Source organism: Coffea arabica, chromosome 9c (genome assembly GCF_036785885.1).
Source record: "Coffea arabica cultivar ET-39 chromosome 9c, Coffea Arabica ET-39 HiFi, whole genome shotgun sequence".
Lineage (NCBI taxonomy): Eukaryota > Viridiplantae > Streptophyta > Magnoliopsida > Gentianales > Rubiaceae > Coffea > Coffea arabica.
In genome coordinates this window covers 18,366,336-18,438,424 of record NC_092326.1, presented here as the reverse complement: position 1 = coordinate 18,438,424, position 72,089 = coordinate 18,366,336, and positions in this window count along the sequence as shown.

Sequence of the window (72,089 nt, the reverse complement as noted above, 5' to 3'; positions counted from 1 at the left end):
ACTGTTTGGGTAAATTTGGCTAGATTAGGGTGGTAACTTGTGACAGCCCCACCTTCCCCTAAGGCGAACCAAAGGGGTTAGCGGACTGCCTGCCCAACTCTCGCCAGGACTAACGGATCAGTTTACATCGATCTACTACGTTCCGGAACACACCAACGCGCGCAAACAAGTCAAAATCACAAAATAAAAAAAAATGAAAATCGAAGCCGATGATGAACAGTACCGGCCACGTCAGAATCCGGAGTTCAACCAAACATCAATCCAACATATATACATCGAAATTCAACATTTACAAGCCAAAGCGGCATACCAAAATATCCAACAAGTTCATACATGTGCAATTAGCCAATTACAAACCAACCATTGGTTGAAACAAAACACTTAGGGTTTTCACCCTCAAGGAGCTATTCAAAATATACATTTACATGAGCTCAACTTGACAACCAACTAGCACAATCTTTCCCAAAATAGTCATTTTCCTGTAAGGAAAACAAATGGAACGGAGTGAGCTAAAGCTCAATGAGTTATTACCACATAAGCAACGAAGAGCATATAGTATAACCTTTCATTTCAAGTACACAATTAAGGGATAAAACAAAACGGTAAAAGGATACGGACGGCTCTCAAGAGCCCCTTTCCACGCTTACATTCTTGATCCAACCTCATTGACCCTCCGTCAATGTTTAAGAGTACCAACCGTGGACCTCACTTCACTTCCATTCCTTCCACCCAACATACCCCAACCGGGCCCGCACTCCAAACAGTAGCTTTTGGTAATACTCGAGTATACTGGAATCAAGAGTGTCATTACAACAAGATTCCCCAGTACAGTCCCCGTGGCATGTCAATTTTCACGACCAAGCCCTCGCCGGTTCGATTCAATTGATTACCAACGGGGTTGAGCTCAGTAATACAGTAAGGCCGTTGGATATTCGTCCAAATGACACCAAATCAGGTTTCCATGAAATGGAATTCAATAACTCATATATCAAGTTCAGTATTACAGTGAAATGGTAAACAGTCATTAACAGTATCAAAAGGGGTGAGGGCGGTCAAGTACACCCTCACCTTAACCAATTCCAATGGCCAATTAAGCCTTCACGGCATCACAATCACATATATCAAAGCCACATTGTAAACATTCATGTGAGTAGTACACTCACCAATCAAGTAGGTGATGCTTCATGCACCGTCGTCAAAAGTATGTCGTAAACCACCGTCACGCCCTAGAACACGCAAACAAGTACAATGAGACTCGATAACGAGTCATAAAACAATGCCAATCACAACCCCAATAGGGTTTCATAAGCATATACAAGCATCATAGGTAACCAGAAAATCAGGAAATGGCATTAGCTTTAACCCTGATAAAAACAATGTTTGACCTCATTTTACGGGAATAGCACCAAAGACACTACGGTTATCAGATTATGGTGTAAGATGCACCGTTTCGAAGCTAAGAAACAGGGCTACAATAATGTAGAAGGTCACTCAGTCCAATTCCTAGCACAACTAGGTCAAATACGCAAGATACTAAATCAGAACCACAATAACAGGTTCACAAACTACATTCTGCTGTAATCAGTACAACTCAGTCTATACAGGTCCAAATTCAGAAATTCCAAAGGCATATGGTAGCTAGGACATCAAGCTACATTTCATTAGAAGACCTCAACAACCAAATCCAAAGCAATTCCAGCCAAAACAACCAATTTCCGACACAGTTCTTACATTCGGATGAATCCAGAACAGCAATAGTAATTTCGACTTTTCTCATTCTACACTACTCCGATTGACCTGAAATTTTACAGGCACCTCTAACACATCAATACCTACAACTTTCATGTTTTAATCCAAGGATAATTCGGCCTCTAACCATGAGATACAAAACCGGACAGAAATGAGGGTTATGAAACCCTAACTTTCCACATTTCCTTCCGAACCCAAAATTGCTTGCAAATACCAATCATGTACACCTACTAGAGTCATTAACCATCATTTCCAACCATCATAGATAGCCACAACATCATGATCACATTAAACCAGAAAAATCACCAATAAATTGAAAACTTCATCAATTCATCCAAAAGTAAGAAATAAACCACAAAATTCAACACTTTAGCTACCACTAGGCACAAATTAAGCTTCATTAAGTGAAGGAGAAAGTTCAATCACCACTCACCTAGTAAACAAGAGAGGAAGAGTTGTTTGTCACCTTAGCTTCCCCAAACACTTCACCAAACCACTTTCTATCACCAAATGGAAAGGTTTTATGGAGTAGAAACAAGATCAAATGGTTGGGTGGTTACACTCAAGCAAGATGGAAGCAAGAAGTTCTTGGCTCAAGGTGGCCGGCCACAATGGAGAAGACAAGAGTGAATTTTTGGTGATTTTTAAGATATTTATTCAATTGGTAAGAAAAGTCAAAAAGGTGAATAGTGTCCAACAAGTGTAACCACCCACAAAGTGACACTTGTCACTCCATAAAAGCATCGCTATCCTTTTGTTTCCTCTCACATCAATCACATCTCATCCTCTACTTATCTCTTAACACCGGATAAATTTCAACCAGTATCCGGAACTTACCCTAATTGGCCGAATTTTTCCGAACTTTTCGCACTAGTGGTCTCACGTCCATTATATATCCTTAATTTTTCAAAAACTCTCCAATACAAGAAAAATCATCTAAAAACTATAACTACTCATAAAATTCACCAGGAAAATTTTCCTAAACCAGAAAATGCAGAAAACACGCCATTAAAGGGGAAAAACCCTAAGAAAATTATTAGGGAATTTACGGGTTCTCACACTCTCTCCCCCTTAAAAGAATTTCGTCCTCGAAATTTCTCACCTTAACTCCCAAAAAGGTTTGGGTATTTCTTTCGCATTTCTTCTTCCACTTCCCAAGTAGCTTCCTCTATGCCATGATTTCTCCATAGTACCTTCACTAGTGGAATCTGCTTGTTGCGGAGCTCTTTGACTTTCCAATCGAGCACTTGGACCGGTTTCTCTTCATAGGCCAGCGATTCATCTATTTCGATCTTCTTCGGTTGTAAGACATGGGATGGGTCGGGATAATACTTCTTTAGCATGGAGACGTGGAAGACATCGTGAATTCGAGAGAGACTGGATGGCAGTTCTAATCGATACGCGACCACTCCTACCCTCTGGAGGATCTTGTAGGGTCTGACGTATTGCGGTTGGAGCTTCTTTCCTTTGCCCGCTGTAACACTTCGTAAGGGTGTGATCTTGAGGAACACATGATCTCCAACTTCAAACTCCAAGTCCTTTCTTCGGTTATCTGCGTAGCTCTTTTGTCGGCTTTGAGCTGTTTGGAGTCGTTGCCGTATCAACTTGACCTTCTCTTGAGCCTCTTCCATCCATGGAATAGTTGCCGGGTCTAGTGCTTTCTTTTTGCCAACTTCGTCCCAGTAAATCAGCGACTGGCACTTGCGTCCGTAGAGGGCTTCGTATGGAGCCATCTGAATCGACGAATGGAAGCTGTTGTTGTACGTAAACTCTACTAAGGTCATGTGTTGACCCCAGTTGCCTCCAAAATCCAGAATGCAAGTTCGTAGCATGTCCTCGAGAGTTTGAATCGTCCACTCTGACTGTCCATCCGTCTGAGGGTGATAGGTCGTGCTCAAATTGAGTTTAGTCCCCAGGGTTTCTTGAAACTTCTGTCAAAACCGAGATACGAACCGTGGATCCCGGTCGGAGACGATGCTCACCGGAACGCCATGTAGCCTTACTATCTCGTCCATGTACAGTCGGGCCAACTTGTCCATGGAATACCTCATGTTCACCGGCAAGAAATGGGCCGACTTGCTTAAGCGATCAACGATCACCCAAACGGCATCGTGTCCTTTTTGCATCCTCGGTAAACCGGAAACGAAGTCCATTGTGATATTTTCCCACTTCCACTCGGGTATCTCCAAGGGTTGTAACAGACCCGATGGTTTTTGATGCTCTGCTTTCACCTGTTGGCAAACGAGACATTTTTGCACGTACTGAGCGATTTCCCTCTTCATATTGTCCCACCAATAGGTTCCTTTCAGGTCCTGATACATCTTGCTGCTGCCCGGATGGATTGTATACTTGGACCGATGGGCTTCCTCCAGAATCTCCATTTTCAACGACTCCTCCTTCGGTACCACTATTCGGTTTTGATATTTCAAAATGCCCCCAGGACTAAAATTGAAGTCCGTTGTTTCTCCCGTCTCCACATTCTCTCCCCACTTCCGTACCATCAAATCTTCGTTTTGCGCCTCTTTAATGCATTCCAGTAGAGTGGAGGTCACCCTAACATTACTAAATAGTACCTTATGGCTCCCAAGACAGGGTCTCCACTCACATACGGATTCTAATAAATCCCACTCTTTAATCATCAACCCTGCTACTTGCACCTTACGACTCAAGGCATCGGCTACCACATTTGCTTTTCCCGGATGGTAGTTGATTGTGCAGTCGTAATCTTCCAAAAATTCCATCCACCGTCGTTGCCCCATGTTCAATTCCTTCTGGGAGAAGAGGTACCTAAGACTTTTGTGATCCGAGTACACTTCGAAGGTTACCCCATATAGGTAATGCCTCCACTTTTTCAGTGCAAAAACCACTGCGGCTAGTTCCAGATCGTGGGTCGGGTAATTCTGCTCGTGAAGCTTCAACTTCCTAGAGGCAAAAGAGATCACATTATGGTTCTGCATCAAAACGCACCACAGGCCTTCTCGCGACGCGTCTGCATGCACCGCAAACCCGTCCACTCTATTTGGCAAAACCAGTACTGGAGCCATGGTCAATCTTCTCTTTAGTTCCTGAAAACTTGTCTCGCATCGGGCGTTCCAGACAAACCGACCATGCTTCTTTGTCAGGTCAGTTAAAGGTCCTGCTAATTTGGAGAAATCTTTAATGAAACGTCGATAGTACCCAACTATCCCTAGAAAGCTGCGAATTTCGGTGGGATTTTCTGGCTTCTTCCAATTTGTCACGGCCTCTACCTTTGCCGGGTCCACCGAAATACCTTCGTGGGAGATTACGTGCCCTAGGAATGCTACTTTCTCCGACCAGAACTCGCATTTACTAAACTTGGCGTACAATTGATGTTCCCTTAACGTCTGCAACACCACTCTCAAATGCTCCTCATGCTCCTCGCGTGTCTTAGAGTAGACCAAAATGTCATCAATGAACACAACGACAAATCGGTCCAGATAGGGTTTGAAAACCCTATGCATTAGGTCCACAAAGGCGGCGGGAGCATTGGTCAGTCCAAAGGGCATAACGGCGAACTCGTAATGCCCATATCTCGAGTTGAAAGCAGTTTTCGGAATATCCTCCTTCCTAATTAACAACTGATAATATCCTTGTCGGAGGTCCAACTTTGAGAAGACCACTGCTCCTTGCAGCTGGTCGAACAACTCGTTGATGTGGGGCAGTGGATATTTATTCTTGATCGTAACATTGTTCAGACCCCGGTAGTCAATACACATCCTCAAGGTTCCGTCCTTTTTCTTCACAAATAGGACAGGAGCTCCCCAAGGAGACCCACTCTCATGAATGAATCCCCGCTCCAAAAGGTCTTGTAATTGCAACTTAAGCTCCTTAAGTTCTGCAGGCGCCATTCGGTAAGGGATTTTTGAGATAGGTGAGGTTCCAGGTAACAGGTCTATTTGGAATTCTATCTCCCGTTCTGGAGGTAAGGCTACTAACTCATCAGGAAATACATCCGGAAATTCCCTCACCACGGCCACGTCTTCCACTTTTAACTTATCCGTAGAGGAGTTAATCAAAAAGGCCAAAAATCCTTGCGCCCCTCTACTTATCAGTTTCCTAGCTCGAATGCCCGAAATTAAAGCAGATGAGGCTAACCTACCCCTTATATCCAACCTTAAGATTGCCTCACCAGGAATGCGAAATTCCACCACTTTCGTTTTACAATCCAGTTGGGCATTATATTTGGCTAGCCAGTCCATACCCAAAATCACATCATACCCCTTAATGGACAAGCTTATCAGGTCTCCTAAAAATCTCTTTTCACCTACCCACACATCACAATCCCTATAAACCATACTAGTCACCAAACGTTGATTCCCCGTAGGTGTACTAACTTCTAGGTCATATGGTAAACTAGCAGGTTTTATATCGATGCCACACATGAAATCAGGGTTAACAAACGAATGAGTGGCACCAGAATCAATTAAAACTTTGGCAAAGCGGTGGAAAATAGGGATCGTACCTTCTACAACCTCTGAAGGCTCTGGGACCTGATGGGGATCTAAGGAATACACCCTAGCCGGCACTTTAGGTTTGGACCCATCTCCCTTTGCTGGTCCAGTATTGGTCCTCGGCGGTGGTTGGCTTCCCTTTCCATCTTGTTTCAGGACCGGGCAAGTAGCCAATTGGTGGTCTGCGCTTCCACATCGCAGACATTTGCCCTGTTTCCTCCAGCAGTTATCTTCGTTGTGGTTTGGCTTCCTGCAATGCCCGCAGGGACCGCGAGGTACTGAAGCCGAGCCACTCTGAGCATTTCCCCTTTGTCCTTACCCAGCTTGGCCACCCCTGAATGGAGTCCCTCTACCTGAACCAGATTGTCGATCACCTCCCGTTCCTCGTCCAAATTTAGAGGGAGTACTCTTCTCACCCTGTCCAGAACTACTCCCATGAAAGCCACGCTTCTTCGCCTGGAAGTTCCGGACTTGCAACCGTGCACTTTCAACTCGTTGGGCCTTTTCCACAACCTCGCTAAACGCATTGATTTGAGCTACCGCGAGGTCTTTATGAATCTCAACATTCAAACCCTGAATAAAGCGCCTAATCCGTCGTTGTTCCGTCATGATTAACTCAGGCGCAAACTTGGACAGGCGGGTGAATTGACTCTCATATTCCGTCACAGTTTGAGCCCCTTGGCGGAGCCTAATAAACTCGTCTTCCTTCCTCTCCTGAACTAGAGGAGGGGAAAACTTCGCATTAAACTCTCGGATGAAATTCACCCAAGTCCTGGGCGTCTGATCCCTTTCCCATTTCTGTCGGATTACGTTCCACCAGGAACGGGCCGCCCCCTCAAGCTGGAACACGGCAAAAGTCACCTGCCGTTCATCAGGGTAGTGTAGGGCTGCAAATATATCAACCATCTTTTCAAGCCATCTTTCGGCAACGTCCGGGTCGGGTCCCCCAACAAACTTCGGCGGAGCAAACTTTTGAAAGCGTTCGAGAGCTCTATCTTCGCTTTCGATATGGTTACCAGGGTTTCCGGGGTTAGGGTTTGGGTTTTGGCCTTGTTGCTGCACCACTTGTGCTAGTAAGTTTGTCATTTGCTGCATAGCAGCAGCTATTTGCACATTAGGGTCTACTTGTGGTTCAAGATTGGGTCCAGTAGAGGTTTTCCCCGTACCCCTAACCGGTGTGGGTTGTCTAGTTCCGCGCCCACGTCCCCGACCACTCCGTGTACCTTCCATGAGTTTTACTCGATCTAGGCAATAGTACTAAACCAAAGTAGTAACAAGGCATGTAAGTAACACTCAAAACTTTCACAATAACACATATTTATACATTCCAAACATGATCACAAACGTATATATACAAGCCAAACAAGATCAAGCCACACACATATATACCATCAGTCGAGTCAAGTACAGGCAAGTCAGAAACAAACATAGACGATGCCCCGAGGAATGGCCTTATCAAAAGAAATTTACACGTAGCTAATCCAACAACCAAAACGATTAGCTAAGGCTTTTTCCCTATCCCTATGTACATACAAAACCCACCAAACTATCCCAAAAGAAGCCTAGAAGTCAAGGCCTAGTCAGTTGCCGGACTCTGGGACCCAGGCGACGGGGTAGATTCCTCCCCAGCCTCGGCCCCCGCACACGAAGCCTCATCACTATCCTCCTCAAGCCCGTCGTCACAAAGATTAAGGATCGACTCAGCGCGACCCCTGACTTTGCGAGCTCGCTTAATCTCGCGCTCTCGTGCCTCCCTCAGTTGAGCGCAGAGGTCGTCAACCCTATCCTCGACCTCAAGCACGTCGTATTCTAGCTCTTTGATACGTGCAGCTTGCTTCTCGTTGGTCGCCCTAACCTGGGTCACCTCAGCTTCCAACTTAGCATTATCCTCAGCTAGTTCCTTACGCTCCTCCGCCACAGCTAATACTAGAGCGTTCGGATAGGTATAAGTGTGACGGCACTCACACTGTCGGAGGCGATTGGCCGGGCTCCAACGAACTACGGCCCCCTTTTGCCTGATCTGGTACTTAATCGGCGGTAGCCCGCCACGAGGAAGATCTCCAGCCGGACGATCACTCGGGTCACCACTTCCGTCCATCTTATATCAAAGGAAGAAATAACATGAATATACTTAAAGGGGCATAAACAAAGGAACCCACAAGTCGAGCATGTCTATACACCCAGGCTAATTCAAACCTAGGCTCTGATACCACCTATGACAGCCCCACCTTCCCCTAAGGCGAACCAAAGGGGTTAGCGAACTGCCTGCCCAGCTCTCGCCAGGACTAACGGATCAGTTTACATCGATCTACTACGTTCCGGAACACACCAACGCGCGCAAACAAGTCAAAATCACAAAATAAAAAAAAATGAAAATCAAAGCCGATGATGAACAGTACCGGCCACGTCAGAATCCGGAGTTCAACCAAACATCAATCCAACATATATACATCAAAATTCAACATTTACAAGCCAAAGCGGCATACCAAAATATCCAACAAGTTCATACATGTGTAATTAGCCAATTACAAACCAACCATTGGTTGAAACAAAACACTTAGGGTTTTCACCCTCAAGGAGCTATTCAAAATATACATTTACATGAGTTCAACTTGACAACCAACTAGCACAACCTTTCCCAAAATAGTCATTTTCCTGTAAGGAAAACAAATGGAACGGAGTGAGCTAAAGCTCAATGAGTTACTACCACATAAGCAACGAAGAGCATATAGCATAACCTTTCATTTCAAGTACACAATTAAGGAATAAAACAAATCGGTAAAAGGATACGGACGGCTCTCAAGAGCCCCTTTCCACGCTTACATTCTTGATCCAACCTCATTGACCCTCCGTCAATGTTTAAGAGTACCAACCGTAGACCTCACTTCACTTCCATTCCTTCCACCCAACATACCCCAACTAGGCCCGCACTCCAAACAGTAGCTTTTGGTAATACTCGAGTATACCGGAATCAAGAATCTCATTACTACAAGATTCCCCAGTACAGTCCCCGTGGCATGTCAATTTTCACGACCAAGCCCTCGCCGGCTCGATTCAATTGACTACCAACGAGGTTGAGCTCAGTAATACAGTAAGGCCGTTGGATATTCGACCAAACGACACCAAATCAGGTTTCCATGAAATGGAATTCAATAACTCATATATCAAGTTCAGTATTACAGTGAAACGGTAAACAGTCATTAACAGTATCAAAAGGGGTGAGGGCGGTCAAGTACACCCTCACCTTAACCAATTCCAATGGCCAATTAAGCTTTCACGGCATCACAATCACATATATCAAAGCCATATTGTAAACATTCATGTGAGTAGTACACTCACCAATCAAATAGGTGATGTTTCATGCACCGTCGTCAAAAGTATGTCGTGAACCACCGTCACGCCCTAGAACACGCAAACAAGTACAATGAGACTCGATAACGAGTCATAAAGTAATGCCAATCACAACCCCAATAGGGTTTCATAAGCATATACAAGCATCATAGGTAACCAGAAAATCAGGAAATGGCATTAGCTTTAACCCTGATAAAAACAATGTTTGACCTCATTTTGTGGGAATAGCACTAAAGACACTACGGTTATCATATTATGGTGTAAGACCCACCGTTTCGAAGCTAAGAAACAGGGCTACAACAATGTAGAAGGTCACTCAGTCCAATTCCTAGCACAACTAGGTCAAATATGCAAGATACTAAATCAGAACCACAATAACAGGTTCACAAACTACATTCTGCTGTAATCAGTACAACTCAGTCTATACAGGTCCAAATTTAGAAATTCCAAAGGCATATGGTACCTAGGACATCAAGCTACATTTCATCAGAAGACCTCAACAACCAAATCCAAAGCAAATCCAGCCAAAATAACCAATTTCAGACACAGTTCTTACATTCGGATGAATCCAGAACAGCAATAGTAATTTCGACTTTTATCATTCTACACTACTCCGATTGACCTAAAATTTTACAGGCACCTCTAACACATCAATACCTACAACTTTCATGTTTTAATCCAAGGCCAATTCGGCCTCTAACCATGAGATACAAAACCAGACAGAAATGAGGGTTATGAAACCCTAACTTTCCACATTTCCTTCCAAACCCAAAATTGCTTGCAAATACCAATCATGTACACCTACTAGAGTCATTAACCATCATTTCCAACCATCATAGATAGCCACAACATCATGATCACATTAAATCTGAAAAATCACCAATAAATTGAAAACTTCATCAATTCATCCAAAAGTAAGAAATAAACCACAAAATTCAACACTTTAGCCACCACTAGGCACAAATTAAGCTTCATTAAGTGAAGGAGAAAGTTCAATCACCACTCACCTAGTAAACAAGAGAGGAAGAGTTGTTTGTCACCTTAGCTTCCCCAAACACTTCACCAAACCACTTACTATCACCAAATGGAAAGGTTTTATGGAGTAGAAACAAGATCAAATGGTTGGGTGGTTACACTCAAGCAAGATGGAAGCAAGAAGTTCTTGGCTCAAGGTGGCCGGCCACAATGGAGAAGACAAGAGTGAATTTTTGGTGATTTTTAAGATATTTATTCAATTGGTAAGAAAAGTCAAAAAGGTGAATAGTGTCCAACAAGTGTAACCACCCACAAAGTGACACTTGTCACTCCATAAAAGCATCGCTATCCTTTTGTTTCCTCTCACATCAATCACATCTCATCCTCTACTTATCTCTTAACACCGGATAAATTTCAACCAGTATCCGGAACTTACCCTAATTGGCCGAATTTTTCCGAACTTTTCGCACTAGTGGTCTCACGTCCATTATATATCCTTAATTTTTCAAAAACTCTCCAATACAAGAAAAATCATCTAAAAACTATAACTACTCATAAAATTCACCAGGAAAATTTTCCTAAGCCAGAAAATGCAGAAAACATGCCATTAAAGGGGAAAAACCCTAAGAAAATTATTAGGGAATTTACGGGTTCTCACAGAACTGAGTTGAGATGTCTTCATGAGAATTGTAGAGCTATGTCTTAGCTTCGAAACGGTATATTTTTTGTTTAAATCCGATAAGTGTAGCTCGAGTTGTGCTTAAATTGCTAAAAGGTGACAGTGATATGTGATATTGAACTTTGTGTTTTAGGAATTTGATTTGGACAATAATCAATTGTGGTGAATGGGGATCATGAGCGGTGATTGGTGAGTGTTCCTTATTTGTTAAAATCTTTTCTCAAGTATTTTAGTTAAATGTGCCCCTTTGTTTATTTAAATGTATTTGCCGTTACTAAAAGGCTTTGCTAAATGGATTTGTGAACTGTATTCTCTTTATATGGTGTGTGTGTACTTTATCGCACTCACCTAAGGACATGTGTTTGATTTGAGCAATTGGGATTTATTGTATTAGCTGCCTTATGTGATTAAATGTGATTAAATGAGACTTAGACGGGGGTGTACCTTGGTGCACTCGATCTAGGTCTCAATATTTTGATATTGGATGTGTGATATGTGATTGGATGTATATATGTTATAAATCTTGTTTTATTACATGTTTGGCTTGTTAATTATTGCAAGGTATTCCTTAATTTGGATGGATGAACTTGTGTGTGTTTAAGTATAGTAAGAGGAACAATTTCTGTTTTGAATCTTTCATGTTGGCCGAAATTTTTGGGACAAAATTTCAGATTTTTGGAGCTTTTATTTGAGTTAAAGTTTTGCCAAAATAATGGATTTTAAGTGTATTTGGGTTGATTAAACCAATTAGCTCTTCAAAGGAGAAGAAAGGAGTGAACTTGTTAAAGTGAAAACTGGAAATTTGCTTTCTGGAACATCAGGCCAGTTTCGGGAAAAAGGTTATCTTATGGTGTATACCACTCCAAATCGAGTCCTATTTGTTTGGTTTGAAACTAGACACATAAGGCTACAATCCATGTAAATTTCAGGGGCTAACTCATTTTCATTGATTTTTGGTGATTTTTCCAAGTCCGCTGGAAAAACAGAATTTTCCCTGCCCTGCATTTTACTGTAGCAGTCTATTGACGGAAAAACTGGGCAAAATCCGTATGGAATCTCATCAAGGTGTCTTCTAAAAAGTTTTAGCCATTTCAATTAGGTTTCCAACGGTATCAACCATGGAAATTTTGGACTTGTAAATATTAAGTTACGATTTTCTAAATGTTTCTGCCATAAATCTCCAGTTTCCTGATTTTTACAATAAACATGAAAATGACTTGATATTTTTGCTTGGCCTTGAATATGCACGTGAATGATCGTGATTATACATGTCTCAGGTGAATACGAGAACTCCGAAGAACTTGTTTAGCCGCTTCATTTTTTTCTCTCTCTCACAACTTTTGGTGAGTATCAAGTGCATGTGAAGTGTTTAAATGAAATGTTTCTCGTAGGGTGTACTTTATCGCCCTTGTCCTCGCTTTCATGAAATTGCTTGCTTGATAAGTGATACGTGTTACATGTGAATGCAAATGAAAGTGTTTTTCGTGAGCATTGAGTGGCAGAATGTATCATGCCCTTTTAGGGTAGGAGGTACCGTTCATCCCATCTCAATGCTATGACCAAATCTTGTCGATTGGAGCTTCATCCCATCGACCTAAAAGTGAATGGGGGGGACGCCCCAACCCATTGGCTAGCCTTGTAACTCGAGCCGGCAAGGACTTGGTCGAGAAACTTGGTGAACCTTGGGAAGTGTTATAGCTTGATCCAAATAAGGGGTCTTGCTAGGTATACTTGTTAAGTGATACCACCTACATGCTTGTTTGGTTACGGATCCAAGAGGGTGTCATGGTGGCTGGAGGTAGTAAGTGGAGTTCTACATGGATAACTATGAAAGTTGATGAAGGGTCAACTACCTGAGCTTGGATCGCGCGTGGATTAGCTCCTGAGAGCTCCCGTATCCTTTTATTGTGATTAAATTCCCTACTTGCTTAATGGTTCGCAGTTACTTGTTACTCAAGTTATTGCTTTATATTGTGTCTTTGCTCACATGCTTGCATGTTTTTCCCTTGGCCTCACTGAGCGTTAGCTCACCCCAAATTTGTTTTCCTTAACAGGTTTGGAAGTGGAAGTTCTGAAGCTTAATTACTGACCCCCAAAAATAATTTTCTCCCCACAGGGCTCGAGGCCAAAGGAAGCGCTTGTATTGAGTTATTAGTGCCTGATGGGATATCTCATATATAATTTGAATTCGATTCGCTTGATAAGTATTTGATGTAATATTTGGGACTGATATTGTTGTTGTAATTATTGGAGAACTAAGGACTTTTGTCTTATTTGGGGAATGATACCCTTACTTGAGATTTGTAATGTATCTTATTTCATTCTAGGTTTGAAAAATGTTATTTCATTTATTCTTGAGATTGTACCCTATGTTATTGGATGTGAGTGATGTATTTTATTTGAGAACTGTAGTGAGTCCCGGCGAGAGTTGGGCAGGCGATCCGCCGAAGGGGCTGTCACAAATATCAAGAATCTAGCCATGATTGATCAAGTATGATAAACTACATCCTCGTCTTGATATTATCAAGTCAAGAACAAGTATCTCAACCAAGCAAACATGTCATTCAAGAAAAATAACATTGAACATAGTCACTTCACATGCACTTAGAGCACTCACTATGACAACAAAGCTTAAGTGTTCGCCTCGGGAGCAACTTCGACTTCACTTCCAAACACTAGAATCAAGTATATGGAGCGCATTAGGATCTACTACTCCAAGCCACAATATTTAAACGAAACTATGCCCAAGTTCCAACTAAGAAATCTCACCCCAAATCACATGATTTCTAAATCAATTCAAGGAGAAACATCCATGTATATGTTAGGTCAAAGATTTAAGCAAATGATAGTGCAAACATTTTCTCATTTTCATCCACCAAATTGAGTTTAAACTACCCAAATCAATTTTCTCCTAGGCTGGAAATTTATTACTTGAAACTTGAAATATGTAAGAGTAAGGTTTTCACCTTTTAAAACTTTCCATTTTCCACTCCAATTCACTACTCATACTAGGGTGAATGTCTAATCATGGGTTTAGGGCATTAATGTGACAAGTTCACCACGCAAAACCAAGAACAAAGCTATATAAGTTCACTTTCTCTTTTGGTCAGCTTTGAACAAATTTTCCAGCCATGAAAACAGTGACAGAAATGGTGTTCTTACCGCTTAAAACTCAAGATTTTAGTTCAATTCCAACACATACTTAACCTAAATTCTTATAGAGTTTCTTGAACAAAATTAAGCTTAAAATCATCATGAAAATTTAGAATTCAAAGCTGAAATTCCAGCCCTAAAGTTCAGCCATCAAGCAGAAATTTTTTTCCAATTTTTCCAACATAACATTAGATATATAAAGCCACAATCTCAATAAGAAAACACCATAATCATATCTACATACAAACCCTAAAGTTTCAAATATAAAGTTCAAGATTCATCAATTTGAGAAACTACCAAGATTCACCACCAAATCATGTTTTTATTCCAACAATCCAACTTGTTTTCAACATAAAGTGAAGAAAGAAGGATTATCTAGCATTTTACCTCTTTTGCTTTCCAACCAAGATGAAACTCAACCCAATCCTCCAAATCTTCTTCCTTTCCAATCTTATGCCAAGGTTGATGGAAAACCCCAAGTTATCTCCTTCCTTTTCCCTCAAAATCCAAGTAAGATTGAAGCTAGATTGGTTGAAGCTTTTTCTCCCTTTTCCTCCTCAAGCTCTCGGCCTCTCTCTGTCTCACTTCTGTGACGACCCCACCTCCCCCTAAGGCGTACCAAAGGGTTCGGCGGAGCGCCTGCCCAGCTCTCGCCAGGACTCACTCACTATCTCAATCGAGTCATGTACACACATCCATGAACCATAAATAATATCCGCAATTCAAGCTTATAATTTACATTGATAGAAATCGAGGTACAAAGCCTCAATACACCAAACTAGTTCAAAACCTATACAATCCAAGTACAACATGTTCCACTCGAGGAATAGCGCGAGTACAAGACCAAAAGTCAAAAGTCAAAACAAAAGGCTACGCTAGTCTTTTACAAGTCTCACGCGTCACTCGTACCCCCTGTAAGGAAAACAAATAGCGTGGTATGAGCTAAAAGCCCAGTGAGGTTCCAAATAGCAAATTGACCATTATTTATAAGTACAAGTTTTCGATATAGCAAAGTAACGAGCACGAAGAGTTCATAAATGTGAGCAATAACACGTCAAGTAGCAATCTTAAAATGAGCGAGTGTAGAAGTTTTTCAAAAGAAACAATAATCCAATAAACAATAATCACTCCAAAGTATAAGGATACGGATGGCTCTCAGGAGCCAAATTCCCATTGCATTACCAGAAGCTTGATCACGTAGTAGTTGACACTCCGTCAACTTTCAAGTAAGTAACCAATCCAGTAGAACACCACTTACACGACTCTCCGTCCACCGTTCAAACCCCCAGCTGGGCCCAAAATCCTCAAGAAAGATGGGTGGTAATACTCGAGTATACCGATTAGTCGAGGAGATATCACTCCACTCGACAATACAAGAGACCCAGGGTTCGTTACCCAATCGACCATGCCCTTGCCGGCTCGACTAGAGTAACTCGCCACAGGGTTTCTGGAATTCCAGGGAGTGCGCGCATCATAACAAGTATGTCAAGTCAATTGCAACCATAAACAAGTGTATATCATGTAAGGGCAAGTGCGATAAAGTACACTCTTGCCCTAACAATTCACGTATATAACAGGTAATCATATTGGTCACATATCAAGTTCAAGTATCAAGTTCAATTCGGTATTTGAAAGCACTCACCAAAAGATATAGTGCCTTCACTGGTCACTTTCAGGTTATACTCCGGGTTCGGAGTTCAAAATCTGCGATAAAACTTAGTTTGAGAACTTTGAAACATGACTAGAATTCGAAACTTATACGTTTCGTTCAATAAGAATCAAGAAATGGAAATTCACTTGGAGAATACTCGTGAAATACTCGCTCACTTTTTAAATGATAAAACTTTGTAACATTTATACTTGAAATGGTCATGCGAGTCGAAAGTACAAGGAAAACGTACTTTGAGCAATCATTATTTCATTTCTCAAGGGTACAAGTTCGGCCAAGTCCTTATTTATATATCTTGGGACAAGAAGACTTAAGTACCCTAGACGGTTCAAGCAATAATCACTCTTAACCCTTACTCAAGTTGCAAGTAGTTCTCTAGTCTTCGAGCGTAAATTTGGGCAGCATGCCCTTTGTGTTTACCTAATTTTCCAGCCTTTTAGGCTTCATTGTTTTCTCAACAACAACCCAACATCACACATAAAACAATTCAAGCCAAGAGCCGTTCCCTAGGCTCACAATATCATAACAACAAGAATTGCATCAAGTACAAGTGCAGAAATTCAATGTGGCACACGACAGATTTGACGTATAAAAGCGGAAATAACTTGTCCGAGGCTATACTTATCGGATTAAGGCGAAACCTATGCCATTTCGAAGCTAAGACACAAAGCTACAACATTCATGAAGGTCACTTAGTCCATTTCCTAATGTAACTTAGTCAAAATCTCAGATTACTAAACCAGAAACCAATTCACCGGCTGTTTAAATGCAGAACACTGTAATGGATATAACTCAGTGCACACAAGTCCGAATCAGGTTTTCTTTGAGGAATTTTAAAGCTACTTCAGAACACTACAACTTTTATGTTTTGGCCCAGAGCTAAATCAGAATGGATCCTGGTCAAAAATCATGATAAACTGGACTGAACTGAAGAAACGGACTGCTGGGAAATTCTTAAAACAGTAGGGGTATTTTGGACTTTTCACGTTCTGCGTTGCTCCGTTTGAGCTGAAATTTTGTAGGCACCTATAAAATGTCATTCGCTACAACTTTTATTCTTTGACCTAAGGCCAAAACAGCCTCTAACATATAGATAAAAATTCGGACAGAATGTTAAGACCATTTTCCAGATTTTGGAAATTTTAAGTTTCTAGTGAATCTTTCCTCAATTTCTTGGTCCAATCACTACCAAAACACCATATAACACCTCAATTGCAACATATAAACATCATACAATCATTTGGGCAGAATTTCCATAAGCCCTAGTGCATCAAATAAATTGGGGAAAACTACTAAAACATGCTCATCATCCATAATCTCACCATAAAATCAAGTTACTAGGCTTAATATAACAAGATTAGAAGTAAAACTTGGAGAGATAAACTCTCTTACCTTGAATAAAAGTCACCAAGAGTAGCACAAGCTCTCCCCCTCAAGAATCACTCCACAACTCACTAGCTAGTCACTAGAAAACAAGTTTAATCGGTTTACTTTGCTCGATTCCTCACTTATTTGTTGGATTTGGAGATGAAATGAAAGATTTTCCTTTGGAGTTTCTCTCCTTGTTGTTCTCAGCCAGCCCAGCAGAAATGAAAAAGAAATTGCTAAGTGTTGGATTTAAATGGTTACTAATGGTCTTGGTTAAGAAGCCATGAGGTGGTGACAAGTGTCACCACCACCACCCTTTCTTTTTCTCTTTCTTTCTTGCCTTTCTTGGCCACTAATTTCGGTCAAGGCTGCTACAATATAAGAAGATATTATGTAAAAAGTCAACAAACTTGTTGGGTAAGAAAAATGGTGGTCAAGCAGTGCGTTCAATCGGTAATGCGCGGGACCCGCCGGTTTGCGCCGTTTTTCTTAAAACTCACGTACTAGGGTTTTTACTTCTCATTCACTAACCTTATATCATTGCTACTACTCACATATTATTTCTCACTTAAAAGTCACTTTTAATCACCCAATTTGGTCCTTGCTTCGTACCGAAAATTCATCCGGTAGAAAATCGCGAAAACCCTAATTTTGCTCCAAACTTGAAACCGAAGAATAAAACCTTATTTTCTAGGTTTATTTACCCTTATCATGGAATAATTGGATAGTAGGGTTTTAATAAATGATAATTTTCAAATAAAAAGAACTTTTTAAGAAAACGTGAGGAATTTTCCAATTCCAGTAATTTAAAATTAGGGTTTCAATTAAAATATGAGAGATTTAGGAAAACCGGTTAGTCACAAGTAAACTAGGGTTTTGGGCTACAATATTAGGGTTTCTAGTCTTTTTAAAACAAAATTAGGTTTTAAATCAACCCAAAGAAATGCACTTTAATATTTTCTTCATAACCAACCTCCTAATATTCGGGATGTTACAACTTCCTCTTGTGGTTTGTTTGTTATTTTTAAGACTTGAAATGAAAGGAAAATTATTAAGAAGGCTTGGTCAAAAAGTCTTAAAGGATTAAAACTTGGTTCCTATGGTGCCAAGTGTCACTTTCTTGTAGTTTCTTACTCCAAATATCCCACTTCTCTCTTATTGCACTAAACTCCATCTTTCTCCAAAGTTTCCCATTTACCCCCACAAAAGAAAGTCGCATTTGACCCTAGTCTCTAACTCTCACACATATAAAAATTAATAAAATCATTAAGACTAAAATCATTATCAAATCTATAACAAATAAATAAATAACTAAATGAATGAAATGTAATGGAGTTAAAACGTGTGACAGCCCCACCTTCCCCTAAGGCGAACCAAAGGGTTCGGCGGACCGCCTGCCCAACTCTCGCCGGGACTCAGTCGATCACTTCCGTCCTCGAGCAAAACCAGATCAAGCCCATACGAAAAACATAGCAAAGATCCAAAAACTTAAACGAAACTTATATATATTACGATCTCAAAAGGAAGTACAACCGTCGAATATACAAAAGTTCTCAAATTCACCATACAACCAGCCCGTGCCAAGCACTAGGGCGAGAACCCTTACAAAAAACATCAAAAGCTAGACCAGCTAGTCTATACAGAGCTCTCATCCTTGCTCGCCTTCCCCTGCTAAGGAAAACAAAACTAAAGGGATGAGCTAAAAGCTCAGTGAGGTTCTGATCATGTAATTAAACAACAAAGCCAATACATTAACCATCAATAATCAATAATCCAAGAAACATTTAGCATGGAAAGCAATAACAACACATACATTAAAAGGATACGGGCTCACATGGAGCCAAACATTCGCTCGCTCGTGCGTTCTCCTGTCACTTTCTCTTATTCCTCCAATTGCTTGGAAAAAATTTCATTTTTTTGAAATAAAACCCTCATTCTTTTGTTTATTTCGTTCATTTCATTCACCCCTCCTGGAAATTGGCCAGGCTCCACCAACCTACAAGGTAATGCTCTAGTATACCGACATTCACACCCAGGGTCACCGTATCGCCCGACCGAGTCCGCTTCTGGCTCGAGTCGATCGGTAACGAAGGACAGGGCCCAAATCAGCCATAAGGCTTACATCATGCACAGCTAATATTTCAATCATTAAATCCTTGAAATTTCACATTTATTTATGTCGAGTGCGATAAAGTACACACTCGCCTAGAAAACTCGTTTCGAAAATTATTGAAAGCACTTAACACATAATCAAACAGTAATACAAGTCATGAGGTCAAGAAAATATAGCAGACAAGGAACACTCACCTATTTAAGCAAAACAACGTGCAAATATCCCTTCGGATATTACTCGCAGTCACCGACAAAACCTAAATTAACAAGAGAAATATTATAGTTCATCTAATACAACAAATAAATCGAAGAAAATCTAACTAATTACGAGTAAAACGTATAAACATGACTTTAAAATGAAAAGAAAGTATTTGGACCTGGGGTCGGAAATAGCTAGGGTTAATAAACCAAATGCGAAACTAAATCCAAAAGGTTATCAAATTTTCGATGGAAAACACTTGACTAAAATAAATCATAATCCAACTCAATAGACTAAGAAACATTGTTTTCGAAATCATTTATGTAGTTCAAAATCAATATAAATTCAAGTAAGTATTAAGGCCTACATGTCTAGATTGAGAAAACCTTAGGTCATACCTCTATATTTTGGTATGAAGTAGTAACTAAACATTTGAAGGTTCAAATGGAAAAGGTATCAAGTGTTAATGTCGCGCCCCACTTTTTGAAATGTGTGTGGAAGTAGTGTGTGGAAGTGAAAATAAAAAGGCCGTGGGATTGTGAAATGCGACGGTTTGGCCAAACAAAGGGTTTTAGATAGAAAAGGAGTCGCCACTTGGTATAGAGTTAGGGTGTACCAAATCACCCAAAAAAAGTGATTTTTTTGGAAAGAAAAGTAAACAAAACCCTTTTTAAAGAATTTTTAGGTCTACGTAACCAAAGAAAGGGATCGGGGGTCACATTTGATAAGGGAGATGGCAAAGGCAAAACCTAAGGCACTCCCTTACCCTAGCCAAAGCTAGTTACGTGACTTAGCCCTTCTTTTTCTAATTTTTCTACCCAAAGTATGTGTTGCATGTTGGATATGACTAATGGATATGAAAACAAATGCAATCCTAAATCTAAAAATGTTTCTTATGAGGCTTTTTGGTCCCAACCACATGAATTGTGATGGCCAGTAAGGAAAGCCCTCATAGAAGTCATGAATAATGCAAATGAAGACTCAAGTATGAGTGTAAGTGTGCAAATGTAAGAAAAGTGCATGTGTGCAAGTGCATGTGTGCCAATAGAAAAAATAAAGGTGTTTGTGTGCAAGTGGATGAAAATAAGGTATAATGGTAGTAAATATATAAATGCAATTGGGTGCAATTTGTGGGGTAGAAAAATAAACAAGTGATAGAAAAAGAAATAAAATGTGCAAACATGGCATGTGGAGTGAGAAAAATATAAATAATGAGAAAATGTGGATAAAAAAGGTGAGGAAGTGATATGATAAAAATGAGAGTGTATGAACCTAGAGGAATGCATCAAGTCGGGTATGGGAATGACTCCTAACTTCATGATTTTAATTTTCCCTTTGATTAGAAGGAAGAACTAGCGTGCTAAGGCTATTTTGTAGCCACACTCGCTCGTTTCCCTTACCAAAAGGGGACTCTCAGGCAAATGTACCCTATAACTAGTATGAGGATGCAAAAACCTAAAATGAAGGGGAAATGATTGGAGGAGCATGCCAAATGCTAGAAAACTAAGAAAAATGCATGATATGTAGTGAAACATGCAAGTATGTACTAACGAGAGGGGACGGCCTATCGGGTCTAGCATTGGACTAGCCCTTTTCTAAAATTCTCTCACAAGCATTGGACTTGCGAGAGGTCGAGGTGAAAGACCATGGCCAGCGTTGGACTAGCCATGTTGACGCATTCATCCATCACATTCATCTATGACTATAGAAAGCAAGTAGATATGCCAATCACCTATAAACACGTAGCACATAACACTTAGCATGCTCGACTAAATGCAAGAGCCTAATAAAGTAAATTAACACGTAGCAACAAAAGCAAGCAATCAATCTAATGAACTTATTACATTCGCTAACTAAAACAAAAAAGGGGAAGGGGAAAAATGGACAAAAATGCTCTCCAAGCCCTATCTATTACAAGCCAAGAGGTGTACACATACCCCATAAAAGAATAACTTAATAAAGGCAAAAGTAAATGAAATAAATGAAAGGAAATAAGGAAAGGTAAGGGAAGCAAGTAGACATGCAATTCTCACTTAGCACGTTGGATCACATAGGAGAGAGACAAAAAGGGATAGAAGAAGTTATACCTCCCCGTTTGTGATGTTAGTAAAGTGAACAAGACTTAACTTGGGCTAAAGTCACCAAAGAAAGGAATAACTTGGGCTAAAACCACCAAAGCAAGGGATTAATGCACCAATTTAATTACATGGAATAAAAATAACACAAAATTGAAGCACTTAAAACACCCAAATAGACTAAACAACCTATACTCAAAGGTTTAAAGCAGACAAAGACCCAATTGAAAGAATTAGTCAATCATTCGAGTCCAATCGAAACATTTAAGAACTTCAAGGGTCCAAGAACAAAGCAAGGGTCAAGTAGTCACAAATAATCACATAAATGTTAAAGCATCTAAATAACTCAAACAGCCATGTTCGCAAAGCTGGGGCCTAATTGAAAGGAAAAAGGAAGTTTGAGGGGTCAATTTGATTGATTTTTCCAATTATTTGGGCCAAATTAGCATTATGGGAGACTTGAAAGGTTAAAGTGTAAATTTTCCTTTTGGTTTTCATGCATGCATACGTAGAAGGCTTTCTTTTCTGCACCAATTCAGCCGCACTTTTCTTTCCATTTTATCATGCAAGCAAATTCAACAAGAAACCAGAATTCTACCTATCCATCATTGACTAACATGCGACTTCATAGCAGGATTTGAAATTGAGAATCAGAGCTGACCATCAGGAGTGCAAACTAAAAACAGAAATAGAAGGAAAAAGAAAAAGTGCCGCAAGTTTTCTGCAATACTTTGCTTTTATGCTTTCAGCAAACAAAACAAATCCAAACGCACAGCTTGTATATCAAAATTCTGGTTTCAAACCCCAAACACACAGCTTTAAACTAGGCGTAAACTACATACTCACCATCATCAAAAAAAAACCTTAGAAAGGTCTCACGCTCATGCAAAAATTCTGGAAAACATACAAACTCTTGAAGAACAAAAGCTACCGCAAATTTCTCCATTTCTTATTCAGGCAACCCAGATTAGCATTATGCATTTTATCATGATCAAAGTAATCTGTGCACAATCAAATGCATTGTAATGAAGTAGATAAATGCATCCAAACCGCAAAACAAAGACAGGTGGCTTTGAATTTGGTTCAAGGAACATCAAAATCACAAACTTCCTTGCAAGTTTCTGGTCTGGAAAAAGAAATTTCTTTTGCAAAGAACACCATTCCCATTACGCACCCCATTGCACCCAACTAGAGACAAAACAAAGGGAAAGACAAATGCAACCCAGAGATAAGCAAACAGGTCTCAAAAGTTAAACAAACCAAAAACTTCAGCAACTCAAAGAAAAAAAAATCTGTTCGCACAGCTGCTGAAACATATCGAGAGCTTCGAAATTATTGTAACAGATTTTTATGCACATTATCTCAGCCCAACACAATCTTAACCCAAGCAACAAGATCTTCAAGGATGCAAATCAGAAACTTTGACAACCGAAACATTTCCCATGAACATAAAACAGAAGAGACGAGATACTAAGTAACGATAACAGACATCTGAAACAGATTCAGAGAATCCACGCTTAGAAAGCTTCAAAAATCTGAACTTTTAAAAGGAAACTTGAATTTAAAGGAAAAGGGTAGCTCACAATGCTTTCTTTCAAGCCTTTTGCGGTGAGGGTTTGCAGATGGTGGTGGTGCATTCTGATGGTAGCAGCGGCATCAGCAACCCATCGCCGAGACCTTCGATTCTTGGTGGTTCTTTACTTTGGTTTGGCTTGGACCAAAATCCCTCAAGCTCTCCCCAGAACCTCTTGGTTTTTCTCACTTTTCTCTCCAGATTTTCCAGCCATCACCCCGTCTCCTCTCTCTCTCGGTCGCTCCCTAATCTCTCCTCTCAACTTTCTTAGCCGCCACCCTCAGAATTTTTCTCAGTTTGTCAGCCGTTCTCTCTCTGGTTTCTGACCACCAGCCGAAAAACTCCCAGCCTCTCTCCAAATACCCTAGCCGTATCTCTAGTCCTCTCTTCATTTCTCTCTTTTGCTTTCAAAAACCTCTCCGATCTTTTCCCTTTGCTGGTTTTCTTTCTCTTTGTTTTCCCACCGCCAACACTCTCTAAGCCCTCAGTTTTTCAGCCGTCACTCCTTCTCTTACCCACTTCAGCCTCTCCCTATTCCTTTCTGCATTTTTCTTTTTATATCAGCTGCACCCCCCAAAACCTCATCTCAATGGTTGATAAAGAACCTCAGTTCCCCTCCTTTCTTTAACCATCTGATCCAGAAAAAACTCCCATGCAAAATGACCATTTTATGCCGCTGCATGTGCGGCTTTTTTTTTAAAAGTAATTTAACAAAATAAAAAATAAAATTAAGTAAGAAAAACAACAATTTAAGTAACATCGGACAAAAATAAACAAACTAGAAATAATAAAGTTGCGATTTTCATTTTTCTTCTTTCTTTTTTTTTCTTCATTTTTTCAAGAAAACATTGAATTTAAATCACAAACAACTAAAACATATTTTTTGAATGCTTTTTCTTGTTTTTTTTTCTTTTCGAGAAATTCCATACTAAAAACTTAAAAATAAAAACTAAAAAGTGAATAAAACTAACACGACAAATAAAAAACTAAAAAATAAATAGTAAATGAAATTACACTAAAATTTTGGTGTCTACAGTTAAGATGGAAAATGGTCATGAAGTCAAGAAAATATAGCAGACAAGGAACACTCACCTATTTACGCAAAACAACGTGCAAATATCCCTTCGGATATTACTCGCAGTCACCGACAAAACCTAAATTAACAAGAGAAATATTATAGTTCATCTAATACAACAAATAAATCGAAGAAAATCTAACTAATTACGAGTAAAACGTATAAACATGACTTTAAAATGAAAAGAAAGTATTTGGACCTGGGATCGGAAATAGCTAGGGTTAATAAACCAAATGCGAAACTAAATCCAAAAGGTTATCAAATTTCCGATGGAAAACACTTGACTAAAATAAATCATAATCCAACTCAATAGACTAAGAAACATTGTTTTCGAAATCATTTATGTAGTTCAAAATCAATATACATTCAAGTAAGTATTAAGGCCTACATGTCTAGATTGAGAAAACCTTAGGTCATACCTCTATATTTTGGTATGAAGTAGTAAATAAACATTTGAAGGTTCAAATGGAAAAGGTATCAAGTGTTAAGTTGGAAAACGGTCATAGTATTTGCCAAACGTAAAATATACAAGTTCAAATCGACACTTAGCCCTCGAGCCAAAATTTGGGCAGCACGCCCTTTGTATTTACCTATTTTCCAGCCATTTATGGCTTCATTATTTTTCTCATTCAAACCCAAAGGTACATACACAACAATTTAAGTTCAATAGCCGTTCAGTAAACTCTAAGTAGTACAAGTATAATTCAAGCTAAGGAAAAACAAATCCGGAAATGGGATTAGCTTTAACCCGAAAAAAAACAGTTTTTGACATCATTTTATGGTTTTGTCACCAAAGGAACTACGATTATCGGATGAAGGTGAAAAATACACCATTTCGAAGCTAAGAGATAGGGCTACAATGTTCCAGAAGGCAACTCTATCCAGTTTCAAGTGTAACAAAGTAAAAAATGCAAGATACTACACCAGAACCGGAAAAATAGATTCACAAACCGCATTCTGGTGCAAACATCATAAAACGGGCTACCCAAGTCCAAATCCAGTAATTCCAAAGCCATCCAAAAGCTAAGAAACAGGGTTACAATTCATCAGAAGACCTCAACAACCAATTTGGAAGCATTCCCAACCAAATTAATCAATTACAGCCGCAACTATCAAATTTGGGTAAAACCAGGACAGCAAGGGTAATTCTGTCTTTTCACAAGCTACGCTACTCCGATTGACCTGAAAATTTGTAGGCATCTCTAAAATATCATTCCCTACAACTTTTATGTTTTAACCCAAGGCCAATTCTGATGAGAATATAAAGACCAAGGCCCATTCAAGCACATGGGGAATTGGAAGATTCAAGTGAAGACTAGTTGATTGCACGAATGCTTGAGTTTAGTAGGATTATTTGATTTTCCTCGTTGATTTTGGTTATTTCACGTTTTAAAAAGTCTGGGTAATTAAGATAGTTTAATTGCGGCCCATTTGTAAGTAAGTAAGGCCCAAAATCTTTCTTAAGTATGTAGGGTAGTTTGGTCAACTTTTGGATTAGGGTTAATGCTTGTAAGAGCTATAAATAGCCCCACTTCCTCTTTGTTTGGGATCAGTTTTTGACTATTAAATACAATTAGTGAGTTTTCACTTTCTCTTTGGCAAGAGAGTTGCCTTTGAATACTTGAGAATCTTCTCAAGCTATTCACCCGAACTTATCAATCGAGTATCTCCTTGATTGTGGCGTTCTACTACCTCCAATTTGGTTCGTTAATTCGAGTAGTTATGGCTTGAGATAATATCAAAATTGTTCGTGACTTCTAGGGATTAGTTGGGTCAAATTTCCGCTGCCTAAGCCATGGTGTTTTGGTTGTCTAGATCAGGGTTTCACATCAGTTGGTATCAGAGCTAGTCGACAACCACCAGGTTATATCTTTGTTTTTCATGTATTTCGAGTCATATATGTTTATCCCAATCTGTTCATTTGTTTAGAACCAAAAAAAAAAAAAAAAGAGTCACTGTTCACCGTTACTGTTCACACCAACACTGTTCATTGTACTGTTCACCGACACTGTTCATAGTTACTGTTCATCCGAATACAAATCTGTCCAGCCTTGTTGTTTGTGTTATCCAACTTGTTTACTTAGTTTTCAAATCTGGATTTTGGCAAAATTTGTTGGAATTTTGTGAATCTTGAAGAGAACTCACAATAATCTTGAGCTTCTTGCATTCTTGATCACAATCTTGAAATTTCTGAAGTTCCTGACAACTTCCTTGAAAGTTCTTGAAAGATCTTGGAGTTCTTGGTAGTTATTATTTGTGGACTTCCTTGTTTTGTGTCGTGGTCGATAGTTGTAGTCAAGAAAAAAAAAACAGAAAACAAAAACGAAAAGAAAAAGAAAGAAAAGAGGAATTGGTTGGCAAAAAAAAAAAAGGAAAGGAAAGAAAGTGGCAACCGAATTGTTTTGAATAGGGAACCAAATCTGATTTGTGCAATCTTTCTTGGAGTAGAATTTGGAAGTTACCAAAAGTTATTTCAAGAAGATTACCAAAAGTTGTTTCAAGAAGGTTACCAAAAGTTGTTCAAGAGGAAAAGGATTTTCAAAGGGTTTCCAAAAACTAACTTGTTTCCAAAATCAATTAGGAAACTAAGTAAAGCACTTGGATAACTCTTTGTACTCACTTAGACACTCTCTCTCCTACCTTTTTTAGGAAACTTTCCCAAACTCTCTCATCCATTTTTTTTTTGGAAACTTTCCTAAATTCTCTCATCCATTTTTTAGGAAACTTTCCTAAACTCTCTCATTCATTTCTTTTTGAAACTTTCCTAAAGTCTCCCATCTATTTTTAGGAAACTTTCCTAAATTCTCTCATACATTTTTAGGACCTTTCCTATATTCTCTCATCCACTTTAGGAAACTCTCCTATATTCTCTTCCTAGATTTTAGGAACACTCTCCTACACTTTCTCCTATATTTTCTCCTATATTTTCTCCTAGTTTTTAGGAACACTTCCCTACACTTTCTCCTACATCTCCGTGATTACTCTTGAGGAAGAAGTTGGTGACAATTATTTGGGCTTGAGCAGCATTTCTCAAACTACCTAACCCAACAGGTAAAGGTGTTTGGTAAGTCCATTGGAGCGCTTTGAGTGACATACACGAGGGCGAGTGGATACACGTAAGGGAGCGTGAAAGGCAATATTTTCGGTTTCGTTGCTAACTTTTTGCAGGTTCCCTCATACGTCATGACGAGTATAAGACGCATAAAAGCTAACCCACAACATTGTCTTCCTGATCTTAAGGGAGTCAAAGAAGTGGCATTACGTGGTGTAGATGAGCAATTGGACCTCGTCAAATCTCAATTGCTTGGTTGGTTTTATACTCGTTGCGGTGTCAAAGATAAAATTTGTAGCTTGGCCATTGATGGTAGTTGTGAAGTCAATCTTGCAAGTGCTATCATGGTTGAGAAATTAAATCTTCCAACCATTGATCATCTTCAACCGTACAAGTTGACGAGCACTCATGGGGATGTTTGGGTTACTAAGCACACACTTGTACCTATTCAAATCGGCAAATATATGGATGAGGTGTTGTGTGATGTAGTCCCAATTCAAGTGACACATGTGTTGTTGGGCAAAGCATGGATGTCGAGGCGAGAAGTTAAAATTGATGGACATACTAATAAGTATTCCTTCGTATTTAATAGTCGTCGTCTTGCACTTGTATCACTTACTTATGACCAACTTTGTATTGATCTAGCATGCATGAAAAGTGAGCTTGAGCATTATAGAATGGAGAAAAAGCTAGATGAGGGAATTGTGCCTGCAGAGGTAAAACCCGAGGAAGTTGAAAGTAATGAGATAAAGGGTCAGCTGTTGAACTAGAAAAAGAGATGGAAAAATCTAATGACATGGGTGGTAAAAAGGAAGAAAGAAGAGAAAGTGGGCTGATCTTGAGCAACCCGGTGAAGGCCTATTATTTTCTTAACAAACTTACCTTTGCTTTGTTTAGTGTTTCTTCTTTTATACAGATCAAGCAAAAGCAAGTTGAGCTGATCTTGGTGTGTTCCATTCCAAAATCAATTGTAGACGTTGCAAGCCTCCATGGAGTTGGTACTCCAAGAGTTAAACCCCCTTGGTATCCATTCATGGAACAATGTCAACTCAAATCAGTCCACACCAAAGGGGAGTTGATTCGAGCTCATCTTGAAGGGAACACTCCATATTTTAGGGACGGTTGTGTACCAAGGGTTCGTTTAAAGAACAAGTACCTCAATGACTATTATGATTTTCGTCTTGCTCTTAGTCCACATGCAGCTCCAACATCACCAAATCCGCCTTGGTACCTTGCAAGTGTTTTTTTTTTTTTTTGGAAACTTTCCTAAACTGATGTGAAACCCTGATCTAGACAACCAAAACACCATGGCTTAGGCAGCGGAAATTTGACCCAACTAATCCCTAGAAGTCACGAACAATTTTGATATTATCTCAACCCATAACTACTCGAATTAACGAACCAAATTGGAGGTAGTAGAACGCCACAATCAAGGAGATACTCGATTGATAAGTTCGGGTGAATAACTTGAGAAGATTCTCAAGTATTCAAAGGCAACTCTCTTGCCAAAGAGAAAGTGAAAACTCACTAATTGTATTTAATAGTCAAAAACTGATCCCAAACAAAGAGGAAGTGGGGCTATTTATAGCCCTTACAAGCATTAACCCTAATCCAAAAGTTGACCAAACTACCCTACATACTTAAGAAAGATTTTGGGCCTTACTTACTAACAAATGGGCCGCAATTAAACTATCTTAATTACCTAGACTTTTTAAAACGAGAAATAACCAAAATCAACGAGGAAAATCAAATAATCCTACTAAACTCAAGCATTCGTGCAATCAACTAGTCTTCACTTGAATCTTCCAATTCCCCATGTGCTTGCTTGAATAGGCCTTGGTCTTTATATTCTCATCAAATTCGGCCTCTAACATGGTGCAATAAAACCGGACAGAATGTAAAATCAAGAACCCTAACTTTCCAATTTTTCTTCCAAAACAGAAATTGCTTGCAATTTACCACTTTTCCTACCTCCTAGAGTCCTTAAACATCATTTCCAATCATCATAGATAGCCACACAATCATGTTCATATTAAAACAGAAAAATCACCAATAATTAGAAAACTTCACCAATTCAACCAAAACTCAAAATATAATCCATAAAGTTGCATCTTATACCACCACTAATCATGAATTAAGCATTATTAGAGAGTGGAAAGTGGTTCTTCACAACTCACCTTTGTAACCTCAAGAAACAAGATAGCTAGGGCTTGTTCTTCCCAAATGGCTCCACCAAACACCTCAAACTAGCCTAGCAACTCACTTTTGTGGAGAATTTTGGAATTTAAACGGTTGAATCACAAGATTGAGCAAGAAATGAAGTAGAAGAAGAAGTTTTCTCTCTTGGTTTCTTCTCTCTAATGGCCGGCCAAAGCAAGCAATAAAATGGAGAAATTTTGGTCAATTTTGAGTTTTAGTAAAGTTAGTGAATAGTGGTCAAAATCCAAGAACCAACCATGTCGCGACACCTAGCACCTTTTGAGTTAAAACATATCCTTTTGTCTCTCCAAGATTAATCCAACTAAGTAACCTCTAACTATCTCTTAACACCTGATAAAATAAACCCGGTATCGAAAACTTAACCTAATTAGCCAAATTTTTCCGAACTTTTCGGACTAGCGGGTCCCACGTCCAATATACGCTCTTAATTTCTCAAAACCTAACCGATACTAGAAAAATCATCTAACAACTATATTTACTCATAAAAAAATTATTTTCACAATTCCAAATAAATAAAATATGGAAAAGCGTGCAATTAAAAGAAAAATAAAATCTAGTATTTAAGAAAATTACGGGCTCTCACACTCTCTCCCCCTTAAGGAAATTTTGTCCTCGAAATTTCTATAAACGGGACCTATCAAATCTAAGTAACCAACCAGTAACCTGTACCTTCTATGTCCTCAGAAGAAACGAGGGTCTCCATTCCAGTCCTTTCTCTATTTGACGGTCCAGGGTCGGTCTGGGTTGGCTGCTGGGTTCCCTTCTTTTCTTGTAATTTAACCGGCCAATGAGCAATTCGATGCTTGGCGCTCCCACAGCACAAACATCTTCCCCCTTCTTCTAGCAATCCACCTCACTATGATTGGATTTTCTACAATAGCCACAAAATGAGAGAGGAATTGGGGTCTGATCTCCTTGTGAGATATCCCTCAGTGGTCCTTCTCCACGTGGGTTTCCTCCCGGAGTATCCTTCTTAAGTGTCTCCAAAATTTGCACACCCCTTGCTCCACGACCCTTCTTCGCCAATGGCCTACCTCGCTCACCCTGTTCTTGCAATTTACCCCTTTTCTTTGCATGGAAGATCGTCCCCGGTGGCCTTGCAATTCCTGTCCTTTGAACTTCCTCTGGAGCCCCCATAGCAGTAGTGCTTTGTGTGGCGACCCCACTTCCCCCTAAGGCGAACCAAAGGGTTGGCAAGCCATCTGCCCAGCTCTCGCCAGGACTCACGCAAGCATTCTAACCCAAATCCTTCCGAAGGATAACTTAATCTATGATAAAACAATTTTTCCCAAAAAGGATCATCCTTAAATCCACATTAACTTCAAAGATAGCAATGATAAATTAGCCCGTCGAGGCTCGTAAACTTCCCACGTACTACGTACCAAAGTGTAAAGTCGTACCAATCCGGATAGATAAATACATAAATCTCTATTACAAACTTACAAGCCAAGTAATCGAATTAGGGTTACACATTTTCCAGCTTCAAGTGGCAATCCAAAAGAAAGTACATTATCCCAAATAACACATTACAGCCCACAGAATAAGTTATAGTATTCAATTACAATCCAAAAGGAAAACATAAGTAAGCATCCAGTTTTCAGTTTCCAGAACCTGTTAAGGAAAACAATAAACATGGGGTGCGCTAAAGCTCAGTGGTGCCCCAAAACATGCAATCACATAAATCAAACAGCGAGTAATAATTTAATCAAATTGAACAGTTAGGAAAGCGTGTAACAGCACAAGGTAGGATACAGGGGCTCTCAGGAGCCATTTTCCACGCTTGATCAGATACCATCGTAGTTGACCCTCCGTCAACTTTCACTACTTATAGTCCATGTAGATCCACTTATTTTAATCCTAACCCGTCACCATTCATACCTCTGCTTCGGGCCCGAACTTCGTCTACCGACGCAGTATACTCGAGATATACCCGTATAAAATTAGTCGAGAGATTCACCCAACAACGTTATGGTAGTTGGATTCATGAGTCGAGGGATTCACCCAACGACGCAACTACATTTAGATTCACGGATTCATATGTTTGGTAGTTGGATTCACGAGTCGAGGGATTCACCCAACGACACAACTACATTTAGATTCACGGATTCATTAGAAAATGTTTCACACACGTCACCACTCGAACGGCTAGTGCGATAAAGTACACACTGCTCACTTCGATGGATCAGAAACCATTTATTGCATTTTGACAATTATCACATAGCGAGTTGATAAAGCGCTTAACCACATAAGCATAAAACAAGCAGGGACACTCACCAAGAGTGAAGTTCAAATGTCAAATTGGGAATCGAATTCCGCGTCCTCGCAATATCCTAGAATATCAAATATTGAAATTATAAGTTTTTAAGCTTATACAAATCAAGGTTTAATATAATACTAGTTTACTTTCCCATAGAAAATTTCAAAAATCTACTTAGGTTGAAACTTAACCAAAGTAGTAAAAATATTTCTTATAGTTTTCTTTGAGGTACTTTTCCTAAAAATAATTAGTATTTTTTTCTTGAAATAAGTCGACAAACCTCTGAACATCAAAGCTAGAAAGATACTTTGGAAATTTCTTTAAATCTACATTTCTTGCAAAAATTGTCACTAAGACTATTTTATCTAAGATAAAGTTTCTTGCCGAGCAAGTTATTAAAATTATTAAAACTATTATTTTGGAGCTTTTCCTACCGACCACTATCCAAGGCAAATCTTAAAGAAAGAGAAAGGAGTAAGACTTAGGGTTTTCAGAAACTAGAGAAATTATTTTTCTATACCTATCAAGGATAGTTGGAGCTGAAGGAAATTTGTCGGTTTTGGAAAAATTTAGGCAAAACACTAGATATTGAGTTTTATCATCTAATACTAGGACAAATATTTTTGATTAGCTTGATAAAAATTACTCGAGTTCGTAAGATCGAAATAACTTTCACAGCTTCGATTCCAAATCGAAATCACATTATAGCTCAATTTTTGTCGACTTGAAGAAATCACGTTTTAAATAGCGAATCACTAGGCTTTAAAAATCATTGGCCCTAGGTTTCGATAAATTCATTTCTAAAAGGAAAATAAAGCAAGTGACCAAGGCTTCGTCAAACATTAGCTCTTGGTTTTTGGTAAATCTCAAATCACATCTCACTTAATTACAATAACGTAAGGCCTTTAAGCAATTCTAGCAATTTAAGTTCATCACTTTAACACTTATATAAAAATCATTCACATGGCCAAGGGCTTCGTCAATCATTAGCCCCTAGCACCCAACAAGTAATTCTTGTAGCAACAATGTGGCGCCCCACATCTCCCTAAGGCGGACCAAAGGGTATCCGCGGACGCCTGCCCAGCTCACGCCAGGACTCGAGCAAATCCATTCAATTTAAAATCGAACTAAACACTTCGACGAGAGCAACATGAATACAATAATGCGGAAGCGTTCAAGCTTAATAAGTCACTTAATGTATATCCAGTACATCGGGTAATCATGAAACGACTTAAATTCAACGTACACATCAGGGCCCAAACTTTTCAAGTTTACAATTTCCAAAAGTACAACCCAAACCAGGGCCTAGTCAAAATACATAACAGGAGTCTTAACAAAATTACAACGGATAATTTCTCCATATTTCTCCAAGAGTCGGTCCTGTTAAGGAAAACAAAACTATAGGGTGAGCTAAACGCTCGTGAGGCCAAGAACACACATGCAAGCACTTAGTCAAATAACAATCCCAAATTTAATAAACAAAGCCATGTCCTTTCAATAATCAATCAATCAAACAGGAAAGTAATCAGAAACAATTCAAGGATATAGTAGCTCTCAGGAGCTAAGTTCCACTTGATCTGCCGTTGTCATTCGTATACCTTCCCGCATTGACCCTCCTGTCAACCGGGTCGGTATTTCCATTTCCGTAGATCACCACTTACTTCCCTCCGTCCACCGTACACCCCAAGGGCCCACAATGGCCAATATTGGGCGATACTCAACGAGTATGCCAAGCAAGACCTCTTATTAGGTCGAGCTTATTTGTATCTCATGGCTCGTCCAAATCCCCGACCAAGCCCATTGCTGGCTCGAGTCTAAGGACGGCCTATGAGTTTGGGCGTCCCCCATTCATTTGAAAGTCCAGGAGGTTCACTCCAACGACATAAGCATTCATGACATAACATTGCATTTCATTCATTCATTCAATACATTTCATTCATTCATTCAATACATTTCATTCATTCATTTGAAATCAGAACGAGTGCGATAAAGTACGCACCCGCCCTTATTTTTAAAACTTTCCACAAATCCCACAATAAGCAAGTATCAAAATTCACACACTTGACACTCACCGAGCAATTCAATAAGAATTATTTTCCGGAAGTTCAAGTGTCCACGGTGAGATCCTCTTGAAGGTCTCCTTGCGCGCCTGGCAATTTAATAGTGGATAATCACACAATTAACCCACTTAACAAGAAAGATTGTACACTAGTACAATCTAAGAATTATTTTGCAAAAAGGAACCTCAATTACACGTAAATCGAGGTTCAACTTGCCTTTTATTAGGTACAATATTATTTGAGTTTTTATCTTGAAAATCGTAAGCAAAACGTTTAAGAATATCAAAAGAATAAAGAGTTCTTGAAAAACTCTATTTCTTTGAAGTTGGAAAATTTTTCAGTTTTACGATAAATCTTTGAAAAATCATAACTCACTCGGCATAAGTCGAGAATTGGAAAACTTTATACCGTTGGAAACCTCTTAGAGAGTACTATAAGTTCCTAGAAGACACTTTTCCATGAATCAAAGTGAAAAGTGGTCAAAATTGAGCTTGAAGATGCTGGCTTGGTTCACAAGGCAGAATGAAGTTGGATTTTGGCCAACTTTGAAAATTCGGCACGATTCGCACGTTGCAAACCGGCCTCTGAAATTTTCAGCTCAATTAGTGTTGCAAGTGAAGTGTAGGAAAAAACAAGCGGATCAAAAATCGGAGTTTCGAGCACCGAGATACGGTAGCCCGAAGTTGAGCAAATTCAAGACTGGATGAGAATTTTCCAGATTTGAACCTCTAACTTTAGTAATTCAATTGGGTATCGAAACGAACTTGAATCGGCACCAAAATTGGCAGTGTTTCAATACTATATGGAAGGTATCTCTCTATCAAATTTCGGGGAAAAATACCTTCGGCAAGGTCGTTAATTAGCCAACCAAAGTTCAAGAAAAATCCTAAGGTAATCTGCCTTGGACTTTCATTTTCCAAATTTCCAACCGTTTAACCAAGAAAGTTATCCAACCATGGTTCGTTTGTGAAATAAGGGTCTAAGATATACCCATGATACCTTTGGTAAGTGTTTAATATCAAAAACATCAACTAACAAGTTCACTCCAAGATTTTGTTCCAAACCAGTCCAAACATTAGGGTTTTCCAAAACAGAGCAGTCCCCTTGTTTCAGTCACAACTCAGTCATTATAGCTCGAAATCGAGCATGGCTTACGCCGTTGGAAAATACATTCATAGAGTTAAAATATCACAGAAGAAATCGTTCCAAATTTGGCTCCCATCTGGTTCAAATTCGGGCATCAAGTTGCTGCCTGAACACTTCATTCCAGAAGAACAGAGTAACAGGACAGCGAACTTAAAACATTTGGTTCGGCTTGCTCACAAAGAATCAGAACGTACATTATATACCAAATTAAAGCTAGGAATGTCTAGTTTCAAACGCCACTGACGGCACATGATTTCGACATCCGAGGACAGAGTTATAGCCAAAATACTACTGCTGGTCAGAGCATACGCGAATCAGTTTTCCAGATTTGCTGGTTTCTAAAAAAAATTCATTTGCCCATTCAAACCTCATTATTTTTCAATGAAATTTTTCACACATCTAATACATCCTACAAACATCCAATTCAAGCAATTAAACCATTAAAAATTGGCCTGGAAATGGCCGAACATGGCAGGGGCAAAATCGGAAATTTTAGCTTCTTACACCCAATGAAGTTCCTACTAATTACCCACCACTAATGCATCATTATAACCACTAAACCAACAATATAATCACCATCAATCATCAAATCAGCAACAACAACCCAAGTGTGGGAATTCCAAGAGCCCACAATCACATTTTTTTACACCATAATCAAGTAACAAGTGCATGCATGAGCTTAATCTTGTCATATAATCTCCAAAAGATAAGAATCCAAGGGTTGATCATTACCTACTCCTTTGGTTTGCAAGGTCAGAATTTTCGGCCCTCTTGAAGCTCCAAGAAACCGTGAAAGCTCCCCTCCTCCTTAGCTAGATATAGTCTCCAAGTGGTTTGCTAAGTGGTCTCCAAGTTTGGTGTGATTTGGATGAATTTTTAGTGCATGAATTGAAGATGAAAAATGAAGAACAAAGGAGAGCTCTTCTCCTCTCTTGTTGCTCGGCCAAGTGAAGTGAGGAGAGAAGGGGTTTTGGTTCAATTGTGGCTTCCTAAGGAAGACTCATTGTGTGGTGCAAAATACCTCTCAAAGTCAACTTAAAATAGTGTAATTAGGATGCGTTTGGACTCGATTTTTCTCGCGCGTTTGGTTCACTAGTGCACTAAACCTCCAATGCATATATATTCATGTAAATATTATTCACTCTTAGTTGTCCCGAAATAAGGGTCTAAAGTCCCTCAAATGAAGTCGCGCGTGTGAAAACGCGTACCGACAGTTTTACCGCTATAACGCGAAACTTTCGAAAAATTCTTATAACGATTGCACTACTAACTATCACTTGAATATTTATTCATAAAATTACCTATTTTAGGACCCTAGTACAAGTCTCCAATATTCCAAGCTTATTGTGCTACTACGCGGATAAAAATCTCCAAGTACTATTCACTATTTTTACTAAACGCGCTCTAGGAAATTAATTTTCGAAACGAATCATTTTAAAAATATAACGAAGATATACTACCACTTATATAGGTCTAACAGGACTAGAAAATATTCCTTGGAAATAAAATCCAATTAAATAATTTGTTAAGCCATAAATTAGGCATAAAATAATAGTTTTTGCGAGTTCTCACAAACAAGGCTAACATTTCAAATGTTTAAATTTACTAACAGGTATTTAAAGTCAAGAACCAAATTTTCAACAACTTCATACCCAAGTAATTGTTCCACAGCCACACTTCACTATCTCCAATTTATTCTCCCAAGATATCGAGAGTTTCACATCCATATATCTTATAAACTTTAAAACAACTTGTTCCAGATATTTCAACCATTATGATTTCAAAGAATAATTTCACTTTCAAGCTGGAAATTCTTACTCACTTTGGCAACTACAAGGAAAATTTCCAGCATTCGTATACCCACGTTTTTGGTTAAATCATTCGCGATATCAAATGTTTCATTGCTAAACAACATGTATATCTTAAAATACACCTTTTTCCTGTGTTTCGAAACCATTTTATGCCAAGGAAAATATTCAAACATCAACTAGTGAAATCCGGAAACAATTCAATATTTTCTGCTCAAACGTTTGGTTACCTAAATTTTCCAGCACCCATTTATCTTGTATAAAATTCTTCCTTTGCTTATTCAGGGATTTAAATACTCAAATTCGGCATACGGATACTTAATTAACTGAGTAACATTTCCAGTTCAAAAAAAATCAGGTGTGATTAACAACACAAGTCATCGGATTTCCAAGAAATTCTCCAGCTAGCCTCGGTTTGAGATGCACAAAATCTGGTTGCATTTTGTTTTTATTTTCTGTTCTAACTCAACTACTTAACTACATGCAAAGCTAAAATTTCTTGTTATTAGCTAGTTAATTATGATTATAGGCTCAAAACAACAGAATTAAACCAAATCAAGATGCATTAACCCAGTCAAGTTCTCGGCAGACCCGTAGGCTAGGCTTTGATTCATCATCCGAGTGCACAATCAGTGCATGCAAGCACTGGTATATTCTTCATCTACCAGTAGTTAGCTTAAACATCATATTTTCACGTAGCTAATTGCATTTATGCTCAGATTATTAGATTTAAATAGATTACAACTGCATTTCAGATTTCTGGTTCACATCAATTCCAGTTCACTACATCAGAATTTTTCCCAGGTTCCTGATTTCATCATCCAATCACATAAAATTATCATGCATGGCCCTAATCACAATAATCATCCAAGATTCAGTTAGTTAATCACCATTGCATGCTCAAATCACTTCAGGAAAACACATTAAAGCTGCATTTCCATCTCAGCTACACGGCAGGGACATTTAACCAAAACAGAAATTTTTCTAATAGCTTGATTTCATCATCCGACTGTACCACAATACATGCATGCCTCAAGATAGCTCAAACTACCTCTGATTAGTCCTAAAATGATCCAGAATTTTACCTCACAGGAAGCTAAGCTTTCACACGAAAATCTGGAAAATTTTTCTTCCTCTCGGCTCTCACGCACGGGACAGTGATTGGGGTTGTGGTTGTCGGTGGAGCTGGTGGTGTCGCAGTCGTGAAGTTGGGTGAAATGGAGGTGCAGAATGTGTGGAGCTTGCTCACTGTTTCTCTCTGCCTTCACTCCAGCTTACGGACAGAACAAAACAGAAAGAAGATTGCAGTTCGCGTTCTTCTTTGTCAATGATAGCAAGACAGAGAGGGAATGTGTTTGTGGACTTGAGATATGAAAGGGAGAGAAAGGTGTATGGTGCCGGTTTAGGAGAAGATGTTGAGTGTTAGCAGAGATTGTGTACTGCAGTGGTGAAGATGCCGGTTGGTCAGCTAGGGTGGTGGTGTGTTGAAGTAGTGAAGGATGCGGTTGGCCGGCTGGGGTGGTGGCTGATCATGTTGTCCGAGGAGTTGTTTAGCTGTGCATGGAATGGTTGTGGTGTAGTGGAGGGTAGTTTTGTCTTTTCACATTCCTCCTAACGAACACTTAAGTCCTTGATTCTAGTTTGATTCCAAAAATTAATCCCAAATATAATTTGATCGCCTAATGACATGCTAATCTTGCAAGGCTTTAATTATCGAAATTCTTATGTCCTAAGTATACTTAAGATACTTATATCGTTTTTGTCTAAAATTTATTAATTACAAATTAGTATTAAGGTTCCTTTTAACGCTTAACATTCTTGTTTGATTAATTAAACTATTAACATCAAGTTTGATCAATATATATAAATCTAACATTTTATGTTAATACGAAAAATTTAATCTAGCTCTAAAAGATATTAACTTAGTCTAGCAAAACCAAGAAATTTCATAACTTAGGAAACTTATATTATTTTTCACATAAACCTGTTTTTACGTACTTAATTGCAAACAAGTAAAAGTAATGCTAGGAATTATTAAGGAATAAAAGAAATGCAAATGACATATGAAATGTTATTTATATATGCATTTTCAGGGTTCTCACACTTTGTGCCATTGCTAAAGCCTCCTCGGAAATCCCTTCGTATTTCCTTTTTAGCTCTAAGTTCTGGTGCAAGAGCTCAATCTTTTCGGAATACTCGTGCCTCCATCGCCCTTCCCAGTATTCGTCGAGTCTCCTTTGAACCTCTATTTCGTCTCGAAGTATCGCGATTTCCTTATACATATCAACCCAATGTGCCATTTCACGGAGTCGCTGGAACTCAAATGATAGCCTGCCAGACAAATCAATGGGTCATAATAAATTCTTAAGTAGATGTGGTACTATCGGTTCTTGTCTTTGTTCAACGGTTGTTTTCCTTTCTGCTCTTAATTCTTGGCCTCGCTTAGCTCCACGGCCACGACCATGTCCACGACTGCATCTTCCCTCCATATATATGTTTTTTTTTCCCTCTCTTTCCCCCCCCAAGGTAATTCAGCGAATACATACCGTAAAGTGACAAAAGTAATCGAATTCTAGCACACCAATTACACCAAAGACATATACACATATAACACACCATGTATCAAGATGGTAGACAATCCAATACACCAATACATGTCAAATTAGACAAATAATCATATTCACAAATACTCAAACCAATGTCATGTCATAATGGTATAAGAGCAAATCAAAAGTAAAGGCGATATCATCTCGATCGCAGTCAAATAACCCTGTCCGGTCTCTCACGTCACTTATCAACCAACCTAGTTGTCCCTTGACCTCCTAGTCCAACTTCTAATAGCATGGTGACATTTGGCTTCTAATTATCCTTGTTTGATCAGGTGAGTGTACCACTCCCTTGCATTGTTGCTATTTGAGTTATCTGTACTTGAAATCTATGACATGAATGACTATGAATCCTGTTTAGTTTGATTGAGACGAGGGTGTACTTTATCACACTCGTTCTCTTGCCTGTGTTGTACAAACTGAAATCTATTACTTGTACTTGTTATGAAGTTGAGCCTGTTACCTGCACTTGTTATAAAATCGTTTGGAAGTGTGTCCAACGACCTCCTTGTTAAACCCGAGCTCAACCTCAGGGGGAGTTAATTAAATCGAGCCATGCAAGGGCTTGGTCGAGAAAATTGACAATCCGTGGGTGCCTATTTTTATGGAATCTTTGAGTATTGAGACTCTTGATTCCGGTATACTCGAGTATTACCATTCCTATTTTATTTGGCGTTCGGGCCCGGTAAGGGGGTATGAATGGTGAACGAGATTCGGCGTTAAAGCGGTGTTCTACTGGACTGGTTTTCTTTAGTTGGAAGTTGACGGAGGGTCAACGTAGTCGGATCAAGTACTGCAACGGGAAATTGGCTCCTGAGAGCCATCTGTATCCTTTCTATCTAAGTTGTTTACATATTTCCTTATTTGGTACACCTATGTGATTAATTGAGCATGAAGTTCCTTGGTCCTTGACTGTTATTATTTTTGGTACCTCATTGAGCTTATAGCTCACCCTGTTTTGTTATCCTTGTTTTCCTTACAGGAAAATCTTTTGGGAACAATGATGTTTGGAAGCATGAGTTGAGCTAGATATATATTCTTTTGTATAGCTCCTCAATAGATAGAAACCTTGCATGTATTTCGATCCAACAACTCCCTTTTGATATGTAAATTTGCAATCATGTATTTATATATATATATATATAAGTGTTTAATCAGGTACATGTGTTACCCCGCTCGAACGTGTTCATTCTTTATGGCTACCTGGAGTTTAATGAAATTACTGAGGTTTTGGACGAGTGTAGTATCCAAGTGTGAAAAGGAAAAAAAATAAAAATAAAAATCTGGCAGGGATTTTTACAATATTATGGGTTGGTAAGTTACATTTAACTTGGAGGTTTCCCAATCGTTCGTTTTCTTTGGTTTCTTTCACGCGTGCTATAGAAGTGGGAGTGATTCGACCCCGTAGTCCCGGCAAGAGCTGAACAGGCGGTCCGCCGAACCCTTTGGTTCGCCTTAGGGCGAGGTGGGGCTGTCACACTACCCGACATATTTATCTGTCTTCCTCAAGTCCCATGATAAAGCTATTTACACTTATGCCATGCACGATTCATAGCTTACGCTCTAAAGAGCACTTAATCCTTTAAACACCTTCACCAAAAGCAGGACCACAATACCACTTGGCCCAAACTCACTCCGCACAGAGACCACGGGAAACGGCTCTGATACCACCTGTGACAGCCCCACCTCACCCTAAGGCGAACCAAAGGGGTCGGCCGACCGCCTGTCCAGCTCTCGCCAGGACTACGGACTCAATTCACACTAATCCAGCATAGTACGCGCGATAGGACCCAAAGAAAATGAACAATCGGAAGCTACTAAGGTGGGAACATGCCTACCACACCATAAAATCATAGTTTCAACGGAATACATTTAATCGACAAGATTAAACACTTATACATATGTTTACATTGAAGTCTTGAACAAATTAACTAAAGTACAAGACAAAGTATTCCTACTATTCAAAATACAATTAGGGTTTCGGTTGCGAAAGATCTTAACAAAATTTCATATACAATAGCTCGACCCTTTTCTTCCAAACCCATGAGTTCAAAGTTGGTTCCATATAAGGAAAACGAAGATAACGGGAAGGGGGTGAGCTTACGCTCAACGAGGTACCCAAAATAAGAACAGTCAAGAACCAAGGAACTTTATGCTCAATTAATCACATAGGTGTACCAAATAAGGAGAGGAACAAAACAACTTAAATAGAAAGGATACAGGTGGTTCTCAGGAGCCAATTTCCCCGTTGCAGTACTTGATCCGACTATGTTGACCCTCCGTCAACTTCCAACAAAGGAAACCAATCTAGTAGAACACCACTTTAACGCCAAATCCTGATCACCAATTATACCCCCTTACCGGGCCCGAATGCCAAATAGAAACAGGAATCGTAATACTCGAGTATACCGGAATCAAGAGTCTCAATACTCAAAGATTCCATAGAAACAGGCACCCACGGATTGTCAATTTTCTCGACCAAGCCCTTGCATGGCTCGATTTAATTAACTCCCCATGAGGTTGAGCTCAGGTTTAACAAGGAGGTCGTTGGACACACTTCCAAATGACATTATAACAAGTGCAAGTAACAGGCTCAAGTTCATAACAAGTGCAGGTAATAGATTTCAGTTTGTACAACACAGGCAAGAGAACGAGTGTGATAAAGTACACCCTCGTCTCAAACAAACTAAGCAGGATTCATAGTTATTCATGTCATAGATTTCAAGTACAGATAACTCAAATAGCAACAATACAAGAGAGTGGTACCCTCACCAGTTCAAATAAGGATAACTTCAAAAGTTTCCTTCCCAAGTGTAGCTTAATCGTCGGCACCTCCTAGAACAATCAAGGAAAACACTTAACACTCGACTCCAACACCTAGTATGGAATTTGCAAGTTATACTCGGTTACGAGCCATATGCCTAGTCAAAAGAACCATTAATGCAAAGCAAAGAGGTGACCTCGGAGTGAAAAAGTAACAATTGGTCTCAAAGGCATGAACAACCTCAAAACCTTACCTACAATGACTGACCAATTCCAAATTTGAAGTAGATAATGAAAGTATGTCAATACTAGGAAAATAGGATTTTCCAATTTTGCACAACCCTATAAGAAAAATCATATCTCAAGTTTTTGTAAGTCCAAAATTGATAAAATTTATACCGTTGGAAAATAAATCCAAAGGGCTATAGCTTTCCAGAAAACCCCCTCATAAGATTCAGAACGCAAGTCAGTCAAATTCAAGTCTCAAGTTCCTGCTTTATCCAGTGAAAGACAGAACAGGTACAATATTTCAGTCCAGTTTGAAAAATCACCATAAATGGTACAGACATAAACAGGGTCTGAAATTTACATGGTTTATAGTCCTATGAATGTAGTTTAAAATGCAGCAAACGGAACTCAATTCCGACATTCCTACATCAAGATATAGCAAATTTCCCGAGACTGTGCAGAAGCTCCGTGAAAATTTTGACAGCATTTCCCTTGTCTTTCTTTACTTTCCAACCAAATCTCAACACCCACAAATCACAAGCTATCAAACACCTTTAATTAGAGCCACCACAAGGCTCGAATACGAGTCATAAACCAAATCCACATATCACTAGAGTAAAATCATATGGAACGTATAAGTGCAAAATCAAACTAGGACATACGCGGAAACGAAGTTTGGGTTGGAAAACAAAAGGCAGGTTTGCTGTTGCTTAGCGGAATTAACACAACTGAAGCTATCCTTGTCGGATTGAGGTGTAATTTACACCGTTTGAAGCTAAGAGAAAGGGCTACAATGTTGAAGAAGGCCACTCAGTCCAGTTTGCAATGTATCTAGGTCAAATTTATCAAAATAACCCCAGATTTTCCAGTTTGAAGTTTACTATGAAATGCAACCAGCAGTCCTGATTCATTCACTCATATCTCAGCACCTATGACTCCCATTCAAGTGATTCCAAAGCCATCTGAATGCTAAGATACCAGGCTATAAATGTTAAGAAGACATCAACAACTAAATCAGTAGTATTCCCAGTCAACCTAACCAATTACCAAAGCTGATTATCAGTTTCGGACAGAAACAGGGCAGCAGGGGTATTTCCATCTTTTCATAGGCTACATTACTCCGATTGGGTTGAAATTTTGTACGAAACTATAAAACATCATTCTCTACAACTTTCATGTTTTGTGTTAAGGCCAATTCAGCCTCTAACTATGGGTAACAGTGCCGGTCAGAATAGGGGAAAATTGTAAACCCTAACCTGGAATTTCCATAATACTACTTCCAACCATGAAATATGCTCATAAACTACCAAAACTACAAATTTAAACCACTAATTAGCAATTAATTGAAGTAAAGAAGAGGTTCTTGGCAAAATACCTTATCTCCCTAAGAAAGATGGTAGCTTAGGCTCTGTCCTCCAAAAATAACTCCACAAACACCTTGGAAACTACTTGGGAAGTAAAATTTATGGAGTAGTTTGCAAATTAATCGGTTGAAACTCAAGATTTGGGCATGAAATTGAAGTGGAAGATGAAGAACTCTCTTGGTTTCTCTCTCACTAATTTCAGCCAAGGGAGACAAGAAAATGAATGAATTTTGGTCAAAAATCTGATTTTAGTAAAGTTACCAACCTTGGTCAAAAGTCCAACTTCTAATAGCATGGTGACATTTGGCTCCTTTTAGGGTTTTAAACTTATCCTTTTGTCTACCAATGGTAATCCATCTAGGTAACCTCTAATTATCTCTTAACACCTAGTATATTAATCCCGGTATACAAAACATAATCTAATCGGTCGAATTTATCGCACCAATTTACACTCTTTATTTCTCAGGAACTAATTTATACTAGAAAAATAGTATAAAAACTATATTTACTCATAAAATTTCAGAAATATAAATATAATATGTTATAATGACGAAAAATGCAAGCGAGGAAATAAAACGAATAATATACAATTAGGGAAATTTACGGGTCCTCAAACTCTCTCCCCCTTAACGAAATTTCGTCCTCGAAATTTCCTTCTCGCGGAATCTATCAAAATCTATGTTAGATGGCGGACCATACTGTCGCGCCCCATTTTTTGATAAATAAATAAATGGTTTAAAAAATGTATTTTTTTTGTAATTGGAAAATGAATTGTGATTTAAAAGAAAAAATGGGTCTAAATGGGGGGTTGAGAAAGCGACGATTTGACCCAAAATTATAGTTTAAAAAGGGTTTTTGAAATAAAAATTGAAGTCGCCACTTGGTAATGAGTTAAGGTGTACCAAGTCACCAAAAAATGAATTTTTAAAGAAAAAATAGGAAAAAGTAGTAAGAAACCCCTTTTAAACGACTCCTAGTCCACGTAAACCAAAGAAAAAGGTTCGGGAGTCACATTTGACAAAGGGGAAGGCAAGGATAAAATCCAAGGCACCCCTTTGACCTAGCCAAGGCTAGTTGCATGATTTAATCAAAGGTTTTCTTGTTTTAACCAAAGAATTTATTACATTTGGATGCACTACATGGATGCAAACCCTAGACCTAGGGGTATCAGGGGAAATTTCTCTTCAAAGGTTGAGTGGTGCCAATCACATTAATTGTGAAGCCCAATAACGATCTTTTGAAGAAGTCACGAATAATGCGAGTGGGATGCAAATGAATGGAATGCATGTATGCAATGTGAGGACATGAGTTTGAAAAAGTAATAAAAGACAATAATTGTGTAAATGAAAATGTGCACGTGAGTGGGCAAGGTACGGTATGTGAAATGATAATATGAAGTGCATGTGTGCAAGTGATGATAAAAGTGTTCGTGTGCAAGTGAAGAAACATAAAGGTGCACGTGTGCAAAATGGGAGGAAAAATGAAAGTGTGATGAGGGTATAAAATGGTAGAGTGGATTTAAAAATGCATGAGCTTAGGGAATTCATGCATATTGGGTACGGGGAGACCTAAATCGTGACTCAATTTGCCCTTTTATAGAGGGAATACAAGCGTGCTAAGGCTTAGAAAAAGCCACACTCGTCTATATCCCATATTTAAGGGGACTCTCAAGCAAATGAACCCTATAACTAGCATGAAATGCAAAAATCCTAAAATGGAGGGAAAAGGGGTTCGAGGGGCATGCAAAATGATAAAACTAAAAAGAATGCATGACATGTAATGAACATGCAAACATGTACTAACGAGGGGAAATCCCTAAGGGTCTAGCGTTGGACTAGCCCATTCTATGAATTCCGACTAGCGTTGGACTAGTGGAAACGTACATTCATCCATCACATTCGTTCAGGCTATGGAAAGCGAGTAGACATGCCAAACACTTATAAACACATAGCACATAACATTTAGCATGCTCGACTAGATGCAAGGCCCTAACAAAGCAAATTAACACGTAGCAACTAAGCATGCAAGACACATAAGACAATCAAGTTTTAGCTCCAATCTTGCTCAAGGTGAACCATCCAACCATTTGATCTTGCAATTACTCCATAAAATCCCTCTATTTGGTGCTAGTGAGTGATTTGGTGAAGTTTTTTGGAGAAGCTAAGGTGTCCTACAACTCTCCCTCTCTTGTTTACTAGGTAAGTGGTGCTTGAACTTTCTCCTACACCTAATGATGCTTAATTTGTGCCTAGTGGTGGCTAAAGTGCTGAAATTTGTGGTTTATTTCTTGGTTTGAGATGAATTGGTGAAGTTTTTATTTTATTGAGGAATTTTCTGGTTTAATGTGATCATGATGTTGTGGTTATTTATGATGGTTGGTAATGAGGGGTAATGACTCTAGTAGGTGTAAATGATTGGTAATTGCAACCAATTTTGGGTTTGGAAGGAATTTCAGCAAGTTAGGGTTTTGGGTTGCACAATCTGTCCGAATTTTTAGCACCTAGTTAGAGGCTGAATTGGCCTTGGATCAAAACATGAAAGTTTTAGGGAATGACATTTTAAAGGTTCCTACAAAATTTCAGGTCATTTAGAGTAGTCTAGAGTGAGATATGTCGATTTTACTGTTGCTGTTCTGGGTTGATCAGAATGTGCGAACTGCGCTTGTAATCGTCTGTTTTGACTGGAATTGCTTGGGATTTGGACGTTGGTGTCTTCTAATGAAATGTAGCTGGATGTCTTAGCTACCATATGCCTTTGGAATCAATGCATTTGGACTTGTATGGACCGAGTTGGACTCATTACAGCATTGTGTGAATTGTGAACCTGCAATTACAGTTCTGGTTTGGTATACTGCATTTTTGACCTAGTTGTACTAGGATTTGGACTGAGTGGCCTTCTACATTGTTGTAGCCCTGTCTTTTAGCTTCGAGATGGTGGGTCTTACACCTTCATCTGATAATCATAGGGCATTTGGTGCCATTACCGCAAAAAGAGGTCAAAAACTGTTTTTTAAGGCCAAAGCTAATTGCATTTCCGAATTTTCTGGTTTGCTCTAATGTTTGTATATGTTCATGGAACCCTATTGGGGTCATAATTGGCATTGGTTTATGACTCGTTATCGAGTCTCCATGTACTTGTTTGCATGTTTTAGGGCTCGCTCTCATTCCGGTCATTTCCTAGCTAACTTTTGTACTTGTACTACTTTGAGCCTAGGGAACGGCTTTTGGTAAATGAGATGACTTTTGTGTGAAATGTTGGGACTGATTTGAGGAAATAATGAAGCCTTAATGGCTGGAAAAGTAAAAATTTTAGGGGAGGTGCTGCCCGATTTTCTAGGCCGTTTGGTTCCTTTAAGTTGGATTTGCCTTTTGGTGGAAATGAAAGGCTTTTGGGTTGTTTGCGCCTAAGTCTTCATGTTACCTTTTCGTTTCCAAGAAAATCATGTTTTCCACCCTTGCATTAGTATTTCTTTGGCAAGGCGTACGATGTGTAGCCGAGCCTCATTTGTGCATTCCGTTTATTCGATTATGGATGTGAAACCTTCAATTGGTTTATTTTGATTATTTTAGGGTTTCTTGGCGATTAAGGCCAATCTGAAGTGAAAACTTTTGAAGTTGAGTCGGTGAGTGTTCCACTACCTGCTACCCATTATGTGAAATATCTGAATATCTGAATACTTGATTTATGACTATTGAAGCCAAATACTATTTTGATAAAATGGAGGCGAGGGTGTACTTTATCACACTCGTTTTCTATCTGTTCATATGTCAATTTTGAGTGCCTATCTAAATCTGCCGTCTGAATCTGCTATTTGAATCGGATATCCTGTATCTGTATCTGAATCTGTTATCTGTGTCTGCATCTGTTCGAATTTCTATGACCTATGGGCTCAATCCTGTGGCTAAGTTATTCGACTCGGGCCGGCAAGGGCCTGGACGATTAGATAACGAACCACAGTAGTCTGTTCGGGGATTTTGGGTATTGAGACCCTTGATTCCGGGTATACTCGAGTATTACCATTTCTGTTCGTTTACGGTGAGCGGGCCCGGTAAATGGGTGTTTGGTGGACGGAATTCGGAGTAAAGAGGGGTCTACGGACGCATTGGTTCTATATACATTGACGGAGAGTCAACCGGTTTGGATCAAGTACTGCGCTGGAAATTTGGCTCCTGAGAGCCACCCGTATCCTTCTGATTTGAATCATTGGTTTCTGTGCTTTACATCTGACATGTGTATCTGATTTGTTAAATGTGAAATGCCATGATTTTAAATGCTATTTGTTTGGTACCTCATTGAGCACAAGCTCACCCCTTTCCGTTCCTTTTGTTTTCCTTACAGGAAAATAAACCCTTTTGGTCTGGATTTGACAAATGGCTGCCAAATTGAGCTAGATGAACATATCTTTTGTATAGCTCATGTATTAAAACCCTAAGTGTACTTTTGGGGCGTTTTCTCTTTTGATTTGGCAAACCGTGTATATGTATTAACTTTTGAAAGCTTTTGTATGTCATTTTGATTTGTAAACGCTAAAGTTCAGATGTGAATGTTTGTTAGCTATTTCGGTTGGGTTCTGACGGGTCGGTTACTATTCATGGCCGGCTCCGGATTTCATTTTTTTTATTTTGGGTTATTTTACCATTTTGACTTGTTTACGCGCGTTTGTAAGTTCCGGAGTGAAGCAGATAGCTCTAATCTGATCCGTAGTCCTGGCGAGAGCTGGGCAGGCAGTCCGCTAACCCCTTTGGTTCGCCTTAGGGGAAAGTGGGGCTGTTACACCCGAGCCAGTATTTTTAATCCAGTCCCTTTTCCCTTTGCGTAGTACAACTGGCAGTTCTTATGATACTATACCAAGTATCACGTATATACCGATTGAAACCCTAAAACATACTTCGTATATCAAGAGTTTCACACCTTATGCCACATCTTTGTTTTCACAAGCTCTCTACTTACTTCCAAAACTCTCAATCTCGACACGCTAATAATCAAACCAAGTTCATACGGGAACATTAGTGGATAGGTATCAAGAAATTACAGGCAAGGTAGTTCGTCGAGGACCAAGCTACAGGTATTAGATATTCAAAGCGAGGTGTGAATTTCTCAATGTACCCTACAATCTAGTCACCCTCCAGAAAACCCTAGCCAGATGAGTATGAGATCCGTCCATAATAACACTTCCATATCCAATCCTCTCAATTGGTCTAATTACAAGGTCAAATGTAAAGACCTTCCGTACCTTGACCTTTGCCATTAAGACTTGCCTCAAATTCAATCAAGATACCGACTCTCATTCTAGCACACTCCACCATTTGGTACTCAGGTCTAAGAATCTAAAATAAGATAATTCACAACTCGAGCCGGCCGGTCCCAAGCATAAATCATCCATATTAAAGATTCCTACCCGACATATTTATCTGTCTTCCTCAAGCCCCATGATAAAGCTATTTACTCTTATGCCATGCACGATTCATAGCTTACGCTCTAAAGAGCACTTAATCCTTTAAACACCTTCACCAAAAGCAGGACCATAACACCACTTGGCCCAAACTCACTCCACGCAGAGACCACGCGAAGCGGCTCTGATACCACCTGTGACAGCCCCACCTCACCCTAAGGCGAACCAAAGGGGTCGGCGGACTGCCTGCCCAGCTCTCGCCAGGACTACGGACTCAATTCACACAAATCCAGCATAGTACGCGCGATAGGACCCAAAGAAAATGAACAATCGGAAGCTACTAAGGTGGGAACATGCCTACCAAACCATAAAATCATAGTCTCAACGGAATACATTTAATCGACAAGGTTAAACACTTATACATATGTTTACATTGAAGTCTTGAACAAATTAACTAAAGTACAAGACAAAGTATTCCTACTATTCAAAATACAATTAGGGTTTCGGTTGCGAAAGATCTTAACAAAATTTCATATACAATAGCTCGACCCTTTTCTTCCAAACCCATGAGTTCAAAGTTGGTTCCCTGTAAGGAAAACAAAGATAACGGGAAGGGGGTGAGCTTACGCTCAACGAGGTACCCAAAATAAGAACAATCAAGAACCAAGGAACTTCATGCTCAATTAATCACATAGGTGTACCAAATAAGGAGAGGAACAAAACAACTTAAATAGAAAGGATACAGGTGGCTCTCAGGAGCCAATTTCCCCGTTGCAGTACTTGATCCGACTACGTTGACCCTCCGTCAACTTCCAACTAAGGAAACCAATCCAGTAGAACACCACTTTAATGCCAAATCCCGTTCACCAATTATACCCCCTTACCGGGCCCGAACGCCAAATAGAAACAAGAATGGTAATACTCGAGTATACCGGAATCAAGAGTCTCAATACTCAAAGATTCCATAGAAACAGGCACCCATGGATTGTCAATTTCCTCGACCAAGCCCTTGCATGGCTCGATTTAATTAACTCCCCATGAGGTTGAGCTCAAGTTTAACAAGGAGGTCATTGGACACACTTCCAAATGACATTATAACAAGTGCAAGTAACAGGCTCAAGTTCATAACAAGTGCAAGTAATAGATTTCAGTTTGTACAACACAGGCAAGAGAACGAGTGTGATAAAGTACACCCTCGTCTCAAACAAACTAAGCAGGATTCATAGTTATTCATGTCATATATTTCAAGTACAGATAACTCAAATAGCAACAATACAAGAGAGTGGTACCCTCACCAGTTCAAATAAGGATAACTTCAAAAGTTTCCTTCCCAAGCGTAGCTTAAGCGCCCCATCAGTTTTGCTCGGGTTTCGATTGGGCTAGGTGACTTTCGGCCCCAACAAATAAGAAACGGCCCAAGTGGCTTGATCCATTAAGAAACCAGAGAACGAATTTGCAGATCAGCCCCTGTACTTTTCTTCAATTTCACTAGGGCCCTACAAACTTTCAATGCTGTCAATTGGGTCCCTAATTTAATTGCGAATAGGCCCCTATACTTTATTTTCCTTTAATTTTGACCCCAAGACTTTATTAATTTTTGCAATCAAGTCCTTTCTTCTTTTGACTTCTTAAATGTAGGTTGTCTACATGATTTAATCGATTCAAATTCATGTTTGTTTTTGTCATTTATGATTATTTGTCAAATAAATTGGCACCTTGACCCCTTTATTATTTTGGAGGGTAAATAAGTTGATTTCACTCCATTAGAGCTTCATTTCAAGGGAGGTATAACTTCTATATTCTTGCGTTATTTTTCCTACGTGCTCCAACGTGCTAAGTGAAATACATGTCTACTTTGCTTTCTTAACCTTTCTTTAATTTCTTTCATTTATGTCATTTACTTTTGCTTTTTATTTAAGTTATTCTTTATGGGGTATGTGTACACCTCTTGGCTTGTAATAGATAGGGTTGTGGCGAGCAATTTGGTCCATTTTCCCTTCCCCTTTTGTTTTAGTTAGTGAATGTAATAAGTTCATTAGCTTAGTTGCATGCCTATGTGTACTTGTTACTTGTTTTATTAGGGCCTTGCATCTAGTCGAGCATGCTAAATGTTACGTGCTACGTGTTTATGAGTATTTGGTATGTCTACTTGCTTTCCATAGTGTGGATGAATGGAACGGATGAATGTACGTCACCACACTAGTCCAACGCTAGTTGTGGATTCTTTTATCGTTTCCACTAGTCCAACGCTAGTCGGAATTCATAGAATGGGCTAGTCCAACGCTAGACCCAATAGGCTTTTTCCTTTCTTTTCATTAGTGCATCATTTGCTTGTTCACCACATATCATGCAACTTTCTTTAGTTTTATCATTGGGCATGTTCCTCGAATCCCTTTCCCCTCACTTTAGGTTTTGCATCTCATGCTAGCTATAGGGTTCATTTTGCTTGAGTGTCCCCTTCCGATAAGGGAAACGAGCGAGTGTGGCTACTCGATAGCCTTAGCACGCTAGTTTTGCCTTCTAATCAAAGGGAAAATAGAAGTCGAAAAGTTAGGAGTCAACCCCCGTACCCAACTTGTTGCATTCCTCTAGGGTCATACTTTCATTTTTATCATCCACATACTCTTTTTAACCACATTTTTTCACATTTCTCAAACCATACTTTCTCACTACATTTTTCCTATCACGTGCTCATTTCCACCTCACAAATGAAATTCCACTTTACCTTATATATTTATTATTCTATTTTCACACATTTGCACACAAACACTTGGATTTTTCATACAATTTCACACATGCACCGTTTCATACACTTGCACACAAACACTTGGATTTTTCATACCATTTCACACGTGCACCTTTTTATACACTTGCACACTGGCACTTTAGCCATCATTTGCATTAATCGACCTCTATAAGGTTTTCCTTTATTGGCCGCCACAATTCATGTGGTTGGGACCAAAAACCTTACAAGAGACATTTTAGAATTTAGGTTTGCATTTTTTCCTTCTTTTTGCATTCATGTAGTGCATCCAAATGTAATAAATTCTTTGGTTAAAACAAGAAAATCTTTGATTAAATCACGCAACTAGCCTTGGCTAGGTCGAAGGGGTGCCTTGGATTTTTATCCTTGCCTTCCCCTTCGTCAAATGTGACTCCCGAACCTTTTTCTTTGTTTGCGTGGACTAGGAGTCGTTCAAAAGGGTTTCTTACTTTTTTCCTTAAAAAATTCACTTTTTGGGTGACTTGGTACACCCTAACTCTATACCAAGTGGCGACTCCATTTTTCATATAAAAAAAAAAAAAACCCTTTTTGAACTATAATTTTGGGTCAAATCGTCGCATTCTCAAAACCCCATTTAGACCCATTTTTCTTTTAAATCACGATTCATTTTCCAATCACAAAAATACATTTTTAAACCACATTTATTTATTTATCAAAAAATGGGGCGCAACAGTTGGCGACTCCACTGGGACTTGAGAGTCCGAGCAATCGATTTAGTCAATTCTTTTCTTCTTTTAGCCTTTTCATTTATCACATTGGATGTTTAGGATTGCATTTTTTTTCCTTTTTTTAGGATTTTTGCATTTCGCGTATCAACTCACTTCCTCACACGTTCGCCTACGATTGTTTTTGTGAAGACCCGAAAAATTTCTTATTTTATCAAATATTAATGGTTTCATTAAGTATTTATCCACCTGTTTTCCCCAAATAATTTATTACGACCATTTTAAATCCATTCGTATGGAATAATGTCTTCATTGTGTTTTTAAAATGTCCCGTTAACAATTTCAATTTTCGGAAGGATTGTTTGAGTGCGAGATAGTGAACACGAGTGTTTCGAGGTGATATTATATTCGAGAGCATGATTATCCTGGGGAAATTAAGAACGGACAATAGCAGATTAAGAAAAGTTAATCGAGAATTAAAGGTGAATAAGTTCTAAGTGAGCATATACTACTCACGCGTGGATAGTTTTCCAAAAGACGCATGGATACAAATTTATTGGAGATTTGAGGAGTTAATACTCGACTCATGTGAGGACTCGTAAAAACTATTATTTTATTTAAACCTAATTTATGGCTTAATAAATTATTTAATTGGATTTTATTTCCAAGAAATATTTTCTAGTCTTATTAGACCTAAATACATGGTAATATAACTTCGTTATATTTTAAAATGATTCGTTTCGAAAATTAATTTCCTAGAGCGCGTTTAGTAAAAATAGTGAATAGTACTTGGAGATTTTGTCCGCGTAGTAGCACAATAAGCTTGGAATATTGGAGACTTGTACCAGGGTCCTAAAATAGGAAATTTTATGAATAAATATTCAAGTGATAGTTAGTAGTTCAATCGTTATAAGAATTTTTCGAAAGTTTCGCGTTATAGCGGTAAAATTGACGGTACGCGCTTTCACACGCGCGACTTCATTTGAGGGACTTTAGACCCTTATTTCGGGACAATTAAGAGTGAATAATATTTACATGAATATATATGCATTGGAGGTTTAGTGCACTAGCGAACCAAACGCGCGAGAAAAATCGAGTCCAAACCCATCCTAATTGCACTATTTCAAGTTGACTTTGAGATGGGTTTTGCACCACACAATGAATCTTAATTAGGAAGCCACAATTGAACCAACACCTTCTCTCTCCTCACTTCATTTGGCCGAGCAACAAGAAAGGAGAAGAGCTCTCCTTTGTTCTTCATTTTTCATCTTCAATCCATGCACCAAAATCCATCCAAATCACACCAAACTTGGAGACCACTTAGCAAACCTCTTGGAGATTATATCTAGCTAAGGAGGAGGGGAGCTTTCACGGTTTCTTGGAGCTTCAAGAGGGCCGAAAATTCTGACCTTGCAAACCAAAGGAGTAGGTAATGATCCACCCTTGGATTCTTATCTTTTGGAGATTATATGACAAGATTAAGCTCATGCATGCACTTAGTTACTTGATTATGGTGAAAAATGTGATTGTGGGCTCTTGGAATTCCCACACTTGGGTTGTTGTTGCTGATGTGATGATTGATGGTGATTATATTGTTGGTTTAGTGATTATAATGATGCATTAGTGGTGGGTAATTAGTAGGAACTTCATTGGGTGTAAGAAGCTAAATTTTCCGATTTTGCCCCTGCCATGTTCGGCCATTTCCAGGCCAATTTTTAATGGTTTAATGGCTTGAATTGGATGTTTGTAGGATGTATTAGATGTGTGAAAAATTTCAGTGAAAAATAATGAGGTTTGAATGGGCAAATGAATTTTTGTTCGAAACCAGCAAATCTGGAAAACTGATTCGCGTATGCTCTGACCAGCAGTAGTATTTTGGCCATAACTCTGTCCTCGGTTGTCGAAATCATGTGCCGTCAGTGGCGTTTGAAACTAGACATTCCTAGCTTTAATTTGGTATATAATGCACGTTCTGATTCTTTGTGAGCAAGCCGAACCAAATGTTTTAAGTTCGCTGTCCTGTTACTCTGTTCATCTGGAATGAGGTGTTCAGGCAGCAACTTGATGCCCGAATTTGAACCAGTTGGGTGCCGAATTTGGAAATGATTTCTTCTGTGATATTTTAGTCCTATGAATGTATTTTCCAACGGCATAAGCCATTCTCGATTTCGAGCTATATTGACTGGTTTGTGACTGAAACAAGTGGACTGCTCTGTTTTGGAAAACCCTAATGTTTGGACTGGTTTGGAACCAAATCTTGGAGTGAACTTGTTTGTTGATGTTTTTGATATTAAACACTTACCAAAGATATTATGGGTGTATCTTAGACCCTTATTTCACAAATGAACCATGGTTGGATAACTTTCTTGGATAGACGATTGGAAATTGGGAAATGCAAGTCAAAGGCAGATTGCCTTAGGATTTTTCTTGAACTTTGGTGGGCTAATTAACTACCTTGCCGAAGGTAGTTTTCCTCGAAATTCGATAGAGAGATACCTTCCATATAGTATTGAAATACTGCCAATTTTGGTGCCGATTCAAGTTCGTTTCGATACCCAATTGAATTACTAAAGTTAGAGGTTCAAATCTGGAAAATTCTCATCCAGTCTTGAATTTGCTCAACTTCGGGCTACCGTATCTCGGTGCTCGAAACTCCGATTCTTGATCCGCTTGTTTTGTTATAAACTTCACTTGCAACACTAATTGAGCTGCAAAATTCAGAGGCCGGTTTGCAACGTACGAATCGTGCCGAATTTTCAAAGTTGGCCAAAAACCAACTTCATTCTGCCTTGTGAACCAGCCCTGCATCTTCAAGCTCATTTTTGACCACTTTTCACTTTGATTCATGGAAAAGTGTCTTCTAGGAACTTATAGTACTTTCTAAGAGGTTTCCAACGGTATAAAGTTTTCCAATTTTCGACTTTTACCGAGTGAGTTACGATTTTTCAAAGATTCATGATAAAGCTGAAAATTTTCCAATTTCAAAGAAATAGAGTTTTCAAGAACTCTTTACACTTTTGATATTATCTAAACGTTTTGCCCACGATTTTCATGATAAAAACTCAACTAATATTATACTTCATAAAACGCAAGTTGAACCTCGATTTACGAGTAATTGAGGTTCATTTTTGTGAAATATTCCTTAGATCGTACTAATGTACAATCTTACTTGATAATTGAGATACTTGAGTATTTATCCACTATTAAATGCCAGGCGCACAAGGAGACCTTCAAGAGGATCTCACCGTGGACACTTGAACTCCAGCGAATAATCTTTATTGATTAGCTCGGTGAGTGTCAAGTGTGTGAATCTTTGATACTTGTTTAATTGTGGTAATTATTAGAGATTTTAAAAATAAGGGCGGGTGTGTACTTTATCGCATCCGTTCTGATTTCAAATGAATGAATGAAATGTATTGAATGAATGAATGAAATGCAATGCTATGTAATGGTTACATATGTCGTTGGAGGGAACCTCCTCGACTTTCAAATGAATGGGGGACGCCCAAACTCATAGGCCGACCTTGAACTCGAGCCGGCAATGGGCTTGGTCGGGAACTTGGGCGAGCCATGAGATTATAAGCTCGACCTAATAAGAGGTCCTGCTTGGCATACTTGTAGAGTATCGCCTTATAATAGACTTGTGGGCCCTTGGGGTGTACGGTGGACGGAGGGAAGTAAGTGGTGATCTACGGAAATGGAAATACCGACCCGGTTGACAGGAGGGTCAATGCGGGAAGGTATACGAATGACATCGGCAGAGCGAGTGGAACTTAGCTCCTGAGAGCTACTATATCCTTGAATTGTTTCTGATTATTTTTCCTGCTCAAATGGTACTTTATTGAAATATCACGGTTTTATTTGATAAAGTTGAGATTGCTATTTGAACAACGTGCTTGCATGTGTGTCCTTGGCCTCACGAGCATTTTGCTCACCCTGTAGATTTGTTTTCCTTAACAGGACTGGAAATGGAGTTAACGTGGAGAAATCTCCTTTTGGATATGTTGTGTTTTAGGGTTTCAGGTGTATTTTGGCTTGACCCCTTTATGATTGTACTTTGAAAGTTTAATGTATCATTCGGATATCTGTGATGTATATTTTTGAAATTTAAGTTGTATTATGAATGCACGACGTGCGGGTGGCAAGCGGATAGGTACCTTGTGATGTGACCATGAAAACTGTCACAGTTGACATCAGAGCCATATGCTGACAGGTTGGGTAATGGATGGATATTGTTAAGCATGAACGTCTCCGCACTATATGTATTCGTATTAATTTGATTTTGGTATCTAGTATCGCTTTAAGGTTGAACGTTATTGCTTGAGTCCTAGCGAGAGCTAGGCAGGCGTTCCGCGGATACCCTTTGGTGCGCCTTAGGGAGAAGTGGGGGCGTCACAGTTTTGATGAATGGATGTTTGTATGTGATTCCGCGCTTTGCATTGCATTTGGGAGGGGATTCTACCTTAGAGCCTTGCGTGGGTTCTTGATCCCTCCCCTCCAAAGCGTGCACTATCATACGCGCATACGCTTTATTATTCATCCCTCTTTATTTTCTTTTTAGTGGCTTGTCACGCCACTCCACCCTAGTAGGATTAGGAGACCCACTTGGACGTGTGACCGTGGCACGACGTGTGCGTAGCACGATCCAATGGGTCACTCGATCTTCCGCTTTAAACTTTGGGTTAATAGCCTTTAGTTTTTAGTCGAAGGTTGAGGATTTTTATAGATTCACTCAAACATGCGGCCGTAACACGACGTGTGCGTAGCGGTGTTTGGGGAATCGCTCGAGCCACCGACAAAGGGCCATGGAATTGATGACCCTTGGCCCTAAGTCTGAAGGCTTGGGGACCTGAGCTTATCGAGTTAGATGCATTAGTGAACCCCAACCTCATGCATCCATATAGTTCACCTAGGGTAGAGTCTGCCTTACCCTATTAGGGACACCATTCACGAGGGGAGGGATCCCATCCTTTTCCTTATTTACTTTTCTTGTTTTTTATCATTTAATTGTCCAACGTGTTATGTGATTATGTGTTGAACTAACTTTCCTTGTCTCTTGCCTTTGCATTCACAACCCTAGCAAATAAGAGGTCTGGCATGACCTTCTTTTAAGAAGCCTACCTGTGTAGACAGGCTATTGCACGTTTAAAGATTTTTTGTATATTGCATTCATAGATTAATGATTGCATATCATTCTAGGCCTACCCTGGCAGATAAAGGGTTCCTTAGGTCACGTTTCATTTCGAATTGCATTTTTTCCTGCTTTAATAACTGGCATCAGGCATAAACCCTAGAAAGGGAATGCCATTTAGGGGATCCCGCATTAGGAATAAGCCACCTTTGTGTCTCGGATACTTAATCCAGTGAGACTTGCACGTTTACATTTTGTACCATCCAAAGGGGTAGTGCACAAGGTAAGGTAGGATCCGATCATTTTCATAGAGTAATCTTTGGAATATGAGCATCTAATAATCACTTTTTGGCCATTTTATCAAAAATTGGTAAAAATCCCTTGCGTAAAGGACATTAATTTGAAGAAATTCACAAATAATTCCTTATCATTGAGACAGTTAATAAACTGAGGCCAAATCGTGATTTTAGAAGGCTCATAGACTATTTTTTTTTTTTTTTTTTGAAACCACCAATGGCCGAACGATTCAATCGATCCATTTTGTCAATTCCTAATCAATTTTGAATAAATTCATTCATTTGACCAATTTATCCTTTTTAGGGTCACCTGGTCGATTTTGAATAAATCGTCAATTCATTTGACCAATTTACCCTTTTTAGGGTCACCTGGTCGATTTTGAATAAATCGTCAATTCATTTGACCAATTTACCCTTTTTAGGGTCATTTGACCAATTTACCCTTTTTAGGGTCACCTGGTCGATTTTGAATAAATCGTCAATTCATTTGACCAATTTACCCTTTTTAGGGTCATCTGGTCGATTTTTGAATAAATCTTCATTTCGTTTCATTTGGCCAATTCACCCATTTTTAGGGCAATCTAGTCGATTTTCTGAATAAATCACCAATTTTTCCATTCTTAGGGCGATCTTATCGATTTCGAGTAAATCATTAATTTCGTCCGATTCATTTGACCAGTTTACCCTTTTAGGGCGATCCGGTCAATTTTGAATAAATTCTCGATTTCATTTGACCAAATCCCTTTTTAGAATGATTCAGTCAATTTTGAGTAAATTTTTAAATTTCACTCAATTCATTTGACCCGATTCCCTTTTTAGGGTAATGCGGTCGATTTTAAATAAAATTGTCAATTTCGTTCAACCCATTTGACCGAGTAGGGTTTCAATGACGAATTTCAATTTGGAAACGTAGTCGGTTTTGAGAAAACCATTCATTGCATCCAGACATTTGATCAGTTGGAATTTTGACCCGTGCTTCACTGAGAAAATTTTATCAAGGAATTCCAATCTCTTCGATAGGAAGTTCGTCAAGGTCAAACCCGTGCGTTTTTGCAAATTCTTATATCGATCAAAAGTGATCAATCCCTTCGGACGAGGTCCTCTTTTTGACAAAGTGTCTTTCGTCTCTCCAATTGACCAAATTCTTCAAAATTATTTTTCACTCAATGAATTGATCAGATCCATCAGGTATTGTATAGTGCCTACTCTAGCGGATTGCATTTTCATGTTAGGCCTACCCTTGGCACAAAAAGGGTTCCCCCATAGGACATGCATACCGATTTTGCAGTTTTGCCTACTAACTCTGGGTATTTTTCTTTTGTTTTCCCCCTCCCCTGCATTCATAAAAATGTTTCAATAAGACGAAAATATTCTTCTATATCTGATGCTAATTTTAATCCCATAAAGTTTGAAGATTACAAGTGTTATTTGATTCTTGGGCAGATCCTACGATTAAAACATAAATGATCCATCTGGAAGCTCTACGCTAAAGCCTCTGAGAGATGTCGTAATTGTTTTCCAAAGGGAAATTCTGTTTATTTGATTTGTTAAATTTTGTTCCAAAAGAAAAGGAAACAATAAATTTTCTTCTCATTTGTATCATAATTGAACGAGAAATTTTGTTTCAAATTGTTTTTCAGCAATAAAGTTTTTGGACAATTATTGTTTTGTGTATATTTATGTACATTTCATTCTTTATTCTTACTCATTGGAGATTTCATGATGAATTTTGAGAAATAAGACCAAATTGAGATATTTTTAATCTCCAGCCTGAAAATTCACAAGTGAATGCTTCCTAAGATCCTTACACTCGATTGGTGATCCGAGTTATACAATAAGAGTGCTCAGGGAAAAAGTAAGAGGTCACTCGAAAGGCCCAATGAGATACCTTTTCTCCTTCATTTAACCCCAAAATAAAATCAGTAACATTGATTGATAAATTGCAAATTGGGGCAATCTTTACTTGAAAAATGTCCATTGTGTCTAATTAGATTCAATCTACATCTCAGTGAAAGCAAAATGGTGCACTATCCTTATCTATTTTGGGAATTTGGGATGATATTTCAAGCGTTTGTTTCTCTATCCATATAGCTTTTATCATTTGATCTCCCATTTGAGCCTTTGAAAGAATAATTTCGTTTCAAATAAGAGCCTTAATGATCACTACCCCACACGGGAAAATTTTTCAAATATCAAAAAAGGGAATGAATTGTCAATGAGCAATTCGTTACTTTGGTTGTCATGGAGTGTAAGAATGATACTTTGGCCATCGTTTCTACAATCTAAACACAATTTACCCATTGCATCCTCATTTGAGCTAAAATCGGTGGTTCTTTTCAAAGCACTAATGATCGCACCCCACATTGGGGAAGGAGATTGGAGAATTTTCCAAAAGGAGAAAAAGCAAAAATGCTAAAATTAAAAAAGGAAAAGAGGGAATCATAAATCGGAGGAATTTGATTCTACTTGAGCTTCAATTTTGAAAGAAAAGGAAAAAAAGAAGAAAAAGAAGAGTTTTGCCCGGCGGATCATGAACGTCTTCCTCAGTCAATTAATTCAGATACAGGCAAGAAATTTCGCATTCACGAAAGTTTCCTTTCAGAGTTATTGTAAGGAACGGAATAAAAGTCAGGCCCTCTTCTTTTCCAATCGGACATTCTATCCCTAGTTATCCCTTTTGAGCTTTCAGAATAAATTATTTCGTTTGGCAACCCCTGAGAATCGCAAACCCCACACTGGGGTAACTTTGAGTTGGAAAAGAAAAGAAAAGTCCCAAGAGGTGAAAAGTGCTAAGGCAACAACAAAAGCAAAAGAAAAGAGAACCTCAGTTCAAAATAAACTGGGGCAAATTTTTGAAAAATTTCAAAGGAATGGCAAAAGGCCGAGGGAAAAACAAAATGAAAGAGAAAAGCCTCAATTGAGCATAAACTCTGGGGCAAATTCTGATTTAACCCTAAAATAGGGTTGGTGCAACAATGCGATCTCAGATTCTTCAAACCACTTTTGAAATCCGCTTTCAAGCCTTAACTTTTCTAAGCACCCCACCTGACCTCATTACAAAAGCCGAAAGTCCTGACTTCCGTTCTTTGCAAGGGCCCTGTCAAGAAAATTTCTGATACCGAAAATTTTAGCTGTATTTCTGAATTGCTTGGGTATGGGGTTGACATTACTCATTATGTGAAAACCCGCAAGGGCACCTTTGAAAAGAAGAAAGGAAAAGGAAGAAATGCAAAAACATTCGATGCTGAAATTCCCCGTTGAGTGGTGACAAAAGTCAAACAAAATTCAGGATCTTCAAGTTCAAAATAGGGGCAATTTTGGAAAATGCGATTTGCGGTGCAATATCCTTGAAAGTCTTATTCTTTAACTATCTTTTTCAAGCCACATTACAAACTAACAAAGTCCATCGTTGACTTATTCCTTCATGACAATCCAAAGTGAGGATCATGCTCATAAGAAATTCATCAAATCATTTGTGATCATAAGGGTATAACCCGTTTCCACATGTTTAGCTATCACTTCTGTCCATACGTTACAAGCCTAGAAAGCTTGTATGTTGACCAAGTTTTCTTGAAAAATAAGAATGGACAAACTATTTGCTTTCACTAAGGTGTGATGTTGAATGCATTACAATTTTGGGCACAAGAATAAGACAAATTCTGACCTCCCATCTCCTTAGCCATTTCAAAAAATAAAGTCACTTGATTGGTCCAGAAGGATGAGCCAACCAGAAGTGGTGACCCGTTACCCAAAACACCAATGCTAAAAGTGAGGAATAAATCTTCTTGAATTTGGTGTTATTTCGAGGAATTCATCATGAAATTTCTGCATCAGTTCAAACTTGACGTTTAAAGTTTCTTCACATTGTTGTATATGTGCATTCTTTCCTAAATTTTAGAAAGTGCAGGTTTTTCTTTGTTCAAATAAATGGAAAATCATCAGAACCAATTTTTGCAATCAAATGGGCCCACACTGGGGCAAAATTTTTATTTGCAAAATTTCACAAAACAAGCTCACACAGGGGCAAATATTTTTGTTAGTCCAATTGAGGATTTCGTCCAAGAATCAAATAATGCATCTTTCAAATCAATCACGCTGCTCTTTTCATGTAAATGTGAATGCATGTCATATTTTGGTAAGCCCCCTGTGCAGGTATTCATTGTTGAAATCGACGAAGGAGCATCTGGTGATGTGGAAGGTCGATGCCGAAAAAAAGAAAAAAAGAAGGGAAAAAGGCCCTACACTGGGGCAAATTATTTTTGAAAAAGATTCTTACAAAAAATCAGAAAAATTCAAAAATTTCAAAAATCAAAAATCAAGTTTAATTTCTTGTTTCTTGAAAAATCAAACTCAATTTCCTGACCGCTTTTATTTTCGATAGGGCACGGGTTTTATCCCTCCGACCTCGGCAGGCTCGGGTTTTATCCCACTGACCGCTTTTATTTTCATAGGGCATGGGTTTTATCCCTCCGATCTCGGCAGGCTCGGGTTTTATCCCACTGACCGCTTTTATTTTCGTTAGGGCACGGGTTTTATCCCTCCGATCTCGGCAGGCTCGGGTTTTATCCCACTGACCGCTTTTATTTTCGATAGGGCATGGGTTTTATCCCTCCGATCTCGGCAGGCTCGGGTTTTATCCCACTGACCGCTTTTATTTTCGTTAGGGCACGGGTTTTATCCTGCCAACCTCGGCAGAACTGGGTTCTATCCCGCTGACCGTTTATCACGTTGGAACTGGGTTTTATCCCGCCAACCTCGGCAGAACTGGGTTCCATCCCGCTGACCGTTTACCACGTTGGAACTGGATTTTATCCCGCCAACCTCGGCAGAACTGGGTTCTATCCCGCTGACCAATTCATTACACTGGGACAAATCTTGGATAATTTCCCAAGCAAGTTTTATACAGCTTTTTTCAAACATACCAACATTTCATAGCCACTGGAGCTGAGGTTTGTCCCGCCAGTGAGCTTTTCATTTTCATAGCCACTGGAGCTGAGGTTTGTCCCGCCAGTGAGTTTTTCATTTTCATAGCCACTGGAACGTGGGTCAGTACCGCCAGTGAACATTTCATTTTCACAGCCACTGGAACGTGGATCAGTCCCATTAACACTTCATTTCGCTTCTATCATTTGTATCACCAATAAACATGGGTCAACCCCACCAATACTCCATCTCACTTCAATTCATCCCATTTAAAATCCTGTTCGGGTCAGTCCCGTTTAAATTCTGTTCGGGTCAGTCCCGTTTAAATTTCGTTCGGGTCAGTCCCGTTTAAATTCTGTTCGGGTCAGTCCGTTTAAATTCCTGTCCGGGTCAGTCCCGTTTAAATTCTGTTCGGGTCAGTCCCGTTTAAATTCCTGTTCGGGTCAGTCCCGTTTAAATTCTGTTCGGGTCAGTCCCGTTTAAATTCTGTTCGGGTCAATCCCGTTTAAATTCCTGTTCGGGTCAGTCCCGTTTAAATTCTGTCGGGTCAGTCCCGTTTAAATTCCTGTTCGGGTCAGTCCCGTTTAAATTCTGTTCGGGTCAGTCCCGTTTAATTTCTGTTCGGGTCAGTCCCGTTTAAATTCTGTTCGGGTCAGTCCCGTTTAAATTCTGTTCGGGTCAGTCCCGTTTAAATTCTGTTCGGGTCAGTCCCGTTTAAATTCTGTTCGGGTCAGTCCCGTTTAAATTTCTGTTCGGGTCAGTCCCGTTTAAATTTCTGTTCGGGGTCAGTCCCGTTTAAATTTCTGTTCGGGTCAGTCCCGTTTAAATTCTGTTCGGGTCAGTCCCGTTTAAATTCCTGTTCGGGTCAGTCCCGTTTAAATTCTGTTCGGGTCAGTCCCGTTAAATTCTGTTCGGGTCAGTCCCGTTTAAATTCCTGTTCGGGTCCCGTTTAAATTCTGTTCGGGTCAGTCCCGTTTAAATTCTGTTCGGGTCAGTCCCGTTTAAATTCTGTTCGGGTCATTCCCGTTTAAATTCCTGTTCGGGTCAGTCCCGTTTAAATTCTGTTCGGGTCAGTTTAAATTCTGTTCGGGTCAGTCCCGTTTAAATTCCTGTTCGGGTCAGTCCCGTTTAAATTCTGTTCGGGTCAGTCCCGTTTAATTTCTGTTCGGGTCAGTCCCGTTTAAATTCCTGTTCGGGTCAGTCCCGTTTAAATTCTGTTCGGGTCAGTCCCGTTTAAATTCTGTTCGGGTCAGTCCCGTTTAAAATTCTGTTCGGGTCAGTCCCGTTTAAATTTCTGTTCGGGTCAGTCCCGTTTAAATTTCTGTTCGGGTCAGTCCCGTTTAAATTCCTGTTCATTGAAATCGTTTTGCGGCCAAATAACACAGGTAAGTGTTTTGGTGTCTACTTCTTTGTCTCAAGTTTTTTCAAAACTCAGACAAAGAGGGGCAAACTGTAGACACCAAATTTTGAATTAATTGGTATGATTTGTTTCAGTGATAACTCTTATCGGTTGATTTGTGTTTAGATGGTTTGCATTTTAGTTCATTATTGTTTGTGTTATTTTATTTTAGTTTTATTCACTTTTGAGTTTTTAGTTGCTCTTGTAGTTTTTATTTTTGTAAGTTTTAGTGTAGAATTTTTTAGGAAAAAGAAAAAAGTACAAAAAAAAAAGAAGAAAAAAAAAGGAGTAAAGGAAAAGTTGACAAGTGGAAACTTGCATGCTAGACAAGTGTCCCTCTTGTATTGTGGGCAACAAGGCATGTAAGAGGGTTAGGTGTTGCACATTTTTGGGGGGGGCCAAGGAGAAATGAAAAAAGGCTACGGGTGCAAGGGAAAAAGGAGGTTACGGCGGAAACAAGGAAAAAAAGCTAAAAAAAATAGAGGGGAGGTTACGGGGGGGACGAAGCAAAAAAAAAAGAAGACGGCGAACAACGGAGGAGAAGAAATAAGAGCAAGAAAAGGGCGAGAATTGGTGGAGAGAGGAGTGGGTTACGGGGGAGGTGAAAGAAAGAAAAACAGAGAACAAAAAAGGCGGCGAACGGCAAGAAAAAGAGAGGAGGCTTCGTCAAGGCCGAACAAAAAGCAGAGCAAAAGAAAAAACTGAAAGGAATTGGGAAGGGAAAAACGGCAAAAGGAATCTGCAAAACTTGGGGAAGCTCGGCTAAGGAAGGAAAACAGAGAGGGCTCAGAAAAGAGGGGAAAACAAAGGCGGCTGTGGAGCGAGAGAGGGAGCTTCGGGAGGCTACAGAGCAAGAAAAGAAAGGAAAACAAAACAACAACAAAAAAGAGGTCTTCGGCTAAGGAACAGAGAGAGTGAGGGCTCTCGGCTGAAAGAAAAAACCCTGCATCACTGCCGCCAATCGATGAATTCGAAAAGCTTGAAACAATTTCTGGCCGTTGCTGTTTCCGAAGAAATCAACGCCGTCACTTCTGCCACTACCAGTCCTTATCCGCCGCTGCTGCTCTCCACCTTTGCCGCCACCTTTCAACCTCCGATGCCGCCATTGCCGCTGCCAGAATTCACCATCACCACCGTGAGAAGTCACAGTAAGGTATCCTCTTCATTTCCATTTCCTTCTTCCGCCAAAGTATATTTTTTTTGTAAGGTTGGCATCTCAATTTTCGTGTCGATTGTTTATGACCATTTTCTGTATGTTGATTAAATTGGTTTCTTGTGGGTTTGCTGTAAATTTTGGGGCTGATTGACTTCAACTTGAACAAAAATCTGATGAAACTTTTAATACCCCTAACCTATTCGATGAAATGCCTGATCAAAATTCTAAGATGAGTTTGTCTGCATTTTTGCGTGTGAAGAGACCGGCTAAGTTGGCCGAATCCCTGCCTCACGTTTAAGAAATTTTGATGCATTGCTGTCTTCCATTTTGCCGTTGCTATTTTCTTGCAATTATTCCGTTGCCGTTTTCGGTTGCATGAATTCAAAATTCCCAATAAAAATTCTTTCATCTCTTTCTAATGTGTCGGGCCTTGTCTATCAGACAACTGATTGGGTTGTTGTAAATGTTGGCTTTTGTTATTGAGCAAATTGATGAATCAATTCAATGTTGTTAATGACCTTGACCTGTTTGATAAAAACCCTCTGCGAAGGTTTTAGCCAAGGAAAACAATCTGGACAATTTTGTTTTATGCATATCTGAGGAAGTTCATGAAACTTTCTGTTTCTTTCTCCTTTATGTATCCTGTATTTTGGCTGTTTGCTTGCATTGTTTGGTGCTGTCCCTAGAATGTGCTCCCAGGGTGCGGTTTAGTGTTAGGAGCCTGCCGTGAGAGAAAGAGAATGATGTTAGAGTCGGAGGTTTAACCGTTTGTTTCAAACAATGCGCGGTTCCTCCTTGTTTTACGATATGATAACGACAACAATACAGAAGTTTCTGTTTTGATGGCCTGCTATGTTCCAGGAAATAAATGAATAAGATAAAGTCCTAGCCTGGGTTGCATGATCTTGGGAGGGATTTTTGAACCATGTGTTTGACCACTGCAATGTCATTTTATTTATCTCTTCAAGTTTCAGAACTTTGTTTGGAATCCATGACTGAAAGATACCTTTTCTTCCTGGCTAATATAGTGGGGAGAGGGAATTTCGAGTCATTAATCTCACAACATTTGCATGGTTTCTTGTTGGGTTAAAGTTTCTGTGGGACTAGCTGACGAATCTGCGAAGTGTTCATGGTTGTTTCTCTTGGTGTCCTTTGTGCGTAATCTGGGCTGCAAAAATCATTGGGAATGCAGGGTATAGTATTGGGTCTTAATGATAGAATGCACAGTTGTTTGTTTTCAGTGAAAAATGCTGCTTGTTTGGACTGTATTGCCTACGTTTGACATGACACTAGAAGAATAAAGTTGCAGAAACTTTTCCTTCTCATTTGCATCAAAAAAAGAAAGCTTCCGCGAGTCCTGAAGCACAAGTTTCTGATTTAATCTCTCATTTTCTGTCTCATTTCATTGTGGCCAAGAGATCTGAAAAATCAAACTAATTTCTCCCTTTTAAGCTTAATCCTCTGTTCGCATATTGTATGTGATTTCTGGATAGATTAATGTTGCGACTTGATGCATAATCAGAGGTTAGCAAGTTTTTTAGTTGAGTTTTATTAAATAAAGTTAGGTTTGGTTTGGACTTATTGTTTGGGTTTGACAAGTGGATTAATGACTTATTTTCTGGATTTTGGTTTGGGCTTAGGAGACTGGTATCTAATACTTTTGCTTGGGCTTTATTTGGGGTTTAATTGGGTTCAATTAGCAAAAATAATGAGGCTAGCCCATCAGTTTTGCTCGGGTTTCGATTGGGCTAGGTGACTTTCGGCCCCAACAAATAAGAAACGGCCCAAGTGGCTTGATCCATTAAGAAACCAGAGAACGAATTTGCAGATCAGCCCCTGTACTTTTCTTCAATTTCACTAGGGCCCTACAAACTTTCAATGCTGTCAATTGGGTCCCTAATTTAATTGCAAATAGGCCCCTATACTTTATTTTCCTTTAATTTTGACCCCAAGACTTTATTAATTTTTGCAATCAAGTCCTTTCTTCTTTTGACTTCTTAAATGTAGGTTGTCTACATGATTTAATCGATTCAAATTCATGTTTGTTTTTGTCATTTATGATTATTTGTCAAATAAATTGGCACCTTGACCCCTTTATTATTTTGGAGGGTAAATAAGTTGATTTCACTCCATTAGAGCTTCATTTCAAGGGAGGTATAACTTCTATATTCTTGCGTTATTTTTCCTACGTGCTCCAACGTGCTAAGTGAAATACATGTCTACTTTGCTTTCTTAACCTTTCTTTAATTTCTTTCATTTATGTCATTTACTTTTGCTTTTTATTTAAGTTATTCTTTATGGGGTATGTGTACACCTCTTGGCTTGTAATAGATAGGGTTGTGGCGAGCAATTTGGTCCATTTTCCCTTCCCCTTTTGTTTTAGTTAGTGAATGTAATAAGTTCATTAGCTTAGTTGCATGCCTATGTGTACTTGTTACTTGTTTTATTAGGGCCTTGCATCTAGTCGAGCATGCTAAATGTTACGTGCTACGTGTTTATGAGTATTTGGTATGTCTACTTGCTTTCCATAGTGTGGATGAATGGAACGGATGAATGTACGTCACCACACTAGTCCAACGCTAGTTGTGGATTCTTTTATCGTTTCCACTAGTCCAACGCTAGTCGGAATTCATAGAATGGGCTAGTCCAACGCTAGACCCAATAGGCTTTTTCCTTTCTTTTCATTAGTGCATCATTTGCTTGTTCACCACATATCATGCAACTTTCTTTAGTTTTATCATTGGGCATGTTCCTCGAATCCCTTTCCCCTCACTTTAGGTTTTGCATCTCATGCTAGCTATAGGGTTCATTTTGCTTGAGTGTCCCCTTCCGATAAGGGAAACGAGCGAGTGTGGCTACTCGATAGCCTTAGCACGCTAGTTTTGCCTTCTAATCAAAGGGAAAATAGAAGTCGAAAAGTTAGGAGTCAACCCCCGTACCCAACTTGTTGCATTCCTCTAGGGTCATACTTTCATTTTTATCATCCACATACTCTTTTTAACCACATTTTTTCACATTTCTCAAACCATACTTTCTCACTACATTTTTCCTATCACGTGCTCATTTCCACCTCACAAATGAAATTCCACTTTACCTTATATATTTATTATTCTATTTTCACACATTTGCACACAAACACTTGGATTTTTCATACAATTTCACACATGCACCTTTTCATACACTTGCACACAAACACTTGGATTTTTCATACCATTTCACACGTGCACCTTTTTATACACTTGCACACTGGCACTTTAGCCATCATTTGCATTAATCGACCTCTATAAGGTTTTCCTTTATTGGCCGCCACAATTCATGTGGTTGGGACCAAAAACCTTACAAGAGACATTTTAGAATTTAGGTTTGCATTTTTTCCTTCTTTTTGCATTCATGTAGTGCATCCAAATGTAATAAATTCTTTGGTTAAAACAAGAAAATCTTTGATTAAATCACGCAACTAGCCTTGGCTAGGTCGAAGGGGTGCCTTGGATTTTTATCTTTGCCTTCCCCTTCGTCAAATGTGACTCCCGAACCTTTTTCTTTGTTTGCGTGGACTAGGAGTCGTTCAAAAGGGTTTCTTACTTTTTTCCTTAAAAAATTCACTTTTTGGGTGACTTGGTACACCCTAACTCTATACCAAGTGGCGACTCCATTTTTCATATAAAAAAAAAAAAAAAACCCTTTTTGAACTATAATTTTGGGTCAAATCGTCGCATTCTCAAAACCCCATTTAGACCCATTTTTCTTTTAAATCACGATTCATTTTCCAATCACAAAAATACATTTTTAAACCACATTTATTTATTTATCAAAAAATGGGGCGCGACAGCAATATTATGGATTATTTCTTGATTTGTGGTTGAAGTGATAAAATTTTATTATTTTTGGGGATTTTCTGTTTTAATATAAGCATGATTGTGTGGCTATCTATGATGATTGGAATTGGTATATAATGACTCTAGGAGGTGAAAAAAGTGATTAATTGCAACCAATTTCTGGTTTGGAAGAAATTTCAGAAAATTAGGGTTCTTGTGGGAGCATTCTGCCTGAATTTTTAGCTCCTAGTTAGAGGCCGAATTGGCCTTAGCTTAAAACATTAAAGTTGTAGGGAATGACATTTTAGAGATGCCTACAAAATTTCAGGTCAATCGGAGTAGTGTAGAATGAGAAAAGTCAAAATTACCCTTGCTGTCTTGGTTTTATCCGAATGTAAGAATTGCGCCTGTAATTGGTTATTTTTGCTGGAATTGCTTCCGAATTGGTTGTTGAGGCCTTCTGATGAAATTTATCCCTATTTCTTAGCTTTCAGCTGGTTTTGGAATTTCTGGATTTGGACTTGGAGAGCCTGAGTTATGATGTTTCCGCTAGAATGCGTTTTGGTGAATCTGTTTTACGTTTTTGATGTAGTATCTTGCATTTTTGACCTGTTTGAACTCAAAACTGGGTTGAGTGACCTTCTGTGATGTTGTAGCCCTGTCTTTTAGCTTCGAAATGGTGGGTCTTGGACCCTCATCCAATAATCGTAGTGAAATTGGTGCCATTACCGCAAAATGAGGTCAAAAACTATTTTTTAAGGGCTAAAGCTAATTCCATTTCCGGATTTTTCTGGTTTCCTCTAATGCTTATATATACTTATGGAACCCTATTGTGATCGTGTTGGCATTGATTTATGACTTGTAATCGAGTCTTCTTGTGCTTATTGGAATATTCTAGGGCTTGACTTTTATTTCCGGTCATTTTCCTAGCTAACTTTTGTACTTGGATAACCTTGAGCCTATTGAACGGCTGTGGTGATGAATGTATATTGAGTATGACTTTGGGAGTTGATTGAGGAAAATAATGAAGCCGTGATGGCTGGAAAAGTAAGAAATTTAGGGGAAGTGCTGTTCAATTTTTCTAGGCCGATTGGTTCCTTTAAGTTTGAATTGGCTTGTGATAGAAATGAAGAGCTTTTGGGTTGTTGAACCTAGGTCTTCATGTTAACTTTTTGTTCCTAAAAATAATGTTTTGTACCTTTGCATTAGTAATTATTTGGCGAGGCATACGACTAGTAGTCGAGCCTCACATGTGCATTTTGTTTACTCGATTCTGGATGTGAAACCTTCAATTGGTTTACTTTGATTATTTTAGGGTTTCTTGGCGATTAAAGCCAATCCGAAGTGAAAACTGTTGAGGTATCTGTACTTGAACCGGTGAGTGTACCACTCCCCTCCATTGCTGTTTAACTTGATTTCTGCTCTGCAATCTGTTTAATTTGTTTGAGACGAGGGTGTACTTTATCACACTCGTTCTCTTGTTTGTTCATATGCCAATTTTGGTGTCAATCTGAATCTGAATCTGTATCTGATATCTGTATCTGTATCTGTTCTAACGTCGTTTGAAAACTTGTAACCAACGACCTTTCTGTGACCTATGAGTTCAAATCCTGTGGCTAAGTTATTCGAGTCGGGCCGGCAAGGGCCTGGACGATTAGATAACGAACCACGGTAGTCTGTTTTGGGATCTTTGGGTATTGAGACCCTTGATTCCGGTATACTCGAGTATTACCATTTCTGTTTCTGTTGAGGTGAGCGGGCCTGGTAAAGGGGTGTTTGGTGGACGGAATTTGGTGTAAAGTGGGGTCTACGGAAGTGTTGATTCTATATACGTTGACGGAGAGTCAACCGGCTTGGATCAAGTACTGCGCTGGAAATCTGGCTCCTGAGAGCCACCTGTATCCTTCCTATTTGAGTTCTTGTGTTTACCTGTCTTACTTTATAGCGAGCATGTGTATCTGATTTGTATAACGTGAAATGCCTGATTTTTCTGCTACATGTTTGGTACCTCATTGGGCGTAAGCTCACTCCCTCCTCGTTATCTTTGTTTTCCTTACAGGAACCTCTTTTGGAAATCATGATTTTGAGAAGCGAGTTCAGCTAGTTAGAAAATCTTTTGTTCTTTCGTATAGCTTCTCGAGAATGAGCAAACTCTAAATGTATTTCGTTTCACTGGTTCCATTTGAATTGTAAACCTAGCAACATGTATATATGAAAGTGTTTTCCCCATGTTTAAGCTTGGCGGTCTTCAATCGTTCATTTCTTTTGGGTCCTATCTTGCGTAATATCGGATTTGTGTGATTCGACTCCGTAGTCCTGGCGAGAACTGGGCAGGCGGTCCGCTGAACCCTTTAGTTCGCCTTAGGGTGAGGTGGGGCTGTCACAGGTGGTATCAGAGCCACTTCGCGTGGTCTCTGCGCGGAGAGAGCTTGGGCCAAATGGTGTTATGGCCCTGCTTTCGTGAAAGCGTCAAAAGGTATATGTGCTCGTTTGAGCGTAAGCTATGAACTGTGCATGTCATAAGTGTAAGGATCATTACCATGGGACTTGAGGAAGTTAGGAATGTATGTCGG